We start from the raw sequence: 72,089 nt of genomic DNA on the forward strand, positions 1-72,089 counted from the left end.
GAAGACCTAAAATGTATTGTGTGTTATTGTCTATATACTTACGTCCTGTATTATAATGTTACAGATAAGTATGGCATAGTGAACAGCATGTGTTGAAAGATATGATGTCTTATTTCATACATTCTCCCTCCCACCTCCACTACCCTTCTCTCTGGGTTCCTGTCTCGGTCTTCACCAAATTCCTGTCATACCCTGTCATGCCCCACTCCCATCCATTGTTAACAAACATAAACAATGATAATGATGACATGATCCGACAGGTATTGATGATAGTAATATTACCATACACCTCTGTATTAAGCACAAACAAATCAATAACATACAGTACTTTGTTATACCTGCCAATTATTTCATCCTGCTCTAAGCTGTTACGTGACATGCACTGCAAGTTGGACCTTGTGTTACAAGGACATACGGCTGTTTATCGTTAACAAAGACTGTGTGTTTTTTGGACTTCCATTAATTCAGATTAACTTGGCAACTTAAGCTTTATATTATAAATACGTAAGATTTATGTTCCTGTCATTAATGGATAAACGAAACTAACCAGGGATCGGCTCTGACGAACCACAAATTCTTTGCTCTAAAGAATATATTCCGAGCTCTTGTCACAGCAGTGACACGCTGTTATTATGTATACGACTGAATGTGGGTCAGTCGTATACATAATGATAGTGCGTCACTGTTGTGACAAGAGGTCGGAATATTTTCGTCAAGGCAGAGTTTGTGGTTAGTCAGGGCTGATCCCTGATTCGTTTGCTTAATGCAATAATGACAGGAACATAAACCTTACGTGTTTATAATGTCAGCTTTAAATATTGCTACTTTAATATGAAGTAATGGACGTCCAAAACCACACATAACCTGTGTTAACGATAAACAATCGTATGTCCTTGTAAAATAAGGTCCAACTTGCAGTGCATATGTCACATAACAGCTTACAAGAGGATGAAATAGTTGGCAGGTATACCGAGGTACTGAATGTTACTGATTTGTTGGTGCTTAATACAGAGGTGTATGATAATATTAAAATAATCAATACCTGTCGGATCATGTCTTCATTATCATTGTTTATGTTGGTTAACGATGGATGGGAGTGGGGGACGACAGGGTATGAGAGGCGTTGGTTTGAGACCGACACAGGAACCCAGAGAGAAGGGTGGTGGAGATGGGAGACAGAATGTATGAGAAAAGACATATCTTTCAACAGTTGTTGTTCACTGTATTATACTTATCTGTAACATTATAATATCGGACGGAATTATACAGTAACACATAATACGTTGTAGGTCTTCTTTCATTTTCGTGTCTGTCTCACATGTTGTGGATAACAGCACAGTATTACACATTAAATGGCTTTATATACTTACCCCTACTGGTTCTGATTGTCTATAAAAACAATCATGTCACATTGTAACATCAGCAGCTTTGGCCTTTCCACATCTACCCAGCAACGTTTACACTTGGGTTGGGGCGGTGGGTGTGGGGTGTTCGATCGCCTGGTCGCTCACTGGCCGCGACTCCGGCTACTGGAGGGGGGAGGGAATTAGTGCTTTCGGGTGTACGTTTCTGTCTCTAAGGTATATATTTATATTTTTTTTTTCTGAGGACCGTACATACAGTTGTCATATATATATATATATATATATAAAGGCATAATACATGGAAAAGTTTTTACTAACTCTGAATTACTCTATATTTACTGTTAATGTTATAGAGACTTTTATGATGGGCTTCACACACACACACACACACACACACACTGCCGCACCACACTGCACCACATCACAAGCATCACACTACACTTAGTCACATCACACATTGCCACACCTCTGAGGGCAGCACATCTAGGTGGCATAGGAAATTTCTTAACACCTCTTCCTTAGCGATTTATTTTGCACATCACACCTTAACAGCCCTCTTGTGTTTTACTGATGGAAACTATGTCAGTGTTTAAACCATGTATAATTATAAACGAGATGATATGTAACATGCAAAATAAATCGCTAAGGAAAAGGATCTACGAAGCCTCTGTGCCACCTGAAATACCGCCCTTAACATTGCCATATGGGAGACTTCGCAATATTTTACTTAAGCGCTTTTTTTTTTTTTTTTTTTTTAATATATATATCGCCTTAAAAGTTTTCCGTACATGTTGTCTATATTGTTTTGAGTGTCGATAGTTTATGGATCTGTTTTTATATAACAGGACGAAAAGATGTTATAGAATAAATCGCTAAGGAGCAAGCGTGACGAACCTACGAAGTTTTCAGAGCCATCTAGAATATGACCAGGTGACGTAAGAACATCGATGCTCCTCTTCCTTGGCGATTTATTTTCTATTCTACCCCTTGACATTTCCTTGCATGCCATTTTTATTGTTTTAACGTACTGATGTGCAAAGTGTGAAATAAATCGCTAAAGAAGAGGCGCTGAGAATATCCAGTGCCATGAGTTGGGAGCAGGGCAGTGAAATGGCGGGGGACAGGGCGACTTGGAGGCGATTTGTTTGTGGCCACCCCAAACGGGATTGAGGCGTCTGGCAATAGATAGATAGATAGATCCACAATAACCACCCACACTTCCCATTGCCACACCTTCCCTTCCCCAGTTCCCACGGACTTTCCTAATACCTTATACCCTTATCAGTGGGCGTCGTGGTATCTGTGTCATTTCCTTAGCCTGATATTTACGGTGTCAATCTTTATTTTTGCACGGTGTTGCATTTCGTAATTCATTGGACAATGTGATTCATTCCAAGAGACAGCCAGTGAATATTCGAATTAACAGGTCTGGTGGACAACATGAATTGTTCGAAAAGTCAGTGAATATTGGAATTGAAAGTTTTGTAGACAACATTGATCAAAAGACAGTCAGTGAATATTCGAATTACCAAGTTTTGTGGACAACATGAATTGTTCCCAGAGACAGTGAATATTCGAATTAACAGGTTTCGTGGACAACATGAATCATCCCAAGAGACAGCCAGTGAATATTCGGATAATCATAATCATGCAGTTTTCACGAGACGGACTTCGAGTACGTGAATGTCTTTTGTATGGGTCGGCATAAGCTAACCTTATATCTATCTATCTATCTATCTATATTGTTATAACTTGGTCTAAATTAGCCATCTCTCCATGTTGAATGCCGATTAACATTAGAACAGAATGCTAGTCACGAAGTGCCAAGTAATGGGTGCAGAGCCGCAGCTTTGTCTTATTCTGCCACTATGCTACGTGATTTAAGCGTTCGTTCGTTTACAGATTCCCTGCACCTATAGCAGTGTTGCCACTAAAAATTTTGGAAAATCTGACACAGGAGGCTCAAAAAATCTGTAGAAATCTGTAGACTCTCAAAATATGTAGATAAAGAATATATGAAGTAGGTCTTAAAAGAAGCATATAACTGTACCTGTAGCAATGTATTTCCATACTTGTTTAATAGCAATATGAAAATATAGTAACAATATATACATTTGCATAATAACAATAAACACACACAAAATAGCAATATACAGACTCACATAATAGCATTATATCCACTTGCATTATACTGAATGAGAAAAAGAGTACTTACTGTGCCTTGAAAGAAGCAAGTTAACTAACATGTAGCAAAAAATTTTCACATTTATATAATAGCAATATACACTTATATACTAGTAGTAGCAATATATACACTTACATAATAGCATTAAACACAAAACAGCAATATACACTTACATAATTGCAAATGAACACAGAATTGCACTATAATAGTAATTGCACTAATATAGTAACAATATATACACATAATACCCATAAACACAAATAGTAGCAATTGTTTCACTTACATAATAGCAATAAACACACAAAGTTACAATATAATACACATTCACATAATAGAAAATACACACATTTACATAATACTGATTGAGAAAAAGCTTACTGAACCATGGCCCAAAGAATCAAGAGGGTTGGATTAGTCATCAGCATGAATATAGGTTACGGTGCATTGCAGTAAAAAGGATATGCAAATATGATAAGTTACTAAATTATTGATTGTCTTCTACCGTGAATGCATCCCAACTTAAGACAACATATGACTACACTACTAGTACTACAGCATATACAGATGCAGAGCCTCAGAGGTGACACCTTTAAAACTACATACAACTAAAGCATTTACTTGTCAGCAACAAATTAGTATTGACATGTTAGACCTCTTTCCACTGCTTAACCCTTTGAAATAGGGATTTATTTACCTTAAAGTCGCTACTAGATGAACCCCTAAGGAAATGTTTTGTTTGGAGCAAGCCAATGAGTGATTCTGTTGACAGTCTGTTTCTTGATTTAGTCTTCATTCTATTTATTGATGATAAAACTCTTTCAACAGTGGCACTAGAATGAGGTAAACATAATAGGGTTTTCATGAATTTAGATAGGTTTAGGAACATGTGGGTATCATCCATTTGTTTAATGTTACTAATCTTACTCCAAAACTCCTCAGGCTTCATCATAGCAGTGACTTCAACAAGAGATCCTACAGAATTGCTCAGCAGCCTCCATTCTGTGTCTATGGCTTGAATGTCTGTGGCAATATGACCATACACCTGTAATATATGAACCAGTGATGGAATTTCCTTATCAAAAATAACTTTGGGGCTTAAAGCCTTTAAACACTCAATATCTAATTTCTCAAAAGATAACCTCTTGTATATCTGGGAAACTGCTTCAATGAAAAACTCTAGACAATTTAGCCTAAACCTGTCTAACTCCTCCTTATCACACTGGATAGAACTTATCTCCATTCCTACTTTGATACCCAGATACATCTCTTCTATGGGTTTGAAATTACTTGGGTCCCTGTATTTGATCTGTTTCAGTGGTGTCCTTCTGAGATAACTATCTTTCATATAGCAGTCTAAAATTGTTCTTAGAGTACATGTAACTGAACTATACAATACATGAATCTGGGTACTCTCAGACTGCATCTGCTTGTTAACATTGTTAAATAATGGCAAGATGAAATCCAAAAACAGGAGGTACAATTTTGTCAAGGGGTTACACAGCTTTTGTAGAATATTATCACTGACAATAAGTTTATCAACCAAGACAGCATTAGTGAAATAGAGTCTTAGAGCATTGTACTGCTCTAATACTCTAGACACAACCATGTGCAGGGAAAGCCATCTAGTTTATGAAGGATGCAGTAATTTATGAGGTTTTACATTAGTGAAATGTTGAAATTCTTCTAGCTCTCCTACTCTCTTGGGGCTACAATTAAAGTAACTATATATCTCTCTGACTAAATCTTCAGTTGACCTAGGAAGCTTTAGACATGCATAAGATGCACACAGAGCAAATGAGTGACATACACATTTCATGATAAATAAATTAGGAATATCTGCCTTCAGTAGGGATGAGAGAGAATGGCGTTCTCCTAACATAGCATTGGCACCATCTGCAGCAAATCCTATTAGGTTGTCTTTGTAAGGAATTCCATTATCATTGAAGAAGTTAACAACATTATTATGAAGTGTCTCTGCTGTAGCATCTTTTAAGGGAATAAGACCTAGAAAAAAATCAGTCACAGACTCACTGTTGTAGGTTCTTGCAACCATGCACAAATGTTTAATGCAACCCTTACCTGTGGATTCATCTACAATTAAAGAAAATTTATTATCTCTCAAAAGATGCACAAGCTGTTCATGATACTCATGACCAATTACATTATTGATTAATCCACTTGTTTTTGTTCGCCCACATTTAATTTTACTTGCAGTTTTTGAATCTTTGCAAACTGACTGAATTAGTTTGGGGAGATGGTCAGCAACAGACAATGGCAGATCATGCTCTGCTATGAATGATGCCAAGCGTAATTCACCTTCCTTGACCTCAGAATCATCCTTGGTAGCCAATAATGCTGTTAATGAACTCTGACCTTGAGCTGCCTTTGAATTAGCTAGGTGTTTTTTGTTTTCACTGTGCCTTTTGATATCACTTTTTCCCGCAGTTAGTTTCAGGTGAACATCACAAAAAATGCAGTATGCCTAATCTTCTCCTTTTGCACTAGTTTTTACCCAGCCTCTTAACTGTGGATCACGCTCAAATTCTGTGCTGTATTTCCCTACATATCTCCTTTTCTTTACAGCACCAGTTTTCTTCTCATCTTGAGAATTGTATTCCTCATTGTCTTCATCCATGCTGACACCTATAAATATAGAATACAACAAAATAATACCAAGCACATGCAAAGCTAAAGCATCCAAGCATAGTCCTACAACCAAAGCCATTCTGGTATTCATTTATGTGTCCCAAAGCCAAAGTATCCAAGCATTTTCCATCCACCAAAGCCACTCTGGTATTTATTTGTTTTGGGTCCCAAAGCCAAAGCATGCAAGCATATTCCATCTGGTATTTCATTATTTGGGGTCCCAAAACCAAAGCATCCAAGCATATTCCATCCATCAAAGCCATTCTGGTATTTATTTGTTTTGGGTCCAGGTCCGAATATATTATGGTTTCTTAGTGCACAGCATTATACATAGTTCAGTACTAACTAACACCATGAGACAATTACCAAAATATATGTTAATAAGCAACAAACCTTTCTCGATCTTAGCCTCAAGACTCACGTGCGATGGGGCAAACTTGTTTATTTTGCTAATTCCGAAAGCGGCCAGTAGATGGCCAACAACAAAGAATGTAATTATAAGCGAATTTCAATGAATAACTCAAAATATTATGAAGTTTAATATTCTTATATTCCAAATTCGCAATTTTATTTGAAATTGATTTTGGGTATAGAAATCTGTAGATTTAGCCCATTTTTCACAAAAAATCTGGCAATCTGAAATAAAGAGCAAAATCTGTAGATTACAGATTAATCTGTAGAAGTGGCAACATTGACCTATAGTGCAGGCCGGGCCATACATTAGCCCAATCAGCTGGATAAAAAATAGTAAGGAAGGAGGACAGAACCTGGGGATTGCCCAGCACACACGCCCTGTCTCCTGACTGGCTTTGTGGTGTGTGTGTGCGATTTAAGCAGTAAATGTACGAATATCTATGCCAAGTTGCGGTAAAATGAGTATAGCAGTAAACATTCTCTAGAAGAAATCATTCCCCGTGCATCAGTGTTGATCAAATTACACATGCATGGTTACATTGTTTTTATTGACATTTGTCTTACAAATTTTACTTTTCCACGCCATTTTAACTGTTGTCCTTCCCACAACTACCCCGATTGATGGTTGTCTTTTCTTTTCTTTCTTTTTGTTTCAGTGACGGATTATTTCACATTTAACCGCTTGAGTCAGATGGCGTATTATTTGTCTTATTATTATTATTATTAGTTTATTGATATTTTTCGGCCCTTCAAGCGATTCTATTCAATATAAGAGAGACTTTTCGAACTGTAGGGGTTAGTACAGCCTTCATTAGCCACTTCCCTGCCAGAAACTCCTCCTGAAGCTGAATAAACTCGTTTGATGGCACTTTAAAATGGAGAATACGTCATCGGACTGAAAGGGTTAATTCCGAGAACTAAGTATTTCGTAGAAGAATGCCAGGCACAGGGAGGAAGGAAGCAAAGATAATTTCCGATAAGACAGATAAGACAATGAGGACGAGAGTCGTAGATAAGATTCACTTGTCACAAATAATAATAATAATAATAATAATAATAATGTTTTGACGGCATGTAAGGAACCAGCCGTGTCACCCAGAGGAGGACTAAAGAGACAAGACACGAGAAAGCAACACACATTTTCACCGAGACAAGATGATCTTAAACCTGCTCTTGATCATTCTTCTTTCTTCAGCTCAGGGTTGATAATGGTGGACACCTTGACACTAAGACAATATGACTTCAATCTTTGTCCTAGTTTATTCATTCTTATTTCAGCTTAAGGCAATTTACAACAGACAGACACTAAGGTAAGATGGTGCACCTTCTCTTTATATTTCATCTCAGTTTAACCCAAGGCAGGCCAAGCTGACGACATCAAAACATGCTGCTATGTTAAATTAAGAGGGTCAGTTTACCTAAGGCCTCGGTAATAGGTCTTGCGTTTATCTTACTGCTGCCTTTTCCTGGTTATTGATAATGAATATACCTTAAAATTTAAACTATGAACATCGGTAAAGACCCTCACCTCAAATTCTCAGGCATAACAAATGATATACAGACTCCAAACCTACCTGTACCTGCAGAATTTTACCAGCTTAATTAGTATTATTTTTTAGACGAATTATAATAAATATGGTTTGCAAAATAAGTCTCGGGCCAGTATAAATGCCCATGCAAATGTTGACCTCTTGGTGTGGCCGTGCATACTAAGCAGACATGTAAACAGTGTGAAGGATTAGACCATAACATGCAACACTATAAATCTCTTGCTGGTAATATGTATCATTCACCACACCATGTAGTTAGACAGAAGGGGTTAAGACTCGCATTCCATAAAGTAACGAACCACACATTATTTGCCCTCCTAATAAACTGGTCTAGTCTTCATGGAAACACATTTCCTCGTCACAGCAGTTTAATAAATACACCGTGACACTTAAGAGTCTTCCTCTCCCCTCCCTTGCCACTTCTGATGATATAGTCAAACTGGAAAAAGAAACGTCTTAGAAAACTGAGATATATGGGGAAAAATTTTGTAAATCTGAGAGGAAGGTAACAAATAATGAAAGTTCTATTTTTCCTGGTTATTAGTGAGATCAATACATCATACCAATTAATCTGGCCAAGCATGTATTGCAACACTGTTCCTGCCGAGATTCTGATTGGCTGGAGGTGTTTGTTCGATTTCGTTGTTGCTAAAACTGATACTCTTTTTATTATCAGATGTGATACTGAGTTTGTCGACAATACAATCGTCAAAAGCAATAAGAAATCCGTTATATACTTATCAACAATGAAATTTTCGTAGGAAGATAGAGATATGAGTCAACAAAGTATTATAACAGTCCAAGTCAAGGTCAGCATTCGAACAATTCCTTTATATCTCCGACACTCCTTAATATAACAGAAAATTAAAGAAACCTGCTTAATCTAAGGGTTGGTATAACACACATTTAAATTTTAAGATCAGTCCGAACCCTTAAATCGTGCCACAACTCTGAATAATTAGAAATTCTAATGAAAAGTCGAGTTCTGCGGGGAGGGAGGTTTGAAAAAATCGCGAAATATCAAAGTAGGCTAAAGGAAAACTATTTCATCATATATCCTCTATTATCACAGTGCTGACTGATCTTAAAATTTAAATGTGTGTTACACCAACGCTTAGATTAAGCAGGTTTCCTTAATTTTCTGTTATATTACGGAGTGTCGGAGATTTAAAGGAATTGTTCGAATGCTGACCTTGACTTGGACTGTTATAATACTTTGTTGACTTATATCACTATCTTCCTACGAAAATTTCATTGTTGTTAAGTATATAACGGATTTCTTATTGCTTTTGACGATTATATTGTCGACAAACTCGGTATCACATCTGATAATAAAAAGAGTATCAGTTTTAGCAACAACGAAATCGAACAAACACCTCCATCCAATCAGAATCTCGGCAAGAACAGTGTTGCCATACATGCCTGGCCAGATTAATTGATATGAGGTGTGTCTTTATATATACTGCATATAGATAGATAGACAGATAGTATATATAGATATATTATATACTGTATAGATAGATAGATAGATATAGATAGATAGATAGATATCGAAAATAGAGCAACTTGTTATCATTATTGCTAATACGTTCCCTACAAACCTGTAGCTGGTGGAATGTAGTATTGGGTACAGGTCTGCAAATCTCCTCCCATACTGAATGCTCTCTTGTTTCTGTGCATTTTTCATCTCTTATCTGTGCACCTTTTCCAATCCTACTTCTTATCAATTATTTTAGAAGAAGATTGTTGTTTTCTAGCTGAATAAAGAATGAAAACCGCCTATGTTGGCTCTGTGGCATCGAAGACTGAGTGTCCTACCGCAATATACAGCCAAACAGATCGGTTCTATGTAATTTTTACTCTAACTTGGCCTAAAATACCATAAGTCCGTAAATTATGACTTGTGGAAATTGTTTCTTCCTTTTTAGAGATCTTTTTAATTGGACTCTTTTTTTTCACTCATCCGTTATACTGTCAGGCTATAATGTTAAACCAGACATGTTAACCAGGATGGGACTATATGAAGGCTGTAAATGACTCTGCCAGTTTGAAGAGTCTCTCCTTTTCTGATTATCAAGATTAAAGTAAGCGAAATATGTTCTTCTTTTTTGTGTAAGTGTGAGAAGTGAACAAAAATTATCTGGTGGCAAAAAGAATAAAATACACAGCGCCAGTTTCCCGGCAGTGTTTAACAGAGGCTAATTTTTTCCACTTCAGTTGGGAAAGGATAATTTGGGTTCAGTGAAATCCTCCGAAGTCAACAATAATGAAAGCAATGCGTCATCACAGTGAGAGACAGGATCGAATGTTTAAACCTAGGATCGAGAAGTGGGATGCAAACTCCCTATTTCCGACGTTAATTTGCGACGCACGTGTTGAAGATACAACACATGTGGCCTTCCTGTATACCTGCTGACTGCACCTTGTATCGTGGAATGCAGGCTGACCATATCTAATATCCACAGGCGTTAACTAAATCACCGTAAAAAAAATAAATCGGGGTTTGGATTCCATTTTCTGATTTAAATTTTAAGCTTATAACCTTTAATTTCATTTTCCATTGCACCTTCATAATATCTTTGTGTTTCTCTCTCTGATCTTCTTTTCCTTTTCTCCCTGCAACATTTCCATTCTGACCGTTCCTTATTTTGCCCGAGAATTACGTATGTTGTTGTCCTACATTGTGTCCTTAAAGGCCCTCTCCCACTTCGGCGAAAGTGTCAAAAATCCCTAATCGTGGGTATTCGTGATCAAAATCTTGTCCCTTCGTGGCATGGCGCCGATACGTCGCACGAGGTGGAAATTTGTCGTGGGGGGCCACGACTTTTTCATGCTGCATGAAAACGTCGTGGCCTTCCACGATTTTGTAAAATTTCGCAGATTAGTCATTGACAACAAGGCGACGCCTCGGCGACGTCAGCGATTACCCGGCGTATAAACCGTGTATGATCGCCGACATCGGCGAGGCGTCGGCGGTGAAAAAAAACGTTGAGATGTCATACGGTCATACGGCGAAGCGTCGGCAATGTATCGGCGATGCATCGGTGAGGTTAATACGACATAGCCTACGTAAACCGTACGATATGTACTGGGTTGTGCGACATTAATATTTCATCTTATGAATGTCGGTGATATATCGCCGACATTTCGCAGATGAACCGTCGATTAATCGCCTTAAATACGCCGATGACGGCGAGGCACCTGCGATGGCCTCGGCGTTTTGTCTGCGAGGTGCGTGCGATGCATTCGCCGACACATCAACGATACATCGTCAACAGCACGCCGCCGTTGTACCTTTATCGCCATTGAGTCGCCATAAAAAAAAAACGTTAAAATTTGAATTTAGAATAATGCTTGTGCATTACGCCGACATATCAGCGATATGTCGGCTACTAGTCGCCAGTTTTTTCATATACTCCGCCGAGGTTTCGGCGTTTTGTCGTACTGGTGTCGCCGGTATTACGCCGACACCACGATTCTTGGTCAGAATCGTCGACACATCACCGACTTCAGCCACGATTTTCATCGTGGCTTCATCGTGCCTATTTACGCCGAAGTGGGAGAGGGCCTTTATGATTTTTGTCGCCGACTTAAACTGCATGCTTTTGTAGTGGAATGTTTGTACATATAATAAACAATCCTTTCCTAGCGTTCATTTACAGTATATAAAGAATGACGTTGATTGCCACGACTATACAGCCTGGTCTGAGATACATTACAGGCCTCAAAACAAAGGCTTGACCACTTGTTTTTCTAGTACTCATGTTACAAGTTATCACACTGTAGCTGAACCATTCTGCAACATCTTTTTTTACTATGCATATACACCTTGTTAATCTCTAATTTATGATTCCTGTCATTTACAATAGATATAATTTGCATTAGTTACTGCAAGAAGATATTAATGTGTACTATGTAACATGTATGGCTAAATATGGAATTATTAAAAAAAGAATAACTGGCAGAGGGCTATAGTTTTCCCAAGTTTACCCTCAGCGCCTATGTCTTTTTAAAAATCTCTTACCCTTCAGTGTACATGTTGGCGCAGCAAGTGTGGGTAGCGTCTGCAAATCGGACTTTTTTTTTTTTCCCCTCCACGAAACGCTTTATAATAGGTAAAATCCCTTTCATAGGTGATTGCTTCATTGTCTCACTTCTTGATCCTTTTACTATCTGTTTTTATCATCCATTTTGGGATGTTTGACGACTATGCACGCATCTCCAGAGACAAACTACGTCAGCACCACGCTAACACAGCCAGCCACACCAGCATCACATTAATACCGTCAGCCACACCAGCACCACATTAACACCGTCAGTCACACCAGCACCACACTAACACCGTTTCCCTCACCACCACAACACTAACACTGTCAGCCACACCAGCACGGCGCCACACTCTCCAGACTTACTCTACTAGCAGAGAGGCGATGGTCAGGCAGGGGCGGGTGAGGCAGTCGGCGTGCCGGGTGTTACGGCCACACCAAGTGTATCATTGACCTTGGATCCCAGGCTAATATTACCTAGTGGACGCTCCCTCCTCAGACTCACACTCTTGTACAGAAAATCACAAGTTGGATGAGACAGTGTCTTTGTGGGGAAGGACATGACCAAAGGTGTCAGATCTTTCTTGAACGTGACTGTGAACAGATTCACCCACTTTAATAGGTTCATGTGAAGTAAATCTATAAGGGACAAATGTGTACAGTTGTTTACAAGGGTTAAGTGGAGGCAAGAGACTGATGGTCTAAATGAAGTGTAAATGATTGTTTTACCCACCATACTGGGCTTTTTTCGTGTGTGTGTTTTTTTAAATTATTAATTTGGGCGGTACCTCACCCCATCTCCAGGTGTTCGATGAAAGGTTCCTGATGACGAAAACGACAATGGCATTCTTCAAAACAGGATGGCGTTTTTCACAACAAAACAAGATGCACCTCTTCTATTTATTTACTGAAATTAATTAGGGGAGGGGTTCAAACATATTCGTACGCAATATTTAATCTCTTATTTTTTTGTCCAGGGAAATAAATGGGTTAGTTGTCTTTTTTCTAATCTTCGTTTCCCGTTTCTCGTGAAAGAATATTCGTAGTGACAATCGTTGTTGAATCTGTCATGAATATCCTACAATAAATATAAATACGTTAACCCTAAGGGGCATAGAGGCTCAGTGGTAGAACGCCTGACCCGAGACCGAAGAGTGGTGAGTTCTCCCCGCGCTCGGGTAAGGTGTCTTGACGGGAGGGGTAGCGCTCTCCTGTCACCCAGCTGGTTGTAACAGCAGAGGCTCAGTGAGTTAGAGCGCTCTGATCCAAGGGTTGGAAGTTCGAGTTCACCCATGGGCCATTGGTAGACATCAGGAAGGGTATCGGGTCATAAAGTGCTATACTCACTAAAACCTAAGACCTCTACCAGGGACAACGCCTTAGTCCTTATCGAGAAAAAAAAAACAAAAAAACAAAAGGAAGGGGGGAAACGGCGAAAAACTGAAAAAAAAAAAAATCCATACAAGGACGCCATATTTGCTTCGTTATTTCTATTATTATACTATTTCATCTAATTTTGTAAGGATCTTAACGACTGAGGATAGTGAATGCAGAGTCTCTAACCCTATCAAAATGAACATTTTCTCCTAAACTGTAGGAAATCGTCTTTTAAGTAGTCTGAATGAATGAGAAACACGTCATCCTACTGAAAGCTGCAACCAGTTTAGTCAAGAAAATGTGTGTGTGTGTGTGTGTGTGTGTGTGTGTGTGTGTGTGTGTGTGTGTGTGTGTAACATTCAGAAGGAATATGAAAGGCACAATCCTCGTAACAAACATTTATTTATAAAAGAAATAGGTTGAGTCTCACAACACTGGTCCTTAGGCTCCATGAAAGATGTAAGCTTAAATCCATACTTTTCTTATTTTGCTGGACACTCAGGTAAATATTATGTATCCAATGGAATGGTGGTGCATTACTGAAGCAGACGTGAGTAATGGAGTTCCAGGCAGAACACGAGAAGACTGGTCACAGTACCTCCTGCCAGCACCACCAGAGTACCCTGAAAAATTATAATATATATATATATATATATATATATATATATGTGTATATAAATATATATATATATATATCTGTGTGTGTGTATGTGTGTGTGTGTGTGAATAGGTGAGCAGTGTGAGACAGTGAGGGAATGGGAGTATGGATGGGATATACGCACAAAAGTAGGTGAGAACGAGAGGGCAAAAGAAGGAGTTTGTTTTATTGTGTGGAGAGATAGAAGGAAAATATAAGAGAGTATGGATCCATCAGCTCAAGGATTGTGTGGGTAAAGCCCGTGTCCCATATCCAAGTTCATCTTAGAGAGCGGCCTCGATCACCACGATCCTCGAGGTATGATCTTGGTGAAGTGCCATGATCATACCTCAAATGGTAGGCCTAAACGCCCATTTCACAAACGGTAGGCCTAAACGGACATTTCCCGACACAGTCACGTTAGTGCTCTGCAACAGCAAGGCATTGTCACGGCATCCCACGACACTCTATGGAAGCGTCACGTTATCCTGACGACACACTACAATCATCCCTCAGTTAAAATAATGGTCACTTTGACTCCACGTCACGCTAAGATATCGCCACGACACGCTACGACAAGCCACGACAAACAACGACACTCTACGGACCCACTAAGTTACCGCTAAGTCACCGCTAAGATTGTCAGGACATGACAATACACGATGATGGCTGGGATCTTCGGTGCGAGGCAATATATAGGAGGGTGGAGTGTAGAGTGATGTGGCTATTTTACTTTATGGTTATGGTTTTTATCAATTGTAAATATGTATATATTGTACTATTAATTAGGGTTGACAGTTGACATATTTGAAATCGTTCCTGCTTTCCACTGATCTAGATGTCCCCTTCATTAAACCCTGTTCCGTGCCTGACAGTCACCAGCTGATGAGTGCAAGTGTGCAGTATAAAAAGGTATTGGACAATTGCAGTTGATGGTGGTCTGTTGGGTGAGGTCCTTCACTTTTTGTATATGTGTAAATTCTTTATGGCATCTTGTAACAGTTATCGTAATTAGGACGTGTATGGAATAGTTCCTGACTCCTCTGGTTCTCTTTCATATAATGATGTATCCTATATTATTCTCTGCCTCGACTGACAGCCAGCAGGTGATGAGTGCAGGTATGTAATGTAGAAAGGCATTACATATCTGCAGTCGATGGTGTTCTCTTGGTTGAGGTATTTTTACCGTTAGTGTACTGTAGGTCAAGCAATTTATATCTTTAGGATTTAGTATAGGTTAGCGATTTGTCTGTTAGGCTAATAGTTTTAGGGTATTTAGTTTAGGTAGTTTTTCCCTATTCCTTATATAAAAGAGAAAACCAAAAAAAATTAGAAATTAAAATTAAAATATTACCATATATATATATATATATATATATATATATATATATATATATATATATATATATATATATATATATATATATATGGCCTTAATGACCAGGGGCTTCGGCCCCAATGGTCGATAGGCCATTGATTTTTGAAAAAAAAAATAAAAAAAGGCAGATGTCAGTTGCCAAGTGCAAGTTATTGCAACACGTCAAGTCACACCTCTTCAGTCCACCATGCTGTTCCTTGCACTCCCTATCGTCTTCTCTTCACCCCAAACGCCACCTTACATGCTGCACAGATTTCGTCCGTGAATACCTTACACACACCTTCCACGTCCCTTGTCTGCTCCAAGTCATATTTACCCAATCGTTCCTCCAGTTCTCTCTTATATTCAGCCATTTTTCAATGCTCTTGCAATCTTTCTACCCTTCTCGTGTGGACTACCTCCTCCTGTCCTTGACTTCTCCTCCTCCTCTTCCATTTCATTTGAACGTCGACTTTCACCACCACCAAGTGGTGGTCAGAAAGTCCACTCCTCTCAACCTCTATACGCTCTTGCATCCATTACACACCTTCTCATTCTGTCATCAACACGCACATAATCAATCATTGCCTTCTGTTCATTCAGTTTACCACCCACCCTTCTCATTACTCGCCAAGTATATCTGTGGATCATTCTTTGTCTAAAGAGGGTATTGGCTATCATCAACCACCTCCCAGCACAAATGACCACTAGAGCACTGCCATTCTCATCCACTTCCACAGGCACACCTCTCACCAACTACTCCATCCACCTTCACATTTCCTACTTTTCCATTCATATCTCCAATCAAAAACACTTCTCATTCCTTTCAAACTTTTCCATCCACACTCTCACATTTGTCCAGAACTTTTCTTTCACTCTGCTTGCACGATCTTGCATTGGCGCATACACACACACACACAAACGCCCACATTTGTAGTCCAACTTTCATTCTTAAACCTATGTCCCACTGTCAAGAACTTTCCCACGACACGCCACGATCTTCATGTCCTCGTTTGTCGCCGCATGTTGTCATGAGTAACGTGGCGTGCCTTAGCGATGACGTAGCGGAAACTGGCTCCGGCGCAAAAGAAGAAAGCATATAGTGAGTGGATATCTTTGTACTAGTCTTCCATTAATTTTTGTCTAACTTTAGGAGAATCATATTTGCTTATTATTTTCTTTATTTCCTCCTCTGCTGCATTGATTGTGACTCTCCACCATTTTGCACTAAAGCCTAATGGTGCAGTTCCTCCTTGTGTGTCAGTGATTTCTACCACACCATTTCTCCATTTATCCTCTTAAAGATGAATGGGTTCAGTGGTGCGTATTCCTGTCTATCTTGGCTCCAGCACATGCAGGTTCCATTCTCTGCCACTTCCTTTTTAGTTCTGCAGTGTTTCGTCGTTCAGTCAGGGAATCACACTTTGCGTCTTGGTTGAAAATGACCTGGCACCCTGGGATACATTTCCCTTCTTCAGCTCATCACCAAACTGCAAAACCTCACTTCATCATTGCATTTTGGACTAAAATATTTGTCCCTTAATTGCAATATTTCTTTTCCTCCTCCAAAACAAGGTCAATTGTCACCCTGTGATAACAATTTCATTCTCGTTGCAAGTGCCCTGGTTTTCAGTCTGAATTTGTAGCTTGGATGGGTTTTGTTAAGAAAAATATGTGGTATTACAGCCAGCACTTTGACAGTCAACAAGGGTTAAAGAGAATTAGGACTGTAGTTAGATATTAGCTGAATCATTTGCTCAGTCGTGAGAAGCCAAAGTTGAAACCAAAGACGCGGATGCAGACACAGAGGCAGAAGCAGAAAAAAATATATAATGGCAACAACAACAATAACAATAACACTAATAACAATATTAATAGTAACATATTAAGTATACTTTCATTTATATACGTATTGTGCCATGATGTATATCTTAAATATAATCATACAAGTAAATTTACATATTACCCGCATACAAATATCTAGGGAAAAACAGCTACAGAACTGGAACCCTTCTCTATTCATTGTTCCACCATTCATATTTCCTTGGGTGTTATTCGTGAGTCAGCCTTTATGGGAAGCATTGTATAGATCTGGATTCCTACTCTGCACTCCACAACTGCCACAGATGACACTGCATCTAAAACTTACCCATATGTTGCTGATGCCAATTGAAGACCTCACTGCAACTTTGGTGGGTGGGTTGAGACAGGAGGTGATGTTTGGTGTGAGCAGCTTGGTCCAGTAATCAAAAAGGCCCGCTTCAACAATCTGCATGATCCTGAAAATAGTCACTGGTGCAAGTAACTACTTTAGACTTTTATTGGACAGTCTGGTTTGGCTTGAGTTAGCCTTGCTCCCTCAAGTCCATTTTATCCAACTGTGGAGAGACCTTGTTGTGAAAGTGTTAATGAAGAACGTACCACACCCTCTTGTTTAAAATCTCTCCTAAAATGAAGAAAATGATCTGGAGGTTCGCTAGAAAACAAAAGCAAAGACACCATGGTAGTGAAGGGGTGTAGCTGGTGAGGCAAAGAATGAAGGGGGGATTACAGCTCGTTTTTCACTTCCCAATTATATTTTTCTTTACACGTGTGTCTAGTGCTGGAAGGGGATGCCTTCACGTGCTGGCACCAACAATCATCCCTCAACTCATTCCCTAGCCCCCTCAGAAGAAGTATGGTGAGCTGTTGGAAAGGGCAACATCATCCTGCAGTCCACTGGTTTCATGTCCGTATGGTCCTGTGGCTACGGCAATACTCAGGGTGATGGTAGTCTTGTAACTCTGCGACTTTATCACCATTTTTAGATGGACTAGCCACGCATATGAGTTTGATCTTCATGAGATGACTGGAAGTTTTCCCTTTATAAAAATTAAGGTGCAGCGTGATAATTTGCCTGCATTTAACCTGGGCAGTGTTAGCGATGTAAAAGCATGAGCATGAATAACATAAACTCAAAGTAATATAAACACACTGCTGGTCGAGATATAAAATTACGTTCTTCCCTATCCATTCCCTAGTGGCTGAGACAAATTTTCTTAATTAATACTCACCATATTGCCTTTTCAGATACAGATTATATGGCCAAGTGGGGTGAAGGGGCCAATAAGTTGAGCAAGTATGCCAAACACCATAGCGATATATGTTAGTAAATAACCCGTATTCACAAACGATTGAAACCTAAAACAGTGGGATCCATGTTTTTGAGAAATCTTTACTAACCTTGAAGACAAGAACATTCCAAATTGGTTGGCTTTTATCGCAATTTTTTCTGAATCATTCCACTCAAATATGAACTGTAGTTTAATAGCTTTGTGAATGAAGACAAAAGTTATTAAAAAAAAATCCGCAACATGACATAGGCGTAAAAAGTTTGTATTTATGGATGCACAATTCTCACCTGCGACTGAGGGAAGGGATCAAAGGACTGCCTTTGGGTCCTGCTATGGCCGTCATCAAAGGCAGGAATTCTTCTTTGGCCAAGTAGAAGTAGCACTTGCCTTGTGTATTGAAAGAAGAAGTACGTTTTAGTCTAGGAAATATATCAGTTAATAATGAAATAAAGTTGCTCATGCATCTACTTGTGGCTAGAAAATTTTATCCTGTCACTAAGGTCTTTATGTTGGATAAGTAACATTCTTCACATACCTTTGCCACAGACTGACTTTCAGTGATTGCCTAACACGCACAGGCGCCTATAACTCACTCAATTGGGAAGGAAGGGGGGAAGAAGACATCTGGAATTAGCTGGATTGCTAGACTTGTCCCAACCATGTGAAGGTTAATGGTTACAACGTTACTATTCGGGAAGGATATATTCAAACGAACTTACGATCACTTTCCTTTCGTAATTTACATTTGTTTTCCCATGACTGGCAAGGAAGGACGTGTGCAGACTGTTTCCAAGGCCTGTATTCTCTTCTGTTAAGGACGCTCCCTAACACTTTTCCTACATTAGTTATTATGCTCATTAAACCATATTGTCCGACTCCGTGGTACATAAAACATTTCAATATCGCCACAGTCTTCAAAAATAACGTACAGAAAGATATTAACCAGCCTCATCCAAAAATAATTAAGGAAGAGGTCTTAAGGAGCTTCCTTGACTGACGAGAATACCAAACCAAGTGCTGAATTTATCCTACAAAATGGTATATTTATGAGAGGAAAAATGCCGTGGGTTGTAACTGTTTCTGCAGGAAGGACACCGGAAGGAACATCCAGAGTCTTCCCGTGTATCTAGTCTTTCCTGGGAAAAGAAATTAATGTTACGACAGAGAATGGATCGTACGAGTAAATGTGTCAAGTAACGCACCTCAAGCTCCTATGACTCTGAATGAAATCGTTAGCAATTAGCTACGACAAACTACAATACTCATTTCACCAGAATCTGGCACAAATTTTTGTCCTTTTACAGCTTATTTCAATGAGTTTATTGGCAAAATGGGACAAAAATGGATCTCTAACATCCTTTCTATAGCACTTCTTCATGAGTTGCATTATATTCTAGTGTTAGTCTACTGTTACAGTAAAGATGGAGGGAATATAATTCTGGGCCAAGTTAAAGTAAGAAGGGTATAGATACAGTATTTCGAACATAAGGGGATTAAAAGTGACTACACTACATTATATATCAAAATGAAGCGCGTGGCAGCTACAGGTAATCAAACTGTAAATAAAAAAGCAGTTTTGGATAAGAGATAACTTCTGCAGAATTATTCAGGGACGTAGCAGTAAGATGAGTTGTATAAAGTGAGAGGATGAAAAGGGAAAAATCGGAAGAAAGGAGAGAAGACAGAGGCAGAATGATAACTATGAAGCAGGCAGCAATACATCAAATAGTCGCCACCACCTACGATCAGAATATACATGCAAAAGTCCTGACCCATTATTGGCATGCTTTTTCCATAATCATCATCATCATCGTCATCAGTCAGTCAATCATCATTCAATCAATCATCATTCAGATAATCAATCATCATTCAATCAATCATCATTCAGATAATCAATCATCATTCAGATTATCAATCATAAATCAGTCCTCACTCAGTCAATCATCGATCATCAGTCAGTCAATCATCATCATCATCATCATCATCATCAAGAATATTTTTCCTACTTAAACAGGGGTGAACAATGTTTGGAAAAGGTAAAGACAACTTAACATTAGCTACCCTCAAAAGGATGTAATACTTATACCATTAACGTTGACATGGTCACGTTTTTAGCATTACAGTACAGGTAATACTAGACGACTGTATACGCCTGCATGTGAGTTATATGAGCCTGACAAAGATAATCCTGCTGCCATTAAACCCTCCCTAAAGTAGAAGAACGTCAATGTTTAATTCCATTCTCTAGCAGTCAGTCTTTTTAAATGAATCATAGGAACATGGAGTAAAGTAGGGTACCTTTGAGGGAAAAGTCCTGAGCCATGAGCATGCGTAACCTCAAGCCACTGGTGACCAAGACGTGGTCGCCTCGTCTGACGTGGGAGTCCAGTTTCGTCATATAGTCCCGGCCCAAGACCAGCGCCAGGCGTCCCTTGTGTTGCAAGTCCTTCATTGGTCCGTTCTCTGCTGTCTAGGCGAGGATATTAATTTTGTGGTTTGAATGACAGGTGAATTGCTATGACGCCCATAAGTTTTATTTATTATTGCTGCCGTCGGACGATTATATTCAGGATAGAAAAGCCCCTGACTACAAAATTGTTAAGGAAGGCTGTGTCAGATCACCAAGGCATTTTCACTTACCACTCCCACAATAGTACGTCACATGTACGAAGGTGATAGTTATCTCTTACATCTAACTTTTCTAATTCTCGAGTCAACCTAAAAAAAAAAAAAAAAAAAAAGTTAATTATCTGGAAATATTCCAGTAACATAATATAACTTACAACAAATGCCTCAAGGATGGACGAGCCAGCTGGAAGGAAAGCGGTGACTGGACTGGCAACAACATCTTCCAGTGACTGTATGGGCATGGGGATGTATCTGATGGCCAGGAGGGACGTAAGGTTCCCGGCGTAGCTTAGGAACAACACCAACATGGCCAGCATCCACACTCCCAAAACCACACGTTCCCACCACCACCAACCCGTAGACTTGACCACATCTGGGTTAAGTTAGGTTAGGTAAGGATAAACACTAACATGGCCAGCACTGCACTCACACCAGCACCATCCTGCAGACTCAGCTACATCTGGCTAAGGCTCAGTTAAACAGTACAAACATGACCAATATCTGTACCCTTACCTCCTCCTGCTCTCACCATCATCACTTTCGAATGAAGATTACATCTCAAAATAAATATTATACTGTATATGCATTTTGCAGTCCTCTTCTTATGGTGAAAATGTTCATGCCTAAACCAGTTCAGCTGATAGAAACGATATACATAATTCCGTTCAGTACAATACAGCAACACATTCTTTTTGAGGAGGTGGGTGCAGACAGGTATATCCATCACCCCTACCTAGGGACATGGCTCCACCGGACGCACGCGAGCGTGGGATGGGTTGGGCGAGAACTTACATGGTTACAACCACCTCCTGCAACCGCCATGGCTGGTGAAGATGATTAATACCTGGCCGTGAGAAGGGACTGCTTTCTTACTATTCGGACAACTATGTGTCTGGTGGACTGGTGGTAGTGGTAGTTGTCTTACAAACACTATTATATCCAGCACTACGATTACGTCTTGTTGTTTCCTGACGATTTTATTCATATTTAATGAACCCCTTGATAACGAAGGATTAGTAAAGACTCTTTTTGACTCACCCAGCCCGAGGATGAATTAATTATGAGTGGAATGGACAGGAAGGTGAACATGAGCAAGTAAGGTAGAGTAAGGCTAGAAGGATAAGATCGGCTGGTGGAGAGGAGAGGAGTTGCAGGGCAGCTGAGTCTGCGCTACCAGTGGTGAGGGTTACGATTTTTTCCCCTTCTTTGGTACCATCAAAATAGCCTTGTGACAGCCACCTGAGTGGCAGCTACACCTTCTGGAAGGAGAGTACACCCATACACAGACAGTGTCAGATATTTTCATTCAGTCAGTCCATGTGCAATTGTGCATCCAGTGAAGGTGGAGCATGCTTATTGTGGCTGGCTTCTTAGTTCTGGTTTGTGGTGAACACAGAGGATGCTTGCATGTTGCTGGCGGACACCTGACCATGAGTGGGTCATGTGGAAGATATGGTTGTGTCTGTGTGCATGCATATGGCTGGCCCACAGAAGGTGCATAGTGGCTGACCCCTCTCGTATGTTGGATGATGAGCATTGCAGCCGACTCTGTGCATGTGGATCACATCTGCTCAGCTATATTTCACAGGTAGGATGGTGTACACCTGAGCAGGTTCCACGGTTGCTGAAAACTAATTTGAGACAAGATCATATTCATCAGAGGGCTTAGCCCCAATCTCACTTAACCTTTTAACAGCATGACATTATGAATTCTCACCTTGGCGCAACAGGACACGCAGACAGCTGGAAGCATTTGTAAGCCACCTGAATCGCTTCACACCTTCATGTAGACTAAGAGAAGTCATCAGCACTAGAGACCCAAGCACCCCGACCAGCCCCACCAGGATACCACCCCACACCTGTGGTCTGAAGGGCAGCAGGAAGCTCCACGGATCCACCTCGGATGATCCAATACGGATGATGATGCGGGTGTACCATATTGTCACTGGGGCAGTAAAATCGACCACCTCTGAGCGGGGGGCAGTGACCTGGAACAGTGTCTGCCCAAAATCTGCTTCCTGAAAAATACAGTAATGGTAAATGAAAGCTTAGATTTATGCTTAACTCCAACACACCGACTCATGTACGTGTACAAGTGGCAATCCCTGGGTCAAGCTGTGGCTCTCGTACATGTGCTGATAAGGATTTCGTGCCTGAATTTAAAGCCATCTGAGTCTGGTTTGGTTTTCAAAAAATGCCAGACACTTCATTTTATCTCCTAACTCACCACTATAGCGTTGCCAACTTAGTTACTTTTTCCCTAGATTTGGTGACATAAAAATGTCGAATTGATATTTTTTCTTCCGTAAAGTGACTTTCTTACCTAGCTGTATCATTACTTTCATTACCACATGCTAATGCTGATGCTGGGCGTGTATTAAGGCAAATGAACATTGTAACATCAAAACTCAGGAATAGAATGAGTACAAAGTGTATGAAAGCACTCTTAGCCATAAAGTATGGACTGAGGCGGGAAGGAAAGTGCTGCCATAACTACCGGTTGTCTGAGGAGGTCTTTAAGAACATTGGCACAGTGAAGACATACAAGAAAAAGTCGGGTAATACAGTAGCTCACAAAATCCCTCATCGTGTTCACTGGCCATTCAGGAAGATGAACCAGACTAGGACTTGACTGATTTTTTTAACCACTTTCAAAATAAGTGCAAATGCTCATTGAAGTATTATTCGTAAAATTTACGTTTCACCGCATTTTCCTTACATCGTTATTCTCATAATTATGCATTCAGTCTATGTGGGTCACTTAGAGTTTTTGTAGTGTTAATTTTATTGTAATATTTACATTTAATAATTGAGTGACTTATAGAGACCGATCTAGCGACTTTTCATTTGCATGAGTTGACAACTCTGGCCTCCAGTACCTTTCAGCCAGCCTGGGGCTGTGGTAAGGGGAGGTTATGATTTTTTTTATTTTTTTATTGTGTCCGACTTTGGGCATAGGCTTAATAGTCTGCTCCCAAGGCCCAGTAGGCCTCCTTCCTATACACCACATGTATCACCGTTACTTTTGCTACAGTATATCGCTATATTGTACACGTGGTAGATGAGGGCTCCCACCATTCACCCTTTAAATCAGCGTTTCTTAACATGGGGTGCTAGCACCCCAGGGGGTGCTGAAGTCATTTTTAGGGGGTGCTGGGATGTGCAACATATATTGGCTTTTCTTAGTACTGGCATCGTCGATATTTTATTTTTGGAGAATATATAAAATAAATTGTCAAGGAGTACTTCACTTTACTTTATCCTTGTAGTAGTGTAGTAACTGTAGCAGTGTAGCAACTGTAGTCCCAGAGACCAGATGTAAGGGGGTGCTGGACTGTGCGGCCTTACTGCAGGAAGTGCTGAGGTCGGAAGAGGTTAAGAATCGCTGCTCTAGATGTAGTGCTACCTTCAAGTGATTCAGCATTAAATTACAAGCCAGATGGTTTCCAGTAACAATGGAAATAATTTACTGCATTTGATGGTGGCTATATAACCAAATGATGCCTGGTGGTCTACTGGGAGGGCACTCCAACCAGCTGGTTCCCGTCAGGGTTTTTATCCAAGGAATGGTTGACATTTAATAGACGCCTAATGTCATTTAGATCCAAGAGCCTGGTCACCATTACCATAAATGTCAAGTATGAGGAGCCTTGCCTCAGGTCCCTACGCTGATGATGGGGTAGAAAAGGACTAGATGATACAGATAACTATATTGTATTATCGATATGTCTACGGATAATGAAGTGCGAGATTTGTGAGAAGTGTATATTGTAAAGGTATTTATTGAGCTGTAAGATGATCATCGCCCGCCTTTAGAAAGCGGAGCGATAATGGTTTTGCCTGCCTCTGCGTGTGTGTGTGTGTGTGTGTGTGTGTGTGTGTGTGTGTGTGTGTGTTTTCCCATTATATCTCATGAACTGCTTGAGCTATAAACAATAAACCTTCAGGGTATCAAGATATGGCAAAAATCTTGGATGAGAGTGAAAATGGACACTCGAGGTCAAGGTCAAGGTCACCAAAATTGCTGCCAAAGATCAAGTAGTTTTGATAGTCCGCCTTTAGCACCATTATATCCCATGAATGGCTTGAGCCATCAACATGAAACCTTTGGGGTATCAAGATATGGTCTATATCTTGGTCTTGGCCAACAGCATATTCTGGCGGGAGATTAGCATTCGGCTCCCGAATACTTTTCTTTCACTTTGCAATTATTTGTTGTCATTTTCAAGACTGCATGGTAACTAAACAAACCATGTGTTGAAGTAAGAGATACTTAATATCTCGAGTTACAACTTGAAAAAGACATTAAACGAAGTTTTTCTGGTGTTGAGATGATTAATTTGTAACTCTTGCAAATTGAGTAATCATATAACAATCCAGGAGGGGTTATTTTAACTGCTATGTTTTGGGGATCTTGATATTAGCAGAAAATGGTCCATGGGGGAAACACATCTATAAGGAAAATTAGATCCATTGAGGAAAAAAAATATTTGAGGGACTATGGGTCTATGAGAAAAAATAGGTTGTTAGGAGTAATATAGGTCCATGAGGGAATTGACAATGAAGGAACATGCTCCTGTGGAAAAATAGGTGAGTGGTGGCTTGACACTAAGGAGGAATAGCCGAAGACGTGTTTGTCCTACACTCTTTTTTAGTTTAACTTGGCCCAGATTTTCGTCATTTATAGCTTACATCACGTAGGTGAATGGTGGAAAAAGACAATGCTATGGCTATACATCCTTTATATAGCACTTCTTCGTGACACCATCACATTCCAGTGTTAATCTATTGTTTCAACTCAGCTTTCAAACCGGAGAGGGTAATTTTTGGTCAAGTTAGAGTAGAAATATTATAGTTATGTAATGTATGGAGACGGACGTGCCTTTCTCTGCAGCATGCCCATGACGCCTGTCCAGGAGCCATTCGTCTGCCTGGTGCCAGCCCCCAAATCTTCTGGTGTCGTATACCGGTACCTGAAAAAGAAAAAAAAAAAAAATCTTAGTCGGTAATCTGCTGTGGTTAGGTCATCCACGCGACGAAAGGATGCAGTTCTGCTTCATTACTTTTGTACTGGAGATGTGTAAAAGGATTAGAACTACATCTGTACCGTCAACACAAGCATTATCACCAGTATGGGTTGTGACAGTGAACATGATTGATGGGTCAGCACATCGCCCACCAGCGTGAAGACATCTGTTGTATAAGCCAGATATATACATTTTCCATCTTCCACCAACATCTATATTTCCACAGTTCAGTGTAATGGTAAAACAAAATGCAGATTACATATATACTAGTACGTACAGGCCAAGGGAGTTTAAATTTATACCGGATAACTAATGACAGTTTTGTTTAGCTTATGATCATTTTTTCGAAATCGTTACTTCCTTAACGCTAACAATAAGTGGAAGCTAATACAACATAAAAAAATAAAAAGGAAGAAAGCATATAGTGAGTGGATGGGAAACAGAGGCGTGGAAGAAGTTGAGAGACGGAAGAGAAAGTTGTATGTAGAGAGGAAGAGAGGGGTGAAAAGATTAGTATGGGAGAGTAGGAAGAGAGTGGATGAGGAATTTGGAGGGAACTTGAATGTAAAGGGGAGGAAATGTAAGGAAATATTCTGGAAAGAGGTAAAGAAAGTTAAACAGGGCGCCAAAGAAGTTAGCTGGGAAATGAAAGACAAAAATGGTATATTACTAGTGGAGAAAAGAGACAAAGTGAGCAGATGGAGAGAACACTTTAATGAATTGTTGAACATAGAGAATGAAAGTAATGCAAGTATAATTGCCTGGGGAATAGCCGGGAGAAAGAGGGATGTGAGAAGAGAGGAAAAAATCAGTAGGAAGGAAGTGTGCAAGCAATGAAGAAAGTTAAAATGGGTAAAGCCCCAGGAATTGATGGAGTGTGTGATGAAATACTGAAGCATGGGGGAGAGATAGTAGCGGAATGGATGTGGTAGATGTGCAGATTGGCCTGGGAGGGAGGTAGAATCCCGGAGGATTGGAAGTCAGGTATAATTATTCCCCTGCACATAGGAAAGGGGGAAAAAGAAGTGTACGGTAATCACAGGGGCATTTGTCTTCTTAGTGTAATAGGAAAAGTGTATGGTAGGATACTTATTGACAGAGTTAGGGAAATAACAGAGGAATTAGTTGGAGAAGAACAGGGAGGTTTTCGGAAGGGAAGAGGTTGTGTAGATCGGATATTCATTCTTAGATCTCTAGTGGAAAATCTCTAGAGAAGGGAAAGTTGTATGCGGCCTTCATGGATTTGGAGAAAGCATATGACAGGGTGGATAGACAAGGATTGTGGAAAGTATTAAGAATATATGGAGTAGATAGGAAGTTGGTGAAGGCCGTGAAGAGTATGTATGAGGATGCTAAGGCTGCAGTGCGTGTGGGTAGTGTACAGAGTGAATTTTTCTATTTGAAGGTTGGATTGGAACAAGGATGTGTCATGTCTCCTTGGTTGTTCAATTTGTATATGGATAGGGGTATAAAAGAGATACAAGGTGGGGCAGTGGACGTTCGAGTGGCCCTAGTGAGAGAGGACAGTGTTTGGAAACTACCTGTACTGTTGTTCGCAGATGTTACTGTGCTGTTAAGTGAAGAAGAAGGGGAGCTGCAGGGCTTGATGAATGAGTTTGGGAGTATGTAAGAAACGGAATCTAATGGTGAATGTAGGGAAGAGAAAAGTTATGGTCTTCGAGAGAAATGAAGTCAGTGAATGTACAGTGAGGCTGGATGATGAGGAAATGGAAAGTATGAGTGCGTTAAATACTTGTGTAGTGTGATGAGTAAGGATGGAAGTTTAGACGGTGAGGTGCTTGAAAGGGTGCAACAGGGAAGAGAGATTGCTGGTTCCTTGAAAGTAGTGATAAGAAACAGGGAAGTGAGCACTGAAGTGAAAAAGCTACCGTACTACTTGACAGTATTGTGATACCAACTCTAATGTATGGAAGTGAAGCTTGGACCTTGTTGGAGGGACAGAAGTCAAGAGTGAGAGCAGTGGAAACGAGTTACTTGAGAGAAGCATGTGGAGCCACGTGGAGCCACGTGGAGAGACAGACTGACAAATGAGAAAGTGAAGGAGCGTTGTGGTGTGCATGTGGATGTGATAGGAAACGTTAGGAGAAACACACTGATGTGGTTTGGACATGTGGAGAGGGTGGAGAGTGAGAGACTAATGAGGAATGTGTATGTGAGGTGGAGGGGGGGGAGAGGGACGGGGAGGTCAAGGGATGGAGTGGAGAGGTATATGAGAAAGGAGGGTGTGAGCTGGGAACAGGGCAATGAAATGGCGGGGGACAGGGCGACATGGAGGCGATTTGTTTGTGGCCACCCGTAACGGGATTACGGCGTTTGGCAATATATATATATATATATATATATATATATATATATATATATATATATATATATATATATATATATATATATATATACGACACAAAAGTTCATAACAGTGATTGTGTTGATACAAAACTGGTGTCATGAAGTAGGCATGGAATTAGGTTCTTGTAAAAAAACTGACTCACAAAGAAAATAATGATTACCTTACCTCTGAGCTGGCCAACTATTCTTTTACCTTCAACGGCCAAAGAAAAATCCAAAGTTGATTTTAACTGTCTGTCAGTAGCAAGAAAATATAAAGTTTCTGAGTCTGTTATTTCCTTTAACACAGTGACTTTTTTTATTCTTGTTACCTTAGAGATAATGTACTGTACTTTATAAGAACCCCCTATTACTGAAAAATAATGAAGGCTTTGTCCTGTATTCTCGTTCAGGAAGGAAGCTTCAAGCACCTCTTCCTCTGCGATTGTTTTGGATGCGGCTGGTCGGTATTTTATACCTTGCTTATGCAGAGTATGGCTATATTAGATTGATTCAGGCAACACAGAAGACGATAATAACGAATAATAAGCAATAAATTAATGAGGCAGAGGCGTTAGGGAGCTCCCTTAACTGAAGAGAACGTGGGGCTATTATGTAACACCTCCAGGTCGAAAACTCTATCCTGAGAATATAGTCCTGCGGCTGCGTGTATGAAGTACTAAATACCTCAGTCTAAACGAGCTTATATTTTCATTACCCGGTGGACTCTCATGAAGAGAATAAACTCATCTCGCTGCAGCAAACAATGTAATTATATATTAACGGACCGTTGTCTGTGTAAGTTGCTTACACAGCTATTTCTCTACTACGCGTTGACTAATTTTGATGAAACTAGGAACACTCCCTAAGGCTTCTGATTCGCCATAACCTTTTTTTTCATATTTCGAAAAATATTTGACTTGCGAAATTACGATATTTACTCCTCAGTAGTTTGTCTTCCTCCACAAAGCTCAGTCCACTTTCGTTGAACCTTACTGCATACTAGATTATTCCTACATATTCAGTTTACTGCGGAGTTCCACAAATGAACACAGGGTAGCGGACCGAACAATCATGGGCCGCTGTGGGTGGCCTTACGCGTCATAATAAAGCAAAATCATTAAAATGTGGTGTACACAAACTTATCTCTTACGTGAAATTCATATTGTTCGCTATGGTCTCAACCAGCATGGCTTCTGGGCTTATGATTACCAGCCTCTTGCCTCCTGGGGCGGTTGGGTCAGCCACCTCCTTCGTCCGTGCTGTTCCTATGTGCACGAGTGCAACCGACAGTACAGGACTGTGGCTGAACCTGTTGTGGAGTTTGGGAAATATAAAAACAATAACATTAAGCTTTGTCTGCCTACCATAAAAATAATTATATAAAAATCTCTGACGGCCATTTACAAAGAAAGAACACCACGTTTTGCTCATTTGCCAATCAGAAGAATTGAATAAATCAATGGTACATTGTTGAGATATAAAAAAGCATTGTTTTATCAGCCACTTGTTAGTAAAAGAGATTAATTGATTACCTTATGCGACAAAATCAAGAGAATCTCTCTCTCTCTCTCTCTCTCTCTCTCTCTCTCTCTCTCTCTCTCTTTTCCGTGTGTGTGTGTGTGTGTGTGTGTGTGTGTGCTTCAACTGGATTAAGCCTGTGAAAGTTTACATCCAAGGAGTGGTTGGGGATTATTGCTCAAGTAATGCCACTCAGGGATGAGTGAGGCTGGTCACTTTCATCTTAATGTCAGTACCAACTTGCCTAGCCCCGGGCTAAACGCTCCTCATGGGGTGACATAGGATTCGATAATGCATATATATATATATATATATATATATATAAATATATATATATATATAGATAGATAGATAGAATGATAGATAGATAGAGAGAGAGAGAGAGATAGATATAGATAGATAACTATATATATATAGATATAGATATAGATATAGATATAGATATATAAATCTATATATATATATATATATATATATATATATATATATATATATATATATATGTGTGTGTGTGTGTGTGTGTGTGTGTGTGTGTATATATAGACAGACAGGGAGATAGATATAGTTATATATATATATATATATATATATATATATATATATATATATATATATATATATATGCGTATTTTTTGTGCAAGCAAGAAGGAACCAAAGGCCAGGAGCCCACAAACAGTTCCTTCCAAGTAAAAAACAAAATAAATACAAAAGAGAGCCAAATTCATGATCCGTTCATTTCGAGATGCCTGGACACACTGTGTTTGAAAGACTAGAGATCATGGGAAGTGGGAAATACAGAGTGAGATAGTTCCAAGGTTTACCTGTTGCATAAAAGAAGGACTGGGAGTAACGGTTAACTCTTGCATTAGTGAGCTGGACAGAAAAGGGATAAGAGTTTGTTGCTAGACAGGTGCTATGCGCCCGTCATAGAGGTGGAGAGATGCAAGCAGACAGTTCAGAGGAGCAGTGACCATTGAAGTAGCGATAGAAATGAGACAAAGATGGAACAGTGCGGCGAAGAGACAGAGGTTAAAGGGAGCCAGTAATAGGAGGAGAGTTAATGAGAAGGAAAGCAATTGTCTCCACGCTATTGAGAAGAACTGTATGTGGGGAGCCTCCCCACACATGAGAATTGTACTCTACACAGGGGCGAATAAAACCCGTGTATAAAGTCAAAAACTATGCAGGGGTAAAGAAGGTATGGAGTCGGCTTAGCACACCCAATTTCTTGGAAGCAGATTTTCCAAGAGATGCAATATGATCTTTCCAAGATAAGTCCCAAGTGAATGAAACTCCAAGCATGTTCAAGGATGATGCAGGAGTGAGCTGGATATTATTAAACATCATTGGGTACTCCTGTGGAAAATTGTGTCGGGTTCTTAGGTGTAAAAACTGAGTCTCTGATGCATTAAAAACAAGATCATTTTTACGTCACTCAGAGATACGGGCCAAGTCAGACATTAGGTGTGCCATAGCCTCATCCCTTGTTTGTTTAAGTAACTGCTGAGATGGATGTTGCGAGAACCGAATGGAAAGGTGAAGGGTGGAATCATCAGAATACAAGTGGATAGGGTTAGATGTACAGCTCAGAAGGTCATTGATGAATAAAAGGAAGAGAGTTGGTGATAGGACAAAGCCCTGAGGAACACCACTGTTGATATATCTAGGAGAAGAACGATGGCCGTCTACAACAGCGGCTATAGAATGACCAGAAAGGAAGCTATAGATGTATATGTATATAGATGTACAGTCTCCAGCAAAAATCGAGCGACCGTCTCGACGAGCAGGTTGGTATATGTGGCACCGCCGCAGCCCCGTTTCATTCATTCGTCTACCCTCCACCCTCCTGACATTCAAGGGCAAGAGAGAAAGGCCTTGCGCATTGTCTCAACCACTCTTCCGTCATCCATTTGTCTTGGGAAATAATGATTTTGTTATGAAAACGAATAAAAACACAGTACATAGTGTTTTACTCCATAGTATAGTTATTTATACACCACGATCTGAACGGAGGGTGATATAGTAATATATTCGTATGATAGTGAGGTCTGTAATCATACAATTTATCATTCTGACAGCTGTATCCAATCAGTGTGTAACATTAAACAGCCGGAAACTATAAGTAGATGTTTGTAGTGGTCGGTGGTGTGTGGGGGGCGGGTAGCTGGCCGTCACACGTTGTGGTGAGGTCATAAGGAGAGGGAAATGGGTCCTGGGTCGACGGCTCTGCCCGGGGTGGATAGTGTGTGTAATTCACCGGGTCGGTCAGGATCACTTGATGGTCGTGATGGTCAGCTATTACCCTCCCGGAAGGGAGCTGAGAGCTCATATAGTCCGATCTAAGGGCACGGCTGTGACCTTCACACACACACACACACACACACACACCCGTCCCCTTGCTCAAGGGGGACAGTAACCACCCACTTCGTCAGTGAAACTTTTCGCAACCTGAGCGAGGCGCGAACTCCCGTCCACCAGTTGGCAAGCGGGAACGTTACCACTGCACCAGCGAGCGGTGTATGCACCAGCGAGCGGTGTGTGTGTGTGTGTGTGTGTGTGTGTGTGTGTGTTTTCCACCAATGCTCATAAACACATCTTTATTATCACCATGAAGTGTGCATTACGATATTGTCCACTGTGCCATATAATAGTGATATTTATAGTTTAACGATATGGCAAATAAGCATTTAATGATCAGTACACAGTAAGACCTTAAATTATAAATATTATTCAATCAGGTATGCAGTGCAGTAGCGGATTATAATACTGTACATTTGTATGAACGTAGCCTTTAACTCTGCTGGGTAAGTCAGGTTAAAACACCAGATCTCTAGTAAAACATTCACTATTGTCACTATACCACATGTTATTGTAGGGCAACTGGAACAGTGCTATAGCAAAGGTAGTGGATGGTGCTACTCGTGTTGACAGGGTTCTCTCTCTCTCTCTCTCTCTCTCTCTCTCTCTCTCTCTATATATATATATATATATATATATATATATATATATATATATATATATATATATATATATACAGTACACACACAGGCAAAGCTAATAACGTTTCGTAAAATAATGAACGTTTTCTTTATCCTAGTTCACAGGTATCACTGAAAATAAATTAACGACAGATGAGTCAACTGAACTTAAAATGTGTCAAGTGCTAAAAACTTGGCCAAAAATTTAGAAGGGTAATGTGCTGTTGCTTTGATCATGGTTACTTGTACGCTTTTTCAGGGAACATGGAGTGGTGAGTTAGGCGAGTTAGTCCGCCTTTCGCAGTCCAAGAAGCAATTCTTACTAAGCAGGTTCCCTCAGAGCTGTAGGGAAACTCCACAAGAATATCACACCTGCAAAAGTATGAGGACATGATTATTAAATCTCACTATGGCTATGTCTCAGTATTATACTTCCTAGTATCCCCGAAGATTATATTGAATTATTCCTCTCTGTACAGTTCATCAAACAATACTAATAGAGTAAGTTCGCTTGAGGTCCTAAGGTTAATGCACAAAATTATTGCACTTGCAAATGTTAAAGCGATTTTGTAATGCACGCTGATTGACGAAGAGAACACTCTGGCGACACTGACGAAGTTAATTGGGAGGAATCCTAAAATTTGAACCTACAAGTTTTCTCTACATGTACTGGTGGAGTAGGGCGATATTCTATGTTTCTACCCAACAGAATCCTACACACACATAACTGAGGCAGTAAAGGATTAACTGTGGCTTCATTATGACTTTTTAACTGATTTCATTGTGACTGATACCCTCCATTCCACACAACATATCCTGGATTAAACTAATAGCACGCACTCGCCTAGGGACGGTGCAAGACAATTACAGGAGGCAAACAATATTACCCTTGAGTAACGAGGCCAACTTGTCTGGAGATCCCAGAACTACTCTAGCTCTACTTATTATTCATACCCATATCCTTATTATTCAGTGAGTATTATGATGAGGATTATTCATGTCCCTAATACACCATGCATTTTAGGCCGCAACATCCTGTTGAACAATGTTGCTGAATGTCAAGTGGGATTGAATAACTTTTTTCACACTGGAGTACATGGAGAGGGTGGTACTGAATATTTAAATATTCATGTAATATAGACAGAGATAGATAAACAGATAGACAGAAACTCATCCAGGTGGCATTGAGTCAAGGGCAAAGGCAATCAGGAAAGATAGATGAGACTGTCCTACAACATCAGACTGAGCCAGGACATACTAATAGACCAGTACGTAATAAACCTGGAATTTAAAGTGTGTGATGACAGGCAAGTAACATGATGCCGGGTGGAATAAATTCATTGAAATACTCTTCATATATTATGATTACCACCAGAGATTCACCAGACTTGTATTTCCATGGACCGCGGGAAATCAAATACAAGTGTATCAATTCTTCATTTCAGTTAAACTCCTCTAGAAGTTCACCAACGTCAGTATCCCAGTAATTCCAGCATTAAAGACGAGCATTACGAGAAAACATAATCCTGGACCAAGGCACAGATTCTCTCATGATGGTCCCATATCGAGTAATGTTTGGACACATAGACACACGATTTATTCACTTCCCCTGGCTCATGTCGGTCATCCACTGAACATCCAAGAACAGGATTCACCTATGTGCCCTACCTTATCTTAAAGGACTGACTCATCTTAAAGTCAGCCACACTCCAGCCTTTGAAGCATCTTGTCAGGCAGACTCACTCGTCCCCCACAGTTCCACTGACTCAAGTCAGTTGTGAGAGCATCTCCAGCCCCCTGACCCACCACTGCAGTGTGAATGTGTCCAAGTTCCACTCCATAACAAATTTGGATCCCAAAAGAAAACACATCCACCTGGCACACACACACACCGCTTTCGGGCACAGTGGTGCCTTTCTTGCCTGCCATCTGGTACGCGGGGGTTCGCGCCTGCTCAGGTTGCAAAAAGTTTCATTGACGAAGTGGGTGCTTACTGTCACAGCCTTGCTCTTAGATCGGACTAGATGAGGTCTCAGCTTTCTTCCAGGAGGGTAAAACACTGATGATCACGACCATCACGTGATCCTGACCGACCCGGTTAATTACACACAAACGCCCTGACAGCAACAACTGCTACACACAACACATTGTGAAAATTAATCACCACATTGCATATACATTCATTCCTTCACCCTATAGCAAATACATTTTATTTGCTCTTTAGACACTGGTCTAGAGATTCAGTATTACACTGGTCAAATCTTCACATATATATGTATCATTATGCCCACCTGCCTTATTTTTAGTTTAAATATAAGTAAATTAAGAATTTTGCCTTTTCATTGTGACAATCGCCAAAGTTAGTCTAAATAACACACCTTAAACCAGAGGTGTAAGTAAAGAGGAGCAACATGGAGTTGGTCATGGCCAGGGTGTTTCGGAGGTGGTGGAGGCGGTGGGCTGAGAGGCGCGTTAGGACGAGGAGCTTCGTCGACCACACCAGGAGGTGGCTCTTGCGAGACCACCAGGTGAAGGCAGCGAGAAAGTCTGGGTCGTCACTCACCACCACCACCGTCACGGACCGGGACACCTGCCCCAGCTGGTGGCGTCATCAGGGTAGAGAGGATGGTAAAAACACAAGGCAACATACTCCACAGTGTCCCTGAAGACTGTCTGTGCTTAGGGGAAAACATCTGAGAAACAAAGAACGGGCACTTTTGTGTGTTCCCTTCCCACCATTTTAACACAATAATCCTGCTATTAAATAACTGTAGTAAGGCCGATATGGAAACCCCAGATATACTGAGATTATTGAGTGATTGTCTGAGTTACCACTGGATTTAGTAGCTCGTGCGTTATTTAGTCAGTGCCCAGGAACGCAAATCAGCCCACATAGCACTGCGGGACTTGTTCTCTCTTGAGTTTATAGGTAAGCTAAAATGATAAGGGACGTGCCAAACCTTCATGTTTTGAGAATATTCTTTTGTAACCTACTGGGAGCCTTCAGGACATGGAGAGGGACTTTCTTTAACCTTAAACTTTTTAGAATGTCAGTCTCTTTTTCCCCATTTTCCCAAGGTATGCTCTGGTTTCCTTTTCTGAAGTTTGACACACTTCAGTGTAGAGTGTACTCGTACAGTACTTCGAGGCCCTCCAGAGCCACGAGTATCTTGCAACAAACAGCATTGTTGTTTTAGTCTTTATGTTTCTGGACCCGTACACGATTGGAAAGGGATATAATATGGTGTTATGGGGTAGCCAAGGGCGAACTGTAGGGACCTGTGTTTTTACGAATATACTGTGATTATGTGGAGTTATTGCTCACCAGCTCTCACCTCACCATGCTAACTGCGTCGATAATTGTTGCCAACCACATTTCTTAAAGACGCAGTGAACTGGCAACAGCGAAGATGTCATTATGGATTGCATGTTGGTTAATTCTATATTATGAAAAAATAATAATTATGGATTATAGTTTGGTTGGTACAGAGAAAAGTAAAGAAAGAGATGCACATTATATCCCACCAATGTCTCCAGCTAATACACAGGGTATCCCAACCTAATATATCAAAATTACCAGCTTAGTAAAATTTTTCATAAAATCCCGATAATCTTGGCTATTTACTGTTACAAGAAAGAAGAATCGAGTGGTTATTCTTCCACAAAACAGCAGAGAAAAATGTCATAATAAATATGCTGTTATATACCCCTCGTTATATTAGATATCGTACTGCACTGAACTTTGTCGTATGAGTCAGTTCCATATGGTAATAGGACACTGTGGTCACCCTGTACAACAACCAACCACACCGCGAGTTGATATGATCATTTTGATTCAAACTAAGCGTGCGAGGAGGAGGAGGAGGAGAAGGAATTGGAGGAGTAGATGTAGTAGTAATAGTAGTAGTAGTAGTAGTAGTAGTAGCAGTAGTCATAGCAGTAGCAACAGCAGCAGCAACTGACTGTAGAGATTGAAACACCATTAAGGACAGGAAATGTTTAGACTGCATTCCCCTACACATGACACAACTGGCAGGAAGGTAAAGGGGTCATGCTTCTCATATTCGCCATCACATGCTTTAAGTGTCATTAGAAACTGAGAATTAGTCTTCTCTTTCTCGGTTTCAGTTTTAATAACCGGGACGATTAACTCAGACGTGACCTGTTTATCAAAAATTATGCCAGTGACTTACCTTCCTCGCTTGGGTGACCACCGACATGAGATTTGCCTGTGTCACGTTAGAGGGATCCATGTTCCTCGCCACCTTGAACACACCAACACCCCAAGCCGCATGTAACTCACTTACGTCAAGAGACTGGGGAGAGAGAGAGAGAGAGAGAGAGAGAGTTATATACCACACAAATCTTACGATCTTTTAAAGGTGTTCCTCTCTTAATGATACTAGACACACAATAGCTGCAATACTTTAAAGAAAAAAAATTCAAGAACAAAACAGGGGAGCTAAATTTTACGGTAAAATTGAAGTGGCATGGAAGGGTATGTGTGTTGCCTCATGAGTTTGTAACGTCAGACCTTCCACCGTCCCAAAACTGAGACAACACCTAATGAGATCTTCCTAATCTGATCATAGATTCTGAGCTGAGATGTAGTGTTGTAATTCCGACTCTTTAGTTTGGAGCCCCAGATCTGTAAAGGAATTATTCAACATACATATACTCGTCAGTCATAGTTTTTGCTCCCACTCTAGTAGTACATTGGTTTGGTAGAACTGAAGCAAGGGTGTCATTCTAAACGAAACCCTGTTGCTGACAGTTCGAAGCATTTCTTAAGCACCCCAGTAAGGTATCAAACCACCAACTTAACACTGGACACCACCAGGCTTTCATTTGGTGTGAGACTTGGCTACGACCCCACCAGTCCAGACTCCGGGGTAGGAGTATACATTAGCACCTCCTGTCTTTGAAGTGCAGTATGTTTAGGCATCTCGGAATGAACGATGTTGAATTGGGCTCTTTTTTTTTTTGGGGGGGGAGGGGCAACAATCTTGCAAGATTCTAGCCTCTAGTTCCTTCCTTCTTGCATAAAAAAAAAAAAAGAACAGGAAGCAAGCAGATACTGTGGTTCACGAGTGTATCCAAGTAACTGAGTGGCGACTGTATCTCCACTCACCACTAATGTCTGCTGAGTGACGAGTAGAATGGAGGACTGGTCTCGGGAATCTGCTCTCAGTACGGCGTTCAAGGCTTTCCTATACCCAGCAGCCTCAGTGCCGTTTCCTGAGAGAATAATGTTCTAGTATAATCTTATATTTTTCGAACATCGTATCCAGGCTCTTACAAGAGAAATGGATAGTAGTTGCCTAGCGGAAGGGAAAACAACATTACACTTTACAAACTCTTAGGGTATTTCTAGAGCATTTCATTTAGCTCAAGAAACAAGTTTCGAATCACAGGGGTTAGATATACGCTTAGTTTTCCGATATAATATATATATATATATATATATATATATATATATATATATATATATATATATATATATATATATATATATGTATGTATATATATATATATATATATATATATATATATATATATATATATATATATATATATATATATATATATATATATATATATGAATTGAAAAGGCTTTATGCTGTTGACCAGGTAAATACATATTGTTCCTATTGCATTCGGTGTTAAGAGACGGACGTCTTTATGTGGTGGCACTGAGATAACTGAGCTTCTCCACTGCCCGATTATACAAACGTCCCTCATCGCCCATCATGTGCCCCAATAGGAGGATAGTGGAGTGCAAATGGTGGGCATCTTCAGTCAGCAATCCACCGGATTCACGTTCAGTTAAGCCTGAGATTGGAACTACCTGTCACTAATGTAAAATACGCTTCCTAAAACAAGAACTTTATCAAAGGACGCTATCGTGATGCTATGGTTCCTTCTGAAACAGGACCTGACTCCATGGAAGGTCCCTACTAAGCTAAATATAATCACACCGAAAGAATATAAGAGCGTCATTGTATTGAAAAGAGATGAATTTGTGTAGCTTCTGGCAGTCTCTATGAAAGTTGTCACTTTTAAGTATACAATAAAAACCACAACTGGTGTCGTCCGAAAAAACACGTAAACGACCAATGGAAGGTGAACATTTATGTGTATGCTTTGTTGTGTCATTTACACACTCGCTCCAGATGGTTAGTCGGTGAATGCGAGTAGATTAATCTGTTTGTCTGATAGCTGACGGAAATGTGGCAATGGATTTTGTATTTTAGATTGCAATTTGGATTTAAAATACATATGTTTTCCCCTGTTCCAGATGGTGAGTTTGTGAATGCAAGTAGATTAAATCTTATATCTAGCGGAAATACAGTGATAGATTTTGTATTTAGACTGTAGTTTAGATTTTAAATACATGAAACGCTTTCCCATGTCCTCTCATTTGCCAGCATGTTCGAAAACTTGCAGTTCAGTGAAACCGTGACAAACTTCCGAATTCCCTGATTGGCTATGTTCACTGTAATAATTTTCTTTGTCATCCTTTCGTAAAACAATCATTGTGAAGTGTGGTGGAGCGTCATGGTCTGTGTCAATGTTAATGAAGAAGATACTCAAACCACAAAGTCAGTTTGGATAATATTTATTCATTCGCGAGATGACAGGTACTGTACATAAGAAGGGTGCGTTGTCACATGTATACCCTATTTGATTGACCTGTGCAGCTGAGATGTATGGGGCGAGTGGGGTGTGCTTGATTCGCGGCTGCTGATTGGCCACCGATGATGTAAATCTGCAGCTCTTCTTCTTTTAGCACATATACATTTATATCTGTAAACTGCTTGCAGTATAAGTAGCCAGTTTAAATATGGAATAATCTCCGAAGCTTGAGGGGTCAAAATTAGCTTTAAAAGTATACTGTAATCAAAGAAAATATAAGTTCACTATAAAGTTTTATAAAATGATGAGTAATGTTTGAAGCAAATTATCCGCCCATGGTGTACACCTACGTCCGCATGTTGCACTGCATCCACCCACGGTGTACGAGTAGCCTACACCTATGTCCACATATTGCACTACAGTACATGCCTGCATTTACTTCAATGACGTCATCGGCGACCAATCAGCAGCCGCGAATCAAACACACCCTTCTTGCCCCATACATCTCAGGTGCGCTGGTCAATCGAATAGACTAAAATTATTTTTGTTCTGCTTGGAGAAGGGTTTGAGTTACATCATCCCTACATCAATAATTGTTACATTATTTTATTACTACTAATAATACCACAGCTGGTACTTTGGGTTATGTGTTACTTGTTGCCTCATCTTTTTTATTTATTTATTTTTTTTAATGTGCACAACTCTGGGCATAGGCTTCACAGCCTGCTCCCAAGGCCCAGTAGACCGTCTACATATCATACACCTCTACATGTCACTACTTCAGCACTAACACCCACCGTCCATATTGAATACATGCTAGGGCTGTCTCATACGGGACTGGTGTACTGGTATTAGCAGGGGTATTTTTACGACATGTCGGCGGGTCTTCTTCGGTAAAGTCTGCTTTACATGAAATTCAAATCCTTAAACTGTTCCCTGCCCTAGCGGGGATTTGAACCTGGGTCCGGTAGGACCGCAGGCCACCTTTCTACCAATTGAGCCATTACCAGTTACTTTATCTTAGCTGCTCCCTTGATGTACAATACCTTACTAGTAATCATATGTCGGCTGTTACCTTCATGTATGTCATACCTTTGACTTATATTACCTACAATTATACTTCAGTTGTTACTTTGAAGAAACTGTTTTGCTTATTATCTTTAGTTATACTACAAATGCACCGCAACTGTTACCTTGTGTTTTATCTTAACTGTTACCTGACCTGAAAGACGTTGTAGTCAGTGCAGGTGAGGCTGCAGCAACACAGACCCATAGCCCCAATGTGAAGACAGCTTCCGCTTTCTTCATTATCAGGCTATCTGAAGAAACGTTAGTGATAATTTTTAACTTTGCTTTGTCCCAGCTATTTTTAACTACTACTACTACTGCTGGTTCCTACGCTCCTTGTGAGGCAACATTGGTGTGGATGATGGATAGATGACTACTGCTGGTGGTACTACTACTACTACTACTACTACTACTAATAATAATAATAATAATAATAATAATATAATAATAATAATAATAATATAATAATAATAATAATAATATAATAATAATAATAATAGTATAATAATAATAATAGTATAATAATAATAATAATAATAATAATAATAACAATAATACATCGAATTGTGTATGTATATATAGAAATATAAATTTGTGTATTATTTGCAGCAATTGGCACCAGTACTTACTTTGCCTTCTCAGTAATCATAATCATACTGTCTTGTAATATCGTACGTGCACAGCCTTTCTCGTATCAGTAGACCAAGATGGGGAGTGTAATGTGTATGAAGTGTTTATGGCAAGCTGTAGTATTTAGTATTGTTGTAGGCTACATGTAAGATATACAGTATGTTCTGTACTGTATCGTATGTATTGCGAAATCAAGTGCACTGGCTGAGTTAGTAGAAGTAGTAGTAGTAGAAGTAGTAGTAGTAGTAGTAGTAGAAGTAGTAGTAGTAGTAGTAGTAGTAGTAGTAATGGTGGTGGTAGTAGTAGTAGTAGTAGTTGTAGTAGTAGTAGTAGTAGTAGTGGTAGCTGTAGTAGCAGTAGTAGTAGTAGTAGTAGTCTCACAGTGAAAATTAAAATAGACGTAGTTGTTACCAGCCACAGTACGAGATATCTTTCCTGAATTACACCAGATCATGAGGAGGTAAAGAGAAAAAAATAATCAAAAGACACCATCAAAACGAAGCATCCAGTCTCTTCAGTACGATGACGTGTTAGAAGAAAAGTGCTCGTCCAAGGCAATGTTGGGTAAATCCTCGGTCTTACTCTGCACTAAGCGTTTTACCTTCAAGCTGTTAAAGTCCACGCTGTGTGTTGTTGGACTGTGGCGAGTATCTAGTTTACTCTTGTCTGGTGCTGGGGAGGGATGCCTTCTCACGGTGGCTCAAGTGTAACAGGTCGGTTCCATTGCCCAAATAATTAAACATTCCACACCTCCGGATTTTTCCACCGAGATGATGATGCTTGACTACAGGGGGAGGGCACCTTCAGCCTGCAGTCCACCGGGTTCACATTCATATGAGCCTGGGGTTGCCACTACCATTTCTACAACTGCTAATACCAGTACTACCACAAGCACCGCCACTACTGCTAATGCCACTGCTGCTATTACTACAACTACTACTACTACAACCACGGCTACTACTGCTACTATTACTATAACCACTACTACCACTGCTACTATTACTATAACCACTACTACTACTGCTATTATTACTATAACCACTGCTACTACTGATACTATTACTATAACCACTACTACCACTGCTACTATTACTATAACCACTACTACCACTGCTACTATTACTATAACCACTACTACCACTGCTACTATTACTATAACCACTACTACTACTGCTACTATGACTATAACCACTACTACTACTGCTACTATTACTATAACCACTGCTACTACTGCTACTATTACTATAACCACTACTACTACAATTACTATTACCAAAATCAGTAATACTTTAACCATTACCAGCTTCGTGACATAGTGTACATTGATGAGAGATATGAATGCATAGGCTCTGCTGTTTTATACTCTGAGATGTCAATAATATCTTGTAATGGCAAATGTGAAGGTGGTCTTGTTTGTTTATGAAAGGAACACTTCTCTTACAGAGTTATTGTTCTTCTATATTATTCCAGTATTATTGTTTTAAAGCTGTCAATTGGAGATGTTACAGACTTATTCTTGTAGTTAATGTCTGTATTAAAAGTGAAATACATGGGAGAACTATGGGAGAACAGAACATTACAGCTATACTTAGAAAATCTTAGCAAACTGGAATATATTTTAACCAATTTAGATTTGACAGTACCGTATCAGTATTTATTATTTTTAGGTGATTTTAATCTTCACCCTTACAGTGGTAGGTCATGGAGAAACCTTAACAATTTTATGGTGGAGAATAATTTACTTGCTTTGATGTTAACATGATGGATAATAATACGATTACTTTTATTGCATATAATGATGTTTATACTAAGTGGCTTGACCATATACAGTAATTTGCAGTAATAATAATTCCTCTAAAATAGCAAATATTGAAGTGCAATAGAACATGATTGGTTCAGATCATTTACCTGTTGCAGCACGTATTGCTATTAATAATTCTAATTCTTCCACATATTTTAAGCACAGACCACAATGACCAGAATTTTCAGCAATGTGGAACAATCTTAAGACTGATGAAATAAATCCATTATTGGCTGAAAAAGAGCTAATGGAAATATAAGTTGAATGAATTTAACTGTAATATACTTGGATACCATAACTGAAACTATCTCTCTGATACAGATCTGGCTTATGAAAAGATTACAGCGGTTTTCGCTTAGATTTGGCAGACAATAAGTAAAGACAAATAAGTATACATTTATTTCCGGATGGGACCTTCATGTTAAAAATGTCTATACTTCTTAAGGAAGGAATTATATTTTTGACTAGAAAATGGTAAACAGAGCAACTGAAGACTTTAGGAAAATACTGGACATTAGAAAAGTTTTAAAATATGCTTTTTCAACTTGTGAGAAAAAAGAGATTAACGAAAGATCTAGATAACTTCAAGAATAATTTCGTAACAAAAATATGAATAGTTTCTGGAAGGTGGTCAAGCAGCAAAGCAATAAAATAAAATTTTCCAGAGTTACAGAGGGGAAAGAGAGAGGAGAGGAAGTAGCTGACATCTTTAATAGATAGTTTTTAGGCACTGATGTTTTGGTAACAGATGAGGAAGAACGAGAACTGATTGACAGATAGACTTAAAGTTGAAATACCAGAGCAAAGGAAAGGTCTCATTGTACTCTTCTTGGCGAGAGTAAAACCAGGGATGTGCACAGGATTTTTGAAAGGAGAGGATAAAAAAAATATTATTTTGATAACATGGTTTATTGGAGCCTCCACTGTAAGTTTATGTTAGGTAATGGTGAATAAAGGCCCGCATTAGATTGGGGAGCATGCGATAAAACCATATAAGAAGGCATTCTCGAAAAAAAAAAAATGTCACTTCTTAGACCCCCTTCTATTGTGCAACCAATCTTATCAATGGTTCTGTTACTGTGGCCTTCAAGGTCAACAAAGGCCATAAAAACGCCATTTCAAAATTTGATTTTCTTAGAAGTCCACGAAAGAGTCAAAATTTGAGGACAAGGTATAAAACAAAAAATGTTCCTCGTCCCCCATAATGGTGGGGTGGACATCATTAGATTCGACATTGATGGTCAAACAAGGTCGTAATAATGAATAAAGTCAGAGTCTGCCCATAGCGAAAAATGAACGTAGAGAGGTTGTGTGTCAAATGCAAATGTTCCGACAGTGGCCATCATCTTTACTGACACGAATCGAGCTGTACTTTTTGAGGCATTTAACCTAATTAAGAATAAGAGTGTTTCTGTATTTGTTTCTCGAAAATTGTGATAAAATGGAAAATACAGCAAAACATGATCATTTTTAAATGATAATTTTTAGGATTTATGGTTAAATCATGAAAAAAAAATTTATTGATGAAAGTTGCATTAACTTGGTACTTTTCGATCTTGTATTTTGATGTGCTAAGGTGGTACAACATCAGTTTGTACTGTTTGGCCATCAACAGACAAACCTACTATCATGAAGTGAATCTTTGAAAACGCTGATTTTTTTTTTTTTTTTAATAAAATGTAAGTACTAAGTAGGTTATTACTGCATATAGGGGACAGTTTAATTTGCAACTTTTGTTTTATATTTTGGGGAGTTACGAGTGATGCGAACGTCGTCCGGCCTTCAGGTTCCACATGTGAAACGTGTGGGCCCCTTATACTGGTTCACTTTATTTCATTCATTAATTCACCCATCATCTAATCCTGTGTTGCCCCATGAGGAAGCTAGTGATTTTCAAGCAAAACTCATGCCACTAAAGTAAGTGGGTTTATTATTAAAAATTATGACCATTCATTATATTTATTTTTTCAGTAAATGTATCCAGTGGGTTATTAACAAATTAATATGGATATACAGTAAGTAACAGTATACACTGTACAGTAAGTAACAGTATACACTGTACAGAATGTAACAGTATACATTAATCTGCAGCTGGAGTGGCTCAGTGAATCTGTTCTCTAAATTTTTCTCCTGTAATCCAGTAACCTGTGAATAAAGCTGCTGTAGTGTGGTCACTAAAACTGGGTTGTCTTGATTGTTGACTGAATGTTTGTGCTGCTTAAGTGTGGCTATTACGCTGGTAAATTCATGTGTGTGATATGGAGTGATCGTGTGTTGCAATGCTTAGGGTCATATGCTTCCATGTGAAATTGCAAAGTGGGATGCAAACCCGATCTCTGTTTCATTTATTTAAATATTGTATCTGACGATGAGGGAACACATTTGGCCTTCCTATGTAGTTACTGGTTGCATTCTGTTGTGCGGGATGCAGGATGACCATACCTAGTAACCACTTGCAGTACGTAAATGACAGTCAGTAATTTGAGGTTTGTATTCCACTTTGCAAAAATGGATTTAAGCATAAAATGTTTAATGTTGCAATGTACTGTTGTGCACTGTGGGTAATATGCTGTGAAGAGTGTGATTATTTTAGGAGTGATTATTGTATAAGCTGCATTATTCTATACCATATACTGTTTCATCAACATAACAGTTTTTCGTTTGAACTGGCAAATTCATCCACGACCTCTTCACCAGAAATATTATTTTTTTCTGTTGATGTTTAACAAAGCAAGTCCATTCAGTCGTTCTTCAGACATGGAATTTCTGAGGTATCTTTTTAGCTGGCATAGGGTGGAGAACAATCTTTCTGTTGTCACTGTTCTGACTGGCACAATGGTTTGGATTGTCACAAGTTTCCCTACACTACTTACTTCACAAATGTCCAGTGCATGGAAGATGAGATCTCCTTTCTTTCCACTAAAATCTCCGAGTCTCCGCCACATTTTCACTTCTACTATGAAATCGTCTTTATTGGTACATTCAAGCACATAAGTTTTGAATAGGGTCCGACAGTTGGCTTCATTAAAGTTCATCTGCCTCCGTGGTAACAGACAGTCGAAACTAATAAGAATTTCGCCATGCTTAATGAATCTAGATTCAGTATGGCTGATAAGTTCATCTAAATGTGATAAAAACACCGTGAGACGGTAATATTCTTCTGGCGACTCGACTCCGACGTTGCTTCGGTGTTGCTGCTTCTTTCTCAGTCTTGGAACACTGAAAACATGTCACGATCCTCCATAAGAGAATTTGCTTTCTCAGACATTTTGCAGAACACTGCTGGTCGACTTCGTCAAGTTTTTTAGTTCCTTTATGGAATTTTGTGAAAGGATCACAGTTTCAGCCAAGTGCAGGTCTCACTGAAGAGACACTCAGAGGTGTTATGATGGCATGACATGCCAGAAGAACTTGGCAGCAATTTTGAAATTGTCAGTTTTTAATGGTATTTATCAAATGAAAAGCTTCAGCTGCCACTTTTGTCTCTTGAAACAGATAAATTTTCTATAGGGCTTCTATCATGCCTCCTTGAAACTCGGAATACATTGAAACGGATTGGTGACATTCAATCCATCTGGTTGGACAGTATTTTTTTTTTTCAATATGGAGTGCCTCACTTCTGGAAATGCTATAGTTTCTTGCAGAATAACTTGTCGTTTGAGAGAACTGAAAAACTATATACAGATTCAATGGTTCCTAAACAATTTCTGATGGGTGGAATGTTGCTGGCTGATCTTACAACAAGGTTAAGGCTATGAGGCACAACGAATGTGCTAGAGGGTGATCTTCTTGAATGTAGGCTTGATCTCCATTCATTTTCGCACTCATGGCCATTGCGATATCATATCCTTGACCATTTAAATAAAACTTATCAATGCCATTCTCTTGCAAAAATTTTTATCACAGTTGTGGTTAGGTTTTCTCCCTGCAGACTGTCACAGGTACAAACCCCATATAATCTTCTTTAACCATACATTTGTCACTTTCTTTTCCTATATAACGCACACATATCTAAAGTTGCTCTAAACCAGAAATGTCTGATGTTTCGCCAGCTAGTCGTGAGAAAGCTGTAGATTCATTAACACTTTCAACGAACTTAGCCAAGATTTTTGTGTGTGTGAAAAGCATAAATGACTTCATTTTGGATTCTGTTGCTTGTATACACGGCATTTTTGGATGAGGTCTCCAAATGTTTTTATAGTAAGTCATCTGTCGTAGCTCAGTACCGGAGAAGGTCCCGGAAGTTGCCATCATTTACAGTAGGCACTTCCCTTTGAGCCTTTCGAGGCTAAACTTTTCTGTCCACTAAGTTTTCCTGCTTCTGCAATAGCCGTGAGTTTTTTCTTGTTTTCCTCGATCACCTTCTTTCTCAGAACTTATTTTTACATCAATGGGCAACAGTTTGCCTGCACTAATTTTTCTATTATTTTCTAATTCCAGCATGCTTCTTTTGTCGTAAACAATCGATTCGTGCTTCTTGAAGTAATCCAGGGCTTTCGTCCAGTTACTGTATGGTACATTTGCCAACCCCTTGAGTGGTTGAGAGCCGACACCAGCATTTTTTTTTTTTAATAGCAAAACACTTTCTTTACAGAAGGCTGCATCCTGCTTTCTGGAAAGTTTTCAGCCAATGTCCTTAAAAACGAATTTGCCGCGGCTGTGCTGCCCACTAGGGGACCATGGTGGATGAGAGAGTTGCCACAAGGGAACAACCCTGGAAAAAGGCATCCTCACTGACCGGGCTAATGTATGGCCTGGTTCCCTCTATAGAATGGATAAACCTTAAAATGAACTAACGATCTCCAAAACAAGGGAATTTATACTTTTCTAGAGACGACCAGATGGATTTGTATGTCTTGAGATGGACGGGAATACTTGTTTAAATTTTTGTTCAAAAATAAAGCCACATCCCAAGGATGAGTTTCCTGTAATCTATCGTTGGTTGTTGGTTGGTCAACTTTGTTGTCAACTTCGTCCAAAGCAACTTGGATATCAACTTGTTTATACCTGTTTCTTCACACTTTAAACCTAACAAAAAAAGTTAATTGAATGAATTATAATACTAGAGGCCTCCGAAGGAGGGAATCACACCTGTCATGAGCCGATTCATATCTAGCGCGGCTCCTAATATGACCTTGACCTTGACCTACTTTCCCCAATTTCGAATTCGTGGGAGATTTTCATCCATACTACGCACCTGTAAAATTTTGTTATGATATCTTGATCGCTTGCGAAGTTATTATCGTAATAGACAGACAAACCTTGGCATACTTTTACCATTTTCGAACTCGTCATTTTCACCCCTATAACACACCCGTAAAATTTTTTCATGGTATACTGAGCGGCTGCGAAGTTATCATGCTAACAGACACACAGACAGGCAAACAAACTGAAAGCAATACTTGAAGGAGATTTTCATCCCTACCACACACATTTTAAAATTTGGTGATGATACCCAGAGCAGTTGCAAAGTTATCATGGTAACAGACAGACAGACCTTGACCGACTTTCACCAATTTCGAACATGTGATCGCTTTTTTTCCCTACTACACACCTGTAAAGTTTTGTTATAATATTATCGTGTCACACACACACACACACACACACACACACACACACACAGAAACTGAAAACAATACCAGCTTCGCTTTGCGGCTCGCAAATAATGCATATCAGTAAACCTTAAAATATCTAGATTCAGAATATTGTAAATAAATTAGTCACATTACGCTTCTCAAACACTTTATATAATTTCACAAAACAAGACTGCCATGGCGAAAGTAAAACGAACAGTGAAACGCTGCAAAAATCTATAAAAATAAACTTTGCTGAAATCGACAAAAATATTATAGGCCGAAATAAGTAACTTACCTTTTCAATTCATTGTTTTTTTCAAAAACTATTTTAGGAAAGCATTAGGTTGGTTGCATCTTTCACTAAAAAAAAACGCAGTCAAAACAAGAGAAAACACTTCTCCACTCGCTTATTTCTGACCGAAAACTAACTCATTCTGCACAGAAGTACCGTTTATATTCCCACATGAAACATTCTATAAATTTCCACTACGATCTACAAAAACTTCCATTATTTTTTTTCAGTAGCCTTCCATGACTTTCTATTTATTCTCTTCAGTAACAAAACACTCTAGGACCTTCATGAAACTTCTTAATTCGTTATTTCTTATATTTTTTTTAACTTTTTAACTCTTTTTCTATTATACTGTATGTCTATCTCGTTAAATTCTTAACAGAATTGTATTAATCTAATGAGTTGCGTTTTTAGTATTATTTCCATTCGAATGTTTCATGCTTTCCAAGTCGGGGAGTTAAACCTCCAACTTCCCCCTTGTTGTGTGCACGGCCTTGAGTAAAACATTTAATAAAATGGTTGAATAATGGACTGGGACATGATGGTCTTCATTCACTTATTTTAAAACGGGGCACAGATGATTTTTAAGGGAATATTTTAGATCTTTTAAACTGTTGTTTTAATCACTACTACATTGCAGTTATTAAAAGCCAGCATTACAACATTCATTCCAGATTTTAAAGACAATGTATCGGAGTTCATGTAATTATGGACCTATTATGGTTTCTTCATGTCTTTTAAAGATTTTAGAGTTGCAAAATTTAGATAGAGGAAAAAAAAATATTTTACTTACAATCAGTTTGGTTTTAGCAAGGGGATGTCAACAAGTGATGCCTGTTTTATATAAATGGAAACTATCAGACCTTACCTCAGGTATAATTAAAGAGCTTTGGACACTTATATGGATTTGTTAAAAGCTTTTGACAAGGTAAATCATTTTAAGGTGGGGAATATTTTAAAGGACAGAGAACTACCCCCTGACATTATTGGACTTACAATGCACGACCTTAGAAATGAACATGCCACAATTCAATCGAATCGATATAAGAGTAACTATGATGTTATAAATAAAGGAGTTAGACAGGGGAGACCTATTCTCTTCTGCTTCATAAAATATATATTGATGATGTCCTGGAAAAGGTGTCAGAGATGAATATTGGATGTTGTTGTAGCTTTATGAGACTGAATATAACTGCATATGCTGATGACATTCAATAATGGGTGACTTACAGGGCAGTTTAATTTCAATAAGACAAAGATTTAAAGAACAAATGCTCTCACGTGATCTGATAACTAATAATAATAAGTAAAAAATGATATTCTTTGAGACATCTAGGAGTTCGACACAATACCGTCTCTATAAATCAGTATGAGGTCGTTGAACGTTACAGTAAAGCTGTAATTACTTAGGCTTCCAAATTTACTTCAATTTCTTAGACAAAACGGACATTGAATTTATATTAAATTCTTTTTGTGCAAATTTAACTATATTTTTGGAAAACTTAAGATCAAAAACAAAACGTTACTGTTTTGTTTAGAACATTTTGTGTGTTGGATCATGGATTATCTGTCTGTGACATTAGAGAAACCCTTAGTTCTCAAATGTTTCAGACGTTTGAGATTGCATATTCAGACTCATTAAAAATCATATATGATGTTCCCCGTTCTGTGAGTAGTCACGATGTTCCACTGCTGTCAGTTCACCTACTTTGAAAACATCACCTGTCATATATTAAAGCAAGGTATTTATAAAGCTTTGAGAAGAAAAATAACATTATATTCGGTCTACATTTTACTGCGATAACATCTGGCCACTGGTCAACGCAGCTAGGCAACGTATTTAACATCATTTTATAGCACTGACTTATAAGACAATGCTACAGGTGTATTAAAATCAAGAATATGGTGGGTCCAAAATCCTGAAGAAGGAAGAGGTTTACATATATCATAAAACTTCATGGTAGGTGTTGATGTGGATCATATATTCGTAAATATTTTCTTCTTGATTTTACTGTCCATAAATTAACAGAAAATTCTTGACGATAATTTTTAAGGTATAGATAGATGGATGGATAGATAGATAGATAGATACAGAGTTCTAATCTTTTATTTGTGCTTTGTAATTACGTTTGTAGTGCATTTTAATTGGATGACTGTAACTTTGTGCATATAATGACTAATTCTGAATACCTACTGGATACAGAATACTAATAATGGTATAAGTATGCATTTCTATAAATGCAAAATAAAGATAACTGAACTGAACTGAACTACTATTACTACTACTACTAAAACTATAATCACCACCACCACTACTACTATTACTGCGTATTATCACGGCACTACAACAACGTAGATCGTAAGGTGTTACTACTAATACCACTACAAATACTATTCTTGTTATATTCAGTAGCTACCCTCGTGCTTTCAGGTTATTTTTGCTATGGCCAGACGAATTTATTTAGCCTAAGGGAGACTTTTCGAGCCAGGGGGATTTGTTACAACCTCCAAAGACCCCTGTATTAATATTAAAAGTTCTTCCTAAATGGAAAATATAATCATATGGTGGCAGCATGAATAGAAAGTATAATGAGGTCATTGGAGTGAAGGGGTTAATTGTTTAATTACGTGTGTGTGTGTGTGTGTGTGTGTGTGTGTGTGTGTGTGTGTGTGTGTGTATTCTTTGCTACTCTATAATATTTCATTGATAATCAGAAATTCCTCTTGTTCTAATGGAGTGCACAAAAGCTATATTCAGCTTTTCCATTGCCAAAGATCTCTATAAATCTGAATGTCTGAGGAACAAACTTACATAATATCGGACAATCATTTAGTTTCAGACCTTAGGTTAATTAAACAATTTTCGTTATGAACAAATCAATTCCATGTGAAACTTGGTAGATATTTCCTTCACATCATTACAATTTATCAGCAGGTTCGCCAGGTTTTGAAAGCGGTTTAGTGTTTAAGCATAAATGTTTTCTTCCAGACTAGTGAATTTTCAGGACAGTTTATCCTCTGGGATGGCTGCAGCCTGCAATAAATGAGAAAAGCCTTACTTTAAATAATCAATTGTGCCAAGTTTATATAATTCCCCTTTAGGTAACTCCACAACCAGCAGGATATAGGGTAAACAACAACAACAAAATAAGTTACATCAGATGAATTAATAATACACAGGCAGTTATCGGGTACCAGTGCAGATGACAAACTATCGCCCACTCAACACCTAACTGAGGAGAGAAGAGATATTTATTTCCGTCACTGTGTCTCGTTAGTTCCACCTGCCGGGGAGTTTGTCAAGTGTGGTATTTGTTTAACATGGACTGGCGTTTTTAAATACGGCATTTCATTGAAATCCGTTCGTTAGTAAAGGATATCTATTGGTGTTATTCTGGGGCCTCATAGTAGTAAACCATCCGTCCATCCATCCATTATCCAATCCTACTTTGCCCCATGAGAAGCGTAGGAGCCTGGGGCTAGGCAAGTTGGTCCTGACATTTAAGATGAAAGTGACCAGCCTCACTCATCCCTGAGTGGCATTACGTGAGCAATAAACCCCAACCATCCCTTGGATAAAAACATTCACCGGCTCAATCCGATTGGAGCGCCTTAATTACCCACTAAACCACCAGACGCCATAATTTGGTTAATGGTTACCACCCAGCATAGTAAAAGATTTCCTGGTGTACAGAAAACCATTTGGCTTGTCACTTAGTGTAGAGTCACCCACAGGCAGAAGGAAGAGGAAAGAATGAAGGAAAGAAAGACAGAAGGAGTACAAAGTCACTCGTAGGCAGAAGGATGAGGATGGAATGAAGCAAAGACAGAAGAGGATGGAAGGAAAGAAGGATGGAGGAGAGGAAAGGGCAGACACCCGAGAGCAGCACTACATCGAGCGAGTAGATGGTGAGCGCCACCCTGTTTCAATATCCCCTCAAGCCCTCTTCCTCTCAAAACCCCAAAGCTCCCCTTCTACTGAAATATCCCCATTTTATTTACCTGGTTACCATCTACTCACAAGCTTCCGTAACAAGGGTGGCACCTGTTGTTATATCAGATCTAAATTTGCAATTGACACTGTTTTGAACTTCACTGCAGCCAATTTTGATTACTCGTTATATAAACTAAACTAGGTAAGTATTACTAAATATATCTGTGTAGTTTATCGCTCCCTCAGTGCTTCTTCAGAACCCAGCATATTTGACTACATATCCACACAGCTGACTAATCTTAATCTCACCCTTACCATTGAAATTACCATTTTGGGTAATTTTAACGTCCATAATGTAGAATGGTTACTGCATTCTGCTGGGACTGACGATACTGGTCTAGAATGTGAGCTGTTTGCAGAATCGTTTAATCTCACGCAGTTGGTAAAACACCCAACCAGAATACCCGATAATCCTGACCGTAACGGCTATCTTTTGGACCTATTCCTGAAAAATAATCCAGATCAGTACAGGTCAGAAGTACTATCACCACTTGGATCCTCCGACCACAATCTCATCAAAGCCTCTTCAGTCAGTTCCCCCAAACCTCCCCAATCTGAACCCGTCAGTTACGAGATGACACTCTGATAGGGCAGACTGAGATGGTTTTCGAAATTATCTTCCCGATATTCCATGGCAGTCTTTCTTCTGCGACATCAATACTACTCTGTCTCACATGAATTGCTTAATATAAGTTGTTATGGAACTGTTCGTACCCAATCAACATTTCACTAAAAGATCGGACTCCCGAAAATGGTTTGACAGCAACTGTGACAGACCAACGACCCAGAAGTCCTTAGCATATAACTTTTACTTAAAAAAAATATATATATATATCCGAACCGCTCAGTCAATTCAAATTTGCTAGAAACCATGCAAAAACAATAATAAATCTCACAGAATCAAACTTACTTCACAACCAAGCATCCAAACTGTTAAACAATGTCAAGAACAATAGAATATTCTGGTCAACTCTCAATTCTTTCAATAAAAACTTTAACAAAGTCATCACTCATTCCCCCCACGAAAATCTTCAGATGGTATCACTAATAACTTGCGTTGTATTGCGAACATCCTGGCCAGTACATTGGCCACAAATTCTACCTTATAGGAAGTCAGCCAGAATGTCCCTGTACTAGAAATTGACTCTCCCAAAATTGCTCCAGTTTAGATATGGACTAGATACGTATAATCTATCCTGACAATTGACCAGCCAACAAATCTCCAGGCCCAGATGAAGTTCCTCTAATTGTTTTGAAAAAAAATGTTCCCCAGAACTTGTTCCTGTTGTAGCTAAATTATGCAGACTATGCATACGAACTTCTTCATTCCCGTATTCTTGAAAAGAAGCCAATATACACCCAGTTCCGAGAAAAGGAAGTTCCTCTGACCACTCTGATTATAATAGCTATCACATCTTCTCTTGGTAAATTATTTGAGATTGTAATTGATAAGCACACAGGTAAAAATTTTGACTCCAACAATTTAATTAGTTGTAGACAGTATGGATTTCGCCACGAAATATCCACTGTTGATATACGCAGTCTCCTGACTCATACCATCCATCAGTAAATTGGCAAACATGGAGAAGCTAATGCTGTTGCCCTTGATATTTCTAAAGCATTTGATAGAGTGTGGCACCGTTCCAAGCCATCCAAACTCCTTATCATGTTTAGTTCCTCTGATTTCCCCATATCTGAGCAACAGAAAGATAAAAGTAAATGATGTATATTGTAACGTCCATTCCATTAATGTTGGCGTGCCACAAGGATCAGTTCTGGCTCCAACCTTATATCTAATTCATTTTAATGCTCTGTCACCCATAATCCCATCAATTCATATGCAATTACTGAACAGTGCACAGTTCTTTCTTAAACACTCATTCACAAAGTTTAAAAATTAACTCATCGCTCAGTACAGCAGTTTCCATAATTCAAGACTTATCTAAGATCACTGAATGGGGACAAAATAACATTGCCTCCTTTAATGCTATGAAAAGCAAATATGTACAGATAACTGAGGAGTAGACTGTAGCACCAGTCGAGCAGGGCAGTACTCCCGAGGTGGATGGAAAGCTGATGACAGGGAGTGCTGGAGCTCCCGTTTCATCAGCCCTCAGGACTAGTTCCTGACCATCCCCCTTTGCTGAACTTTTTCAGTGTCTCAGTTACACAGAGAGTAGGCCAGCATGCTCTCCAGTACAAATTTCTCTAACTATCTTCACCAAACTACATGCACAGTACACACTACACTTCCTATTCAAAATTTACCAAAAATGGCGTCGTTTTATCAAGCCTCGGAGTCCCCAGGGGGGGGGGACCATAAATGCCCCCACCATCTGCCCCTCTCCCGGTGACGACTCAAGGTGCCTGGAACCACTGTCTGACTCTCTTCTTCTCCATTTCTGCAACATTCGCGGCCTTTCCACTAACTTTCGCTCTGCTGAGCACCACCTCTCCTCCTCTAAACCTCACCTTCTTTTTCTAATGGAGACTCAGCTGTCTGAGGCAACTGACAGCAAACCCTTTTCTGTATCCTCCTACTTTCTCTATACTCATTTCAAAGCCAAAGGTGGCTGTTGTGTATATATACGCAACGACTTATCTTGCTCTCGTGTTCCTGAACTTGATTCTTCTGAATTCTCCACATTCTGGCTTCGGCTTTCCTGTCATTCTCTGACTAAATATATCTGTGCTGTTTACTTATCCCCTAATTCTACTGACTATCAAAAATTCTTCGACTATCTTACTTCTACGATGGAACACATTCTATCCATTTCTCCTTTCTCTGAAATCTCCATTCTTGGAGATTTCAATGTTCACCACCACCTTTGGCTCTCCTCTCCCTTCACGGATCCACCTGGTGAACAAGCCTACATCTTTTCTATCCTTAATGACCTAGAGCAGCTTGTACAGCACCCTACCCGTATCCCTGACCGCCTTGGAGAGAGCTCCAACATACTTGACCTCTTCCTCACAACTAATCCTTCTGCTTACTCTGTTAATCTTTTCTCTCCGTTGGGCTCCTCCGATCAGAACCTTATTATCTTAACCTGTCCTATCACTCCGGTACGGCCTGTGGACCCTCCAGGGAAACGTCGTCTGTGGCATTTTGGAGCCGCAGACTGGGAGGCCCTCAGGCAGTACTTCTTTGATTTTCCCTGGAATGATTATTGCTTCCATGGCCGGGAGCCATCTGAGTGTGCCTTGCGCATTACGGAGGTTATTCTCTCGGGCATGGAAGCATACATTCCTTTCTCATATCCTTTGACTAACGCAAGAAAGCCTTGGTTTAATCGCGCTTGTTCTAATGCTGTCCGCAACAAGGAGAGGGCCTACAAAAGGTACCGGAGCCAACCCACCCCTGAATCACATCATCTTTACGTTTCTGCCCGGAATCGTGCTAAGTCTGTTCTTCGCTCACTAAAAATAATTTCATCCATACTAAATGCTCTCAACTCTCCAACTCGAATTCTTCCCGCTCCTTCTGGCATCTTGCCAAAAATCTTTCTAACAACTTTACCTCATCATCCTTCCCTCCTCTTTTCTACTCTGATGGTTCTGTAGCTATTTCTTCTACTGATAAAGCAGATCTCTTCACACAGACTTTCTCCTCCAATTCTACCTTAGACGATTCCGGTGCTGTTCCTCCATCACATCCCCCCTCTGACTTCCTCATGGCTGACATTAAAATTTCTTCAGTTGATGTATTTTCTGCCATCACTGGCCTCAGTACTAACAAGGCATATGGGCCTGATGGGGTCCCTCCTGTTGTTCTCAAGAACTGTGCTTCTGTGCTTACACCCTGCCTAGGCAAACTCTTTCGTCTTTGTCTGTCAACTTGTACCTTTCCTTCTTGCTGGAAGTTTGCTCTCATTCAGCCAGTCCCAAAGAAGGGTGACCACTCCCAACCCTCCAACTATCGTCCAATTGCTTTAACGTCCTGTATTTCAAAAGTTTTCGAGTCAATTCTTAATAGAAAAATTTTAAGGCATCTTTTCTATCACAACCTTCTTTCCGATCGTCAGTATGGGTTCCGTCAGGGACGCTCCACTGGCGATCTTCTCACCTACCTTTCAGACTCCTGGTCATCCTCCTTTCGGGACTTTGGCGAAAGCTTTGCCATTGCACTTGACATCTCAAAGGCTTTCGATCGAGTCTGGCATAAATCTTTAATTTCCAAACTGCCCTCCTACGGTTTCTATCCTTCCATCTGTGCCTTCATCGCTAGCTTCCTTTCTGGTCGTTCTATAGCCGCTGTTGTAGACGGCCATCGTTCTTCTCCTAGATCTATCAACAGTGGTGTTCCTCAGGGCTCTGTCCTATCACCAACTCTCTTCCTTTTATTCATCAATGATCTTCTAAGCTGTACATCTAACCCTATCCACTCATACGCTGATGACTCCACCCTTCACCTTTCCATTCGGTTCCCGCAACGCCCATCTCAACAGTTACTTCAAGAAACAAGGGATGAGGCTATGGCACACCTAATGTCTGACTTGGCTCGTATCTCTGACTGGGGTAAAAATAATATGGTTGTCTTTAATGCATCTAAGACTCAGTTCTTACACCTATCAACCCGACAAAATCTTCCACAGGTATACCCACTAATGTTTAATAATATTCAGCTTAATCCTGCATCATCCTTGAACATGCTTGGGGTTTCATTTACTTGGGACTTATCTTGGAAAGATCATATTACATCTCTTGTAAAATCTGCTTCCAAGAGATTGGGTGTGCTAAGCCGACTCCGCTCTTTCTTTACCCCTGCGCAATTGTTGACTCTATACAGGGGTTTTATCCGCCCCTATGTGGAGTACAACTCTCATGTGTGGGGAGGCTCCCCACATACAGCTCTTCTCAATAGGGTGGAGTCAAAGGCTTTTCGTCTCATTAACTCTCCTCCTCTTACTGACTCCCTTCAACCTCTGTCTCTTCGCCGCACTGTTGCATCTTTATCTCTTTTCTATCGCTACTTTAATGGTCACTGCTCCTCTGAACTGTCTGCTTGCATTCCTCCACCTCTACGACGGGCGCGTAGCACCCGTCTGGCAGCAAACTCTCATCCTTTTTCTGTCCAACTCTCTAATGCAAGAGTTAACCGTTACTCCCAGTCTTTCATTTATGCAACAGGTCAGCTCTGGAACTGTCTCCCTCTGTCTGTATTTCCTGCTGCCTATGATCTCCAGTCTTTCAAACGCAGTGTGTCCAGGCATCTCAAAATGATCGGATCTTGAATTTGGCTCTATATTGTATTTTGTTTTTCTCTTGGAGGGAACTGTTACTGCGGGCTCATGGCCTTTGGTTCCTTCTTCCTCGCATTAAAAAAAAAAAAAAAACTAATAGACATATATTGCCTGATTCCTATATCACCATCAGTGCTACAATTAATCCTGTCTCCAAAAGTTTTGAAATTCTAGGTGTTTCACTGAACAGTGCCCTCAGCTGGACCTCTATGTTGGACCACCTGCTAAAACTGCTTCGAAGAAACTTAGATTATTGTACAGAGTCCGTAACTTCTTCACTAATGAGCAGTTAGCTATAATATACAAGAATCATGTGTGCTCAAAGCCTTAACATTGCCCCTCCCCCTTATGGAATGGATGTTGAAAGGTTGCACTAAAACAACAGGACAAAATTCATATTAGATTTGTCAAAATTACTAACAACCTTACTATTGCAAACGAACTACCTCCCCTGCAAATAAGGAGGAATGTTGCCTCCCTTGCATTACTTTACAAAAACTTTTATTGCAAATGCTTAGATGAAGTTGCATCCATTGTGCCACCTCTTCATGCCTTTCCCTGCGCTACATGGGCGTCTGGTAGTGCTCATGACTGGACTGTCACACTGCCATATTTCAGAACTTCTGCATATCAGAATTCTTTTGTTCCCCGAATTGCATCTCTTTGGAACACGCTTCACCAGAGTAGTTTTCCCCCAAACCTGAACCTACTGCAGTTCAAGTTCAACTGTAACAGATATTTTATGAATGGAAGGCACCTGTTTGGTGAATGAATCATTTTTTTAATTCATTTGTTTTTCCTTCCTCTGTTCTGTTACTTTAAAAAATGTTAAACATCTATCTAGGCCGATAGACATCCGTTAGATCAAATTTAGCCGTTTCATATTGTAACTCTGGTATATTATTGCAGTTAATCCAGACGATTTTACTCAGCCTCTCGTTGGTCAAAGGATTCTCAGCGATTTTTAAAACTAATTTTGTACGTTACTTATGCAGATTATGGCGATTTTAGAATGATTTAAGCAACACATAAGAGGATAATAATATATAAAAAGCTAAATAAATCGCTTACCAGTAGGTGTTAGGGAGCTGTCTCAAGGGACGAGAATGCGAGAATTATGAATCTGAAAAAGTTATGTGAGTACAGTGAACTAACAGTGTTTTTTCTTTTTTTCGAAGTTCTCTTATGAGGTACAAAAAAGTTCATAGTAATAGTTGTTTTGTTTACTGTATATTGGTGCTGGAAACGGACGCCTTCACGTGGTGGCACTGGTATGACCGGGCAGCTCCTCTGCCTGGTCATGCAAACCTCAGTCAGTTCCCCCCCCCCCATATCCCAGAAGGATGATGGTAGACTGTAGAAGGGTAACTTTGGCCTGCAGTCCACTGGGTTCACATTCGAGCCTTGGGTTGCAACTACTACTGATCCTACTTACGTCATGGCTTTTTAATAAAACCATTTACAACATATAAGTGGAGATATTCTGACAGCCTGTTGTGATTATCTTCAAGCACCAAGGATGACAAATCTCTACATCTCAATAGCTTATCTAAACCAGCAGGCTTATGAATATAACAATGTCATTTCTACCTTAACTTAACCCACATTTCCTTCTTTTGACCCCATACTTCATGTAGTTCAGTGTGTGTGTGTGTGTGTGTGTGTGTGTGTGTGTGTGTGTGTGTGTGTGTGTGTGTGTGTGTGTGTGTGTGAGTGCGCACTACTTGTTATTGGCGCCATATGATCATGATGTTTTGGCTCCCGGGTAATTATTTTAAATCAATCTCGTCCCTTTGAAGTAGTGTGGTAATTCTCGGCTCTATATTTTATTCATACTATCACCATTTATTGTGTATGTTTACTGATGGAGTTAAAACCAATGATATCTACCAATGTTTAAAACAAATATGAAGCCAAGAAATTATAATAACGGAGGAAATTAATAACATGTCCTATACTATGTGCTTTATTTTTTATTGCCACCATCGCTACTAATTTATATGCAGTGAACGAGTTAAAAGCTAATTGGCGTCTCATGCAATTTCCACAGGCTGTCTGGTGTAGAGATTGCCATTGTGGTTAAAAAAAATGAAGGAAAGTGAGCTGAAAACAGTCTGTTGATGTAAGGAGGAGGTGGTATCTGAGTCAGTAGAGAGGTGCTCTGTCCCAGTGGATGTAGGTTCTAATCCCGGCTGGGGCAGGGAACACTTTAAGGATTTGAATTTCGTTGAAGAAGTTAATATGACTCGACATGTAAAAACGTCTCTAACACCAATAAACCAGCCCTGGATAAAACTGTACTAGAATGTGATAAATAAAGACGGTGGATATAAGTGCCGGAGAAGTGACATTTGAGGGTGTATTAGACGTTGGAACGCTGAGCCTGAAGGAAAGGACTTACACCTATGCCCAGAGTCGGACACGTTTAAGAATGTCAGTGATATCCGATTGTACGGTAGTGTTGTTGACAATCTTACGTCATTTGATGATACTGGTATTGAGGGAGTTAAAATTCACATTTACTGGGCATGTTATCCAGCTATCCAACCACTGTGCCCTTCTTGCTACCGCCACTCAATCGTATTCGTGACGAAGGATTTACATGCTGTGAAATTTCTAAGAGGTTTCATCCTCCCTCCATCACCAACCAGCTGATAATGGTACCACGGACACTGTAGGTCTGGAGGAAATATTGTATCCTTGAAAGACTTGTCCTGGAGACATTGTTCACAGGTCTGCAATCGCCTCACCCACCGCCTCACTGTTGTTGCGCTGGTGCTTGTGAGATCCGCTATGGCCTGGTATGAGAGACCCTTGCACCACAGTTGTACGAACCTCACTCGCTCAGACAACGTGGTTTTCCTATATGACCGCTTTGAATCCATACCAGTTACCTGTTTAGAATCATAATTGTGTCAGTTAAATGGAGGCGTGCCACAAGGATCAGTGTTGGCTCCAACCCTGTTCCTAATCCATATTCATGGTCTCTTATCTGTCATTCATAATCTCATTAACTCATATGCAGATGACTCAACATTTCACAGTTCATTCACACTTGGGCTAAACACCCATTCACAAAGTTTACTATACCTAACTCACAACTCAGTACAGCAATCTTCATAAAGCAAGACTTATCTAAGATCATTGAACGGGGACAAAATATCATTGTCTCATTTCATGCCAGGAAAACCAAATATGTACAATTTTCTAATAGACAGACATTGCTTGCTTCTTACAATTACCTTCTATATATCTATCCATCTATCTGTAAAATTACTACAGTTCTCGGTGCTTCACTTAACAATGGCCTCAACTGGACCTCTCATGTTAGATCACTTGCAAATACCACTTCAAAGAAACTTGGATTATTGTACAGAGTCCGTAACTTTTTCACTGACGAGCAGTTAGCTATAATTTATAAGAGTCATGTTTGCTCTCAGCTGGAATATAGCTCACCCTTGTGGAATAGATGTGGAGAGGTTACATTAAAACAAATGGACGAATTCAGGCCAAAGCTGTTGGAATTATTAATAACCCTGCTGTTGCAAATGAACTACCTCCCCTATAGGTAAGAAGGAATGTTGCCTCCCTTGCATTATTTTACAGATCCTTTTATTGCAAATGCTCGGACGAACTTGCATCCGTTTTGCCACCTCTCCACCACTCCTTTCCCCCCCCCCCCCTCTCTACACGGGCATCTGGTATCACTCATGACTGGACTGTCACACTACCATATTTCAGAACTTCTGTCAATCAGAATTCTTTTATTCCACAGATAGCAACTCTTTGGAAAAAGCTTTCCCAGAGTGGTTTCCTCCCCAACATCAACATATGGCTGTTCAAGTCCAGCTGTAACAGATTGTTTATGAATGAAGGACACCCGTGATCTGGTACATGAATATTTTATATTCGTTTGTTTTTCATTCTTCTGTTCATTTTTTTTTTTTTTTAACCTAAGTGGAGTTTTGGTCAATAATTTGTTTAGGATCAGAACTACAGTAATGAAGGATCGTAGGCAGCATCGGGAATCCAGTTGTTAATATTAGATACATTCTGGTCAGCTAAACGTTTGGCGTCGGAAGCTATGATGAATTGTAATGAGGAATGTTATACTTAAATTAAATACATTTTCGGTCAGTAGAACATTCTGCGTTCCGAACTAATGAACGATCGTGGCCATCAGGGAAAATACAAAAGATAAAAATAGGTAGAGTTTCGGTAAGTAAAATGTTTGTGATCCGAACTAATGAAGAATCCTAGGCAGCATCACGAAGCCAGTATTTAAAATTAAATACTTTCGGTCACTTAAACGTTTAGGGTTTCCAAATAATTGTTGAATCGTGGGGGCAACAGGTAGAATACAATAAGGTGGTCTGTAAAATTTTTGGGGTTCGAACTGAAGAATCGTAGGCAGTGGCAAAAATACAATAGTTCCATTTAAGGACAGCTCCAGTCAGTCAGTGTAGGTTCAAACTAAGGAAGACTCATAGGCAGCATTACGAAAACAACAGTTAAGATTAAGTACAGTTCTGATTTGTAAAACGTTTGAGGTTTCATTTAGGGTTTCGAACAGATAATGGATTGTAGGCAACATAAAAAAAATCCAATAGTTAAAATCAAATACATTCGGTCACTGAAATCTTTACGGTCTGAACTAAAAGAATCTTTGGCAGCACAAAAAATACAACAGTAAAAATTAAGTACAATTTTGGTCTGTAAAACATTTAGGGTCCGAACTTAAGAATCCACAGTATCAAGAACGCATTAGTTAAAATTCAGTACAGTTTCTGTCTTTAAAACGTTGAGGGTTCCTGGCTAATGAAGAATCGTGTGCATCAACATGAATACAATAAATAAAATTAAGTATAGTATCTATAAGTATCACCTTTACTCTTTGGGGATTATGAAGTAACTAAAGGATGTTGCCTCTCAGTTCCATTAATTTTCCTAATTAGTCCATCAAGGTCTTGAGTGGTGATTAAAAAGACATACATTCTGTTCTCACGATCACCACAGAATGTTATTATCAGGGAGAGACATGGTGTTACCATGATGAAGAGACATTTATTTTTAACATTATTATTATTATTATTATTATTATTATTATTATTACTACTACTACGACGACGACGACGACGACGACGACAACGACAACGATGATGACTACGACTGCAACTACTACTACTACTACTACTACATGAGGAAATGGAATTTATTGAGAAGTTAAAAACATCTTGGCCCATGAGGAGAAAAATTTGTTTACAAACTTCTGGTATTTCCTTAAAGAAGATACAGTAATTGAAAAATTGAATTCTCGTATGGGTCATGATGGTATTCACTTCATTTTTTTGTTTTAATCTCCCTTAGATTCTTCTTTGCCTTGCTCATTTCTACAATTCATGTTATAGTCAGTGTTATCTGCCTAAAGAATTATTAAAAGGCAATATTACACCCATTCCAAATGATAATAAAATTGTTACCGAATCCTCAAACTACAGGCCAGTAATGCAGTCCACATGTCTACTAAAAATATTTGAATTTCATATTTTGGATACACTGAAACAAAAGCTCAGGACTGATTGCCGACAGTTTGGCTTTAAAAGTGGTTCTTCTACTACAGATGCTTGTCTTTTATTGAAAGGAGTTTTGTTTAAATATGCCAAGATGAAACAAGTAGGTTTTGCCACATTGTGGACCTGAGTAAAGTTTTTGATAGAATTAATCATATTGTATTAGGGAACATGCTTTTATATTCAGGTCTTCCTCCTGATAATAAGGTAGTTCTTATTATTTTACGCCATTTAAGAAACTAGAAAGCAAATATTAAATGGCCGAACTGCATGAGCTCATACTATTTTACTGAAAAAGGTATTAGGCAGGGTGATGTTCTTTCTCCAATCTCCATTCCTTTTAAGTTTTTATATTACTGATATTATTAAAGAGATTGGAGATATGGAGACTGGCTGTAGTTTTGGCTTTTGTAAAGTAAATATTATAGCACATATTGACGACCTGGTTCTGTTATCTGTTTCACAAAAAGATATGGATGCCCTCTATAGTAAGCTCCATACTAAAATTGCTGAGCATAATCTACTTATTAATCAAGATAAATCAATATGCATGATTTTTAGTAACTTGAATAAATTTAATGTTAACAGTATTAGTCTTAATGGTGATAGACTGGAAGCTGTCATATGTTTTAAATATCTTGGACATTTTATTTCATTTGATCACAAGGAGAATAAAGATGTTAAGACTCAACAATTTTATGCTTCTTTCAATTCAGTTTTTTGAGATATTAAATTTTTAAATAAGGATGCTTTGCTTTTATTTAAGTCATATTGCAGTCCACATTATGGGTTATTCTTATGGAACAGCAGGACAACTTTTATATCTTCTACCTTTAAGGCTTTTAATATTGCATATTATAATGCTCTGAAGAAAATATGTGGGGTACCTGTTTATCCCAGCAGTCATATTACTGCTTCTAACTGTACTCAGTTATTACTCAAACACCCAACTGCTCTAATTCAGGAAAGGTATTATAAAAGGATAAAGGGTTCTACCAATCCAATACTCAGGTTGAATATTCCATACTTTAAGGAGGGATTGTTTATGCAACTTTACTATATTAAAAAATAACTGTTCAATAGATGTAAATAGTGAGTACCTGGATGTGATAGCCTCCTGCTTGACTTGGGTCCAGAGACATGAGGACAGATGCAGGCCATGTAGTTATTCTGGATATTGTACTCCTTAGTTAGTGTTAAACTGAATCTTGAATTTCTTCATATTTTTAAAATTATACATACAGTACTCTAATTTTTAAATGATATTTTAAAAACTTTTATTAGTGCACTTTAGTTTTCCTTTTTAATGTATACTGTACTTTTTAAAAAAATTTAAGTGATTTTCTTTTTTTCCTTACCATTTATTTTACAGATTATTTTAACTTTGTAAAAGACATTTTTAATTAAAAACATCATAGTGCACAAAATTGTAACTATTGATAGTTTTAACTTCATCAGTGCATTCCTCACGGTCTCTGTATTAGATACATTTCCTGATTTTTACCATATAAGTAAATATTTACATCTCTAAAGATAGAAATGTATGTATATATTTTAAATATGGTGTATAATTTGTCATGACTGGTTGTAACTCTGTGATGTAGCTGATTATGTTTAAATGGGTAGATATAATGAATATACTGTAATTATGTATTATATTGTAATTTTAAATTAGGAAATAAAGCAGGAAAAAAACTACAACTACTATTACTTTCTTTCTGTAAAATATCACCTCCATCCATTTGGAAATATATTGTGTAGGTCAAAACCAACTTTCATACTACAGTTCACCATTTGGGGCTGTAATGTGAAGGTTAACACTAACCTTCATTTTCCAATCCGTTGGTCCCAAGCACGCCAACGGCTGTGGTTACCAACCATCTACTACTATTTTCATTGTTTTTTTTTTCTCATTCATTAACATTACAGTGTTAATAAAGATTTTAATCTATTGGATTTGCTGGTCTATGCGACTCTCAACCACAGTAGCTTCGTAATCCATACCCGCCAGAGACAGGCCTGAGGGCTGATGATCTTGTGCCCCTGAGGCATATGAGTGCAGACTTCACGAGGGAGAATGACAGTCGACATCTCATCCAATCTACAACGGAATTCTGGGGTTGATGCTTCTTCTTAGAAAGAACCTCTGCCAATCTGGAGTAGAATCTCACCGCCTCTGGACCCATCCCACCTGATGCTGTGAAAACAGGGAGAGTGAATCGACCGTGCACCACATGTTGAATCCTTTCCTGGTAGTTTGTGTGTGTGTGTGTGTGTGTGTGTGTGTGTGTTCATTCCTTTTGTGTTCAGCCTCGACAGACAGTTCACTGTGACATGCTACCAAAGGATCAAATATCCTAATGTCGAAGAATGCCCTCTGCCCATGTGCCTAGAGACCTCGAGCACAGACGTCCACTCCTGCATCATTTGATGTATTTAATGTTCTATGGATGAAGTGCTCACCGTCTACAGAAAGCAGAGCTTGTTCAATGGTGACATCATGGCATATTTCCTGAGGCATTTTCAAGGTCAGGTTGCATACTTCATCATGTTGAATACAAACAAAGACTCTCTTCGTGAAAACCATTGCATGGTTTGCATCAAACAGCAGTGTTGGGCAGGTGCGCAAACACTTGCGCAAAGCGCAATTGCGCACCATTGCGCTCTGGTGAATATCGTTTACGCATTGCACACCGTACGAGACCATGCGCAATATTGTGCTTTTGCACATGAAAAGGCAGGTGCACAAGCACAAATTTATTTGCGTATTGCACACCGCACAAGACCATGCGCAATATTGCGCTTTCGCACATGAAAAGGCAGGTGCGCAAGCACAAATGTATTTGCGCTTGCACAACTAAATTTGTGCTTGCGCACCTGCCTTGCACACCTGTCCTGTGGATTGCGCAATCCAAGGGACATGTGGTCTTGGGAGCTTCCCATATGTCTGGACATGGGATGGGGGAGGCTCGGGCAGGTCGCGAGGGTTCTGCTGGGGGGAGGCAGGAGGTTAGTAGCATTTCTTAAAATGCTTCAACAGAGATAATGTTTTTTAATATTTTTTTAAATTATTATTAGTAGTAGTAAATAATAATAAATTAAAAATACATTATTTATTAAGAATAGCATATGCAATTCCATACAAAAATCATTAAAACATTATTTAAATCAAATATCCACAGCCTAATAATTTATTAGGCTGTGGATATTTGATTTAAATAATATGTTTTAATGATTTGCGTAAGGAATTACACATGTTATTGTATATCTATATTAAATTATTACATAAAACGTCTTGCGAAAATGCATATAAAAGTAAAACTGGCAATATCACAGCCTTTGTTTCCCTGTCGTTCCGCTTCGCAGCCCACTCACTCCTCTGTTTGAACATCCACGAGTGAAAAAGTTACTACATGACAGTATTGTGATACCAGCTCTAATGTATGAATGTGAAGCTTTTACCTTGTTGGAGGGACAGAAGTCAAGAGTGAGAGTTGTGGAGCTGTGAAAATAAATGAGTTATCTGAGAGGAGCATGTGGAGTTACATGGAGAGACAGACTGACAAATGAGGAAGTGAAGGATCGTTGTGGTGTGAATGTGGATGTGATAAGAAGCGTTAGGAGAAACACACTGAGGTGGTTTGGTCATATGGAGAGGATGGAGAGTGAGGGACTAACGAGGAGAGTGTATGTGAGTGAGGTGGAGGGGGGAAGAGGGAGGGGGAGGTCAAGGATGAGATGAAGGGATGGTGTGGAGAAGTATATGAGAGAGAGGGGTGTGAGCTGGGAGCAGGGCAGTGAAATGGCGGGGGACAGGGTGACATGGAGGCGATTTGTTGAATGTTTGTGGTCAGTGGCCACCCCTTACAGGATTAAGGCGTCTGATAGATAGTATTATAATAAATAAAAGTACGTAAGTATCTATTTTATTTAAATATCTCAATATTTTACTGTACTTCCCAAAAATATATGCAAATGGTTTGCGCTTGCGCTTTGCGACATTGCGCGAGGTAAATATTTGTCAGATTGCGCACTTGCACTTGCGCAATGTAGTGAACTGTGGATTGCACATTGTGCTTGCGCAAGGTCCCTCTTCGTTTGCGCTGCCCACCACTGTCAGACAGTGCCACAGGCACAGTGATGAGGTAGGTTTTCTGTTGGCCACTACTACTACTGCAACTACTATATTTATTATTATTATTATTATTATTCTATGTGGTAGGTGGGGGCACTCACCATCCACTTATTCGATGCAGTGCTGCTCTCGGGTGTCTGCCTTTCCCCTCCTCCATCCTTCTTTCCTTCCCTCCTCTTCTATCTTTTTTTCCTTCATTCTTCCCGCGTCCTTCTGCCTACGGGTAACTTTACACTCCCTCTTCTGTCTTCCTTTCCTTCATTCTTTCCTCTTCCTTCTGCCTGTGGACAACTACTTTGAGTGAAAAGCCAAATGGTTTCCTGTACACCAGGAAACCATTTACTACGCTGGGTGGTAACCATATAACCAAGTTTTGGCGTCTGGTGGTTTAGTGGGTAATTACGGCGCTCCAATCGGATTGAGCCGGTGCAGGTTTATATCCAAGGGGCGGATGGGGTTTATTGCTCACATAATTCCACTCAGGGATGAGTGAGGCTGGTCACTCTCATCTTAAATGTCAGGACAAACTTGCCAAGCCCTGGGCTCCTACGCTCCTCGTAGGGCAACGTAGGATTGGATAATAAATGAATGAATGAAATATTTTCATTATTATTATTATTATTATCATTATTATTATTATTATTGAGTTATAGATATTGAAACCGATTCTTAGCCAGAGTTTCATAGAGCCGTCTGTACGCTGGCCAAAGAATTAAATGACTAATATAATGACGGAGTTTTCACGTTTGAGGCTCAAAAAAACTCAAGGGAAATTCTGACTATTAATTCTAATATTATATTACTGGTTAGACAGCAAAATCTCGCTAAGTTACTACACGGTTTTCAAACAGCGTAGTAGTAGTAGTAGTAGTAGCAGTAGTAGTAGTAGTAGAAGAATAGTGTAGTATAGTAGCAGTAGTATAAGTTGAAATATATACAAGTAGTAATACAGTAGTATGGCAATATAGTAGTAGTAATACAATAGTAGAGGAGTATAGTAACAGTACTTACAGAACATTTGCATCCAGATTGAGACGAGTGAAGCTGACCAACAACGTCAGAAAGATATAAAGACACAGATAAGCAAAGAGCGAGAAGCAAGACAAAAGGACCAGCGGCAGCACATAACCGAACATCTTACATCAGACCAATGCAGAGGAGTTGAAATGGCACAGGAGGTTGGGACATCGAATTAGCTGACAACCCGGCCTCTCAAGGCAAAAGGCTTTCATTTCAACAAACAAAAAAATTTTCACATCATATCCCTTAGATATGGGTGGCCAATAGAAAACCTGCCTCAACACTGTGCCTGTTGCACTGTGTTTGATCCGAAATGGTTTGCAAGAGGAGTCTCTGTTTGCTTTCAGCATCATGAACTACGCAATCTCACTGCGAAAATGCTTCGGGATATATGCCATGATGTCACCATAGGGCCAGCTCTGTTACCTCTGGACGGTAAGCACTTCATCCACAGGTCAGCAAATACATCATATGATGCAAAAGTGGATGTCAGTGCTCGAAGTTTCTGGACACATGGGCAGAGGACTTTCTTCGACATTAGGATATTTGATTCTATTGCAGCATGTCATCGTGAACTGTCTCTCGAGGCTGCACACAAGAGGAATTAACAAGAAAAAGACAGAACTATCAAGAAAGGATCCAACATGTGGACCATGGTCGATTCACTCACTTTGTGTTCACGACATCAAGTGAGATGGGTCCAGTGGTGGGGAGATTCTACTCGAGACTGGCAAAGGTCTATCTGTCTATCTATTGCCAGACGCCTTAATCCCGTAAGGGGTGGCCACAAACAAATCGCCTCCATGTCGCCCTGTCCCCTGCCATTTCACTGCCGTGTACTCAGCTCACACCACCCTCTCTCATATACCTCTCCACTCCATCCCTCCATCTCATCCTTGGTATCCCCCTCCCTCAGCCCCCCTCCACCTCACTCACATACTCTCTCACTGTCAGTCTCTCACTCTCCATCATCTCCACATGGCCAAAACACCTCAATTTGTTTCTCCTAATGTTTCCCATCACATCCACACCACAATGCTCCTTCACTTCCTCATTTGTCAGTCTGTCTCTCCATGTGACTCCACATGCTCCTCTCAAATAATTCATTTCCACTGCTCTCACTCTTGATTTCTGTCCCTCCAACAAGGTCCAAGTTTCACTTCCATACGTTAGAGTTGTTATCACAATACTGTCTTGTAGTAACTTTTTCACTTCTATGCTTGCTTCCCTGTTTCTTATCACTGCTTTCAAGGAATCAGCAACCTTTCTTCCTTGTTGTACCCTTTCAAGCACTTCACCCTCCAAACTTCCATTCTTACTCATCACACTACCCAAGTACTTAAACGTACTCACATTTTCCATTTCCTCCTCATCCAACCTCACTGTATATTCACTGACTTCACTTCTCTCAAAGACCATAACTTTACTCTTAACTACATTCTCCTTTAGATTCCGTTTCTTACACACTCTCCCAAACTCATCCACCAAGCCTTGCAGCTCCCCTTCGTCTTCACTTAACAACACAGTATCATCTGCAAACAACAGTACAGGGAATTTCCAAACACTGCCCTCTCTCACTAGGGCCACTCTAACATCCACCTCCCTACCTTGTACCTCTTTTATAACCCCATCCATATACACACTGAATAGCCATGGAGACATGACACATCCCTGTTTCAATCCAGCCTTCAAGTAGAAAAATTCACTCGGTTCACTATCCACATGCCCTGCAGCCTTAGCACCCTCATACATACGCTTCACGGCATTCAGTAACTTCCCATCTACTCCATATATTCGTAATACCTTTCACAATCCTTGTCTATCGACCCTGTCATACGCTTTCTCCAAATCCATGAAGGCCGCATACAACTTCTTTCCCTTCTCAAGAAACTTTTCCACTTAAGATCTAAGAATGAATATCTGATCTATACAATCTCTTCTCTTCCCAAAACCTCCCTGTTCTTCTCCAATTAATTCCTCTGTTATTTCCCTAAGTCTGTCAATAAGTATCCTACCAAATACTTTTCCTATTACACTAAGAAGATAAAATGCCCACACACTTCTTTTTCCCCTTTTCCTTTGTACAGGGAAATAATTATACCTGACTTCCAATCCTCCGGGACTCTTCCTTCCTCCCAGGTCAATCTGCACATCTTCCACATCCATTCTACTACTATCTCTCCCCCATGCTTCAGCATTTCATCACACACTCCATCAATTCCTAGGGCTTTCCCCATTTTGACTTTCTTCATTGCTTCCGCAACTTCCATCCCACTGATTTCTTCCTGTATTCTCACATGCCTCCTTCTCCCAGCCATTCCCCAGCCACTAATACTCGCATTACTTTCATTCTCTATGTTCAGCAATTCCTTAAGAGTTCTCTTCACCTGCTCACTTTTGCTCCCTTCTCCACTAGTAATCTACCATTTTTATCTTTCACTCCCCGACTAATTTCTTTGACACCCTGTCTAACTTTCCTTACCTCTTTCCAGAACATTTTCCTACTTTCACTCCATTTTACACTCAAATTCTTTATAAATTTCCTCATCCACCCTCCTCTTACTCTCTTTTACTACTTTCTGAAAAGAAGCCTCAACCTCTGAGTTTTCGTATGGCCTGGATGAGCTGTCGACTATCATTCTCCCTCGTGAGGTCTGCACTCCTATGCCTCAGGGGCAAAGATCATCAGCCCTCAGACCGGTTTCTCTGTCCTGTATGCATTAAGATGATCCTGTGGTCGATAGTCGCATCGACCAGCGACGCCAGTAGATTAATGTCTTTATCAGCACTGTAATGTTAATGAATGAAAATGAAACAATGAAAGCAGTAGTAGATGGTTGGTCAGCACAGCCGTTGGCGTGCTTGGGGCCAATGGATTGTAATATGAGGGTTAGTGTTAACCTTCACATTACAACTCCAAATGGTGAACTATATT

General features: G+C 39.6%; 1 protein-coding gene across 1 annotated transcript; it reads right to left on the reverse strand.

Annotated features, from left to right (window-relative positions):
• Positions 1 to 12,593: 12,593 nt before the first annotated feature.
• LOC145397180 (putative glutamate receptor) lies at positions 12,594 to 37,443 on the reverse strand. Its single transcript, XM_080270379.1, has 11 exons — positions 37,383 to 37,443; positions 35,568 to 35,788; positions 33,433 to 33,561; positions 29,844 to 30,002; positions 26,200 to 26,290; positions 23,035 to 23,335; positions 21,473 to 21,690; positions 20,988 to 21,159; positions 18,977 to 19,076; positions 17,726 to 17,855; positions 12,594 to 12,818 (listed from the first exon to the last, which is right to left on the reverse strand). Exons 1-11 carry the CDS (start codon positions 37,440 to 37,442, stop codon positions 12,594 to 12,596), a joined length of 1,806 nt encoding a protein of 601 aa, XP_080126505.1. The 5' UTR covers position 37,443.
• Between the last annotated feature and the right edge of the window lie 34,646 nt (positions 37,444 to 72,089).

Source organism: Coenobita brevimanus, chromosome 40 (genome assembly GCF_032717465.1).
Source record: "Coenobita brevimanus isolate Jiangsu-jjx chromosome 40, ASM3271746v2, whole genome shotgun sequence".
Taxonomy (NCBI): Eukaryota; Metazoa; Arthropoda; class Malacostraca; order Decapoda; family Coenobitidae; genus Coenobita; species Coenobita brevimanus.

What these genes read in the sequence shown, in the direction of transcription:
- LOC145397180 (XM_080270379.1), bottom strand. Translation starts at nt 37,442, where the DNA reads ATGGATCCCTCTAACGTGACACAGGCAAATCTCATGTCGGTGGTCACC. An exon ending in GCGTGTCCTGTTGCGCCAAG is followed by an intron (nt 21,691 to 23,034) that starts GTGAGAATTCAT and finishes AACTTAACCCAG; the next exon opens with ATGTGGTCAAGTCTACGGGT. An exon ending in TTGGCATCAGCAACATATGG is followed by an intron (nt 12,819 to 17,725) that starts GTAAGTTTTAGA and finishes AACCTATTAAAG; the next exon opens with TGGGTGAATCTGTTCACAGT.